At 37.1% G+C, this 72,089-nt stretch overlaps 1 pseudogene; it reads left to right on the forward strand.

Moving 5' to 3' along the window:
* Positions 1 to 16,252: 16,252 nt before the first annotated feature.
* LOC127661274 (zinc finger B-box domain-containing protein 1-like) lies at positions 16,253 to 56,061 on the forward strand (annotated as a pseudogene).
* The last annotated feature ends 16,028 nt before the right edge of the window (positions 56,062 to 72,089 follow it).

Raw genomic sequence — 72,089 nt, forward strand, 5'->3', positions numbered from 1 at the left:
TTGATTTAACAGAATCGTGGATTTCAGAGTCATGTAATAATTAGTATTAACCAACATCATTTCTGCTAAAATGATATTTTACTACAGTTACAATAATAAAATCATGGTTAACTTTTTTAAAGACGCCTATGTGGCATCTTTTAAAGAAACCCACCTTGAAGACTATCAGTATCTGGTGAATAGGATCACCCGTGGGTATGAAAGTGTGTCATTGTGTGCGTTTTATATGAAATGCTGATGGTCCCACGGGGAAACTGTCTTATCGCCCTACACCAGCCCTGACTGTGAAGAGGCCGTCACACTTACCTTCATGCTGTCTTCAAAAAATCCCTGCATTTAGATTAAACCTCTGGTGAGATACCACCTTGCCGGCTCCCCCCCCAAAAATGCAAGATCAAACACATGGTAATCTCTTTTGACCTAAATGAGGAGATTTTATTTTAATCAACTCTGGCATCTGCTAAGAAATGGCAAACATGGGCATTTAAGATCCTGCAAAAAGTGATTTCTGCTAGACTTGGACAATCAGTGTGCATGTAGTTCAGTTGGTGACCTCTAGATAGCAGGGTGGTTATAAAAACTGTTTTGGTGAAGTAGGCCTACTCTTCACCATTTCTTTAAAATAAATCAAAATGCTCCACATTTAACCAAAGGTCTTTAATGTTTATAATACTCTAGAAAGGGCAAGGTTATATAAGGTCAAACAGTGTTGTTTTTATCGATTCTAATAAGCACAGTAAGAGAATATTCAAAAGGTAACTCGCCAGAGGTAAAACGGGAACGTCATACATTTTCATGAATATCATAACAAAGTTGTTTGGTCATGACCTAAACAGATAATACAGGATGGAAATGGACATTGTTTAGAGTCCAGACTTGTATCCTAGGGCTTTTGGGGAAAGGGGTGTGTCCGTCTGCCCAGTCTGAGAGACAGGAAGAGGCCTGACAGATTTGTTAGATCCCTGAAAGGTTTTTTGCAGACTCTTCTTTAAAGATGTAACACTGTAATTTAGTGTTACATCTTTAAAGAAGTCCTTAGTTTTCTACATCTGTCACTAACCATCTCCTCATTTAATGTTATTCTATACGTCCTATTGTTTCGTGCTAATTGGTGTCTCTCTATTCCCTTTCTCATCAACAACTTTTCAGCATAAAAACATTCATTCCTGCTCATTTTTCCTCTGATGTGACAGATTTCAAAGTGAAACAGGATATTCGAGAAAAAGTGTAGGGCTTAATTTTATCTATTATTATTATTATTATTATTATTATTATTTGATTGTATTGTGAAAAGTGAGCATTTAATACCTAAATTGAGTTCGTATCTCAATGTATCCAGTGTGTAATTAAAAAAAAAAAAAAGTTATCGGGAGAAATTTTGTTGAGGAAGAATGTTTTTTAAATTTACAATAATATATATATATATATATATGTATATATATATCTGATTTTATATATATATATATATATATATATATATATTTCTGATTTTGAATTTTTTCATGCTAACACTTAGCATCTGGCACCAACCTCGTCCAGCAGGTGCCACTATCTGTAAGCTTTTTTTCACCTTAAGGCTCAGTGCACGGTTGCATAAAATACCCAAAGTTTTTCTCTTAAGTATAACACTTGAAATGAAACAAGGGTGTTGCATATGGTTTTTCAAATATTATCTTTCATGTAGTGTGTTACATACCTGTTTGTCTGCAAAGTTTAAAAAATCAAAGTGCACGACAAATGGAGTTATTGACTCCCAAAAGAAAGAACCGATTCTGAACACCTGAAATGAGTCGTTAGTAATTACAGACTTACTTCCTGTACTAACCTACTTGATTTGATAACAAAAACCTGCCTCTTGTCTTCATTGGCTGCTCGCGAACAGCTTTGACCCACCCTCAAACACTTAAAAAAAAACAAAAAAAAACAACACTACTCTAAACGGTAGACCAATCACAACAGACTGGGACATCTGACCAATCAGAGAAGAGAATGCCCTCTGAAAGGAGGAGTTTAGAATGAATCCTTTAGAACGGAATCGTTTGTGACACTGGGAAAAAAAGGTAATGCTGCGATTTAAATTATGAGCAAATTAAAATGTTTTTTGACCACGGATGCAAGTATTATATGAGACCTTTAAAACAACATTTTCCCATATACTTTAATACTTTAACCTACTATATTTTTTATTTTAATTTACATTTAAATGACTAATAAACTTTCTTAGTGTCATTATTAATGTGTAAATTATTGTCCGACCTCTTCTGAAGCAGCAAATAAATGCACAAGGGAAGTGTTGTTGTGTGACAACTGTACCTCTTCTCAGCACTTTTCAGGTTGCACCAATCAGAGTCATATGTGATTACTGTATAGCTACATATCTTTCAAACTAATTTCTTGAGGAAACCCGTCACGAGCGGATTTCCATTTGTATGATGTACAATCCTCGAAATGAATTGATTCAAAAAACAATTTTGTGTGTTCAAATAGCTGGTCTACTGAGGAAGGCACCTTTGAATTTGAATGACTGTGCCAGGTAAGGTCTAGGATAGTGTTATAAAATGTTTAGATGCTTGTATAACTGCAGAGAACTGATTGCAACTGATTGAAATTAAGAATATTAGTGGTGGTCAGTAAAACTGTAAGATATATAGCCAATATATTTGCGATATATCGCAAATTAACTTGCGGCATGATTTTAATGCATCCATTTATACAGTTTTTAAAGATGCAGAGAGCAGAAAATACTAGGCACACTGTGTGTGTTCATGTTAGATATGTACTCCTGCTATAGTTTTCCAATCACCAAAAAAAAAAAAAAAATCCCCTTTACCTACTGTACTCTGTACTGAATCTTTAGGGTGTTCTTAAGGGAAAATTACACTTAAGGTGCTTTATGCACAGGGCTTCCATACAAAAAAAAACAGTAAGGCACTTCCAATGGAAGTGAATGGGGCCAGTCTATAAAAGTTAAAATACACATTGTCTCAAATGTATAGCCACAAGACATATATATATATATATATATATATACGATATATAAAATTATTTTAGTGGTACAAAATTGGTTCTACATGGTTTTAGTGTGATAAAATAGCTTAAAGTCTTAATGATACATTGTCATGGCAACAAAGTTGTCATTTTAAATCATAAATATGGGAATCGAATCACCAACGCTGCGATTGGCAGCTGACCGCTCTACCACCTGAGCCACAGCCGCCTACACGGTAGGTGATTTCATCTCTAAAAGAAAATCCTCGTGAGGAAAGAAGCGGAGCAATATATTCCATTCTGATCAATGATTACAATTGCTTTCCTTCTGAGTTACATTTTGTTTTAAGAATGTACATATATAGATTTTCATCTAGTTTTGTCCATATTCTCTATTTCTCTTCCAATGTTTCATATCAACTCAGAAGTCTGCCAAGACAGGAAGTTGTGGTAATTAAGTGTGGAGAGAAGATCCTCGAAATCTGTGGATCTGAGCTAGCGACAACAGTATAAAAACTCCAGCCTTTCTGCATGGAGTCATAACTGTCTGGTTTGGCTCCGGCCTGTGGCTTTGTGGAGCCCAACGGGCTTCAGGGTGCCAGGCCCTGTTCAGAAGAACTTTCACGCTTGTCTGATTTCCATCAACTTTATATTTCTCAACATAATCTCTCACTCTGGTATAGTCGAGTCTCCCATAGCCTGCTTATCTCTGTAACCACAACTGCTTAAACTCTTTTGCCCCTTTAGTTTTGGAAATCCTGCTGTCAAGAAGAGTGTCTGCTTTGCAAGTGAAAAGTCATTCTTCACGTTTTCTTCACCTGAAGGGAAGAGGCCAACACTACATGCTTTCTTGTGCTTATATCACATTAATATCTGACTGCTGCAGGACTGACACATCTGACAATCTGACCTTTGGCCCTCAGACTTCTGCGACCTTCTGACCTCTCCTTGCTGGTTCCATGGTAAAGGCCGGCGTGATGTGAGAAAGCTGACCGAGACGAACTAGCTTGTCAAACTGACCCATCATGTTGCCGGCAAAGCTTCTGTTACGTGGTCTGTGTGTATATTTTAAGCACAATAGTTGCATTCATATTCCTCTCTTTTATAATAGAAAAACTGACTGTAAACTAAATAATTAATGCATTTTTTAAAACCGTAATTATTTATCATGACCAAATTTAATATGCCATGGTTTGAAGCCGTTTCCTATTGTTTTACAGCAGCCAACTGCATAACAACCTTATACCCTTTATACCCTTTTTAAAAATTAGAGAAAGAACGGCCTTTTTTGGAAGACGTACTGTAACATTTACAGGATGATATGAGCGTAAACTTTGAGAAATGGTACAAATTATTACTATGGTGCACTGCTGCCAAGTCAGACTAATGATTTTAAATTGTTAAATGCCCTCACCCTGTGGTCACAGCTCAGAGGATTTCACAATATTTTAAACCCAGTTGTCCCGTATTAAAGCCAGAGTTAACAAATGACATTTGAATCAGCAGCTACTATCGAGCACCATAATGGATTAAATAGCCATGACATTTCAACACATGTGCCACACTTTACCACTCATCTGTCATTGTTACACTACATGACCTCTGTGCTTTTAATCTCTCTCTCTGTCTCTTGCTGATAGTGATATCCAGCTCATTGGTATGCTGTCTCTAGTCTGGCTGTCTTGCTGGTGGCTGGAGCCAAAGTTTTGGGATGGGATAGATTGTTATAGATATTCGGGTGAATCTCAGAAAACCTTTCAAGAACATGTACAGGTCATATTTCACCCCCAAAAAAGTAATTAAATTAGAAGCAAATATTATTATATAAAATAATAATAATAAAAATAAATAAATAAAGACAATTAAGTACATATCCCCCACCCCATATTACCGTAATGGAATAAAAAAATACATCATATTATTTGTTGTGTTGTCATCTAAAAAAGGCACTAAAACAGAAATCCAGTAAATGTAATTTAATTAATTAACTAATTAAATAAAAAATAAAAAACTTACAAATAAAACATATTTTTTTAATAAGTAAATTAAAATATATCTGTAAAAATACAGTTGAAGTTGAAGTAGAAGTTTACATACACTTAGGTTGAAGTCATTAACACTAGTTTTTTTTAATCACTCCACAGATTTAATATTAGCAAACTATAGTTTTGGATAGTCGTTTCAGACATCTACTTAAACAGCTTGGAAAAATCCAGAAAATTATGTCCAGCCTTTAGACAACTAGCCAATTAGCTTCTGACAGGAGGTGTGCTGAATTGGAGGTGTACCTGTGGATGTATTCTAAAGGGCTACCTTCAAACTCCATGCCCCTTTTCTTGACATAATTGGAAAATCAAAAGAAATCAGCGAAGACCTCAGAAAACAAATTTTGGATCTCCAGAAGTCTGGTTCATCCTTGGGAGCTATTTCCAAATTCCCAAAGGTACCACGTTCATCTATACAAACAATAGTATGCAAGTATAAACACCATTGAACCACGTAGCGATCATACCGTTCAGAAAGGAGACAAATTCTTTCTCCTATAGATGAAGGTACTTTGGTGCGAAAAGTGCAAATCAATCCCAGAACAACAGCAAAGGACCTTGTGAAAATGCTGGAGGAAACAGGTAGACAAGTATCTATATCCACAGTAAAACAAGTCACAAATTGATATAACCTGAAAGGCTGCTCAGCAAGGAAGAAGCCACTACTCCAAAACTGCCATAGAAAGCCAGACTACATCTGGTCTGATGAAACAAAAATCGCTTGGCCATAATGACCATCGTTATGTTTGGAGGAAAAAGGGTGAGGCTTGCAAGCTGAAGAACACCATCCCAACCGTGAAGCATGGGGGTGGCAGCATCATGTTGTGGGGGTGCTTTGCTGCAGGTGGGACTGGTGCACTTCACAAAATAGATGGTATCATGAGGAAGGAATATTGTGAGGATATATTGAAGCAACATCTCAAGACGCCAAGCATACCTTGAAATTTGTGTCAAAATGGCTTAAGGACAACAAAGTCAATGTATTGGAGTGGCCATCACAAAGCCCTGACCTCAATCCGATAGAAAATGTGTGGGCATAACAGAAAAAGGCAAAATTTCCAGCAACTTATTGTGAGACAGCTTGTGGAAGGCAACTCAAAACGTTTTGACCCTAGTACAAACAATTTAAAAGCAATGCTACCAAATACTAACAAAGTGAATGTAAACTTCTGATCCACTGGGAATGTGATGAAAGAAGTAAATAATTCTCTCTACAATTATTCTGACATTTCACATTAAAATAAAGTAGTGATCTTAACTGGCCTAAGACAGGGAATGATTTCTACGATTAAATGTCAGGAATTGTGAATTTAATGTATTAGGCTGAGGTGTCTGTAAACTTCAAATAAAATAAATCTATGAAAATATGAAGTATTTTTTGAGTGCAGGTTATGCATATTTAAATACAATTATTGGTAACACTTTACAATAAGGTTCTATATGTTACCATTAGGAGATGCTTTAGGCATCATCATGAACTAAACAATGAACAATATTTTTTACAGCATTTATTAATTGTCACAATTAAGTAGCACACAGAAGATAGCTGAACCCAAATAAAGGGATATTTATGAACTGAAGTTATCAGGAACAGAAGAAAACAATGGTATGATGAGACTAGACAAAGAGTTGATGAGCAGAAGAGTATATATATATATATATATATATAGCATCCTGGTGATGAGATGATTGAGAACAGGTGTAACTGAGTTATGAGGTTCAGGAGGAAGGAGAGGCTGATGGGGGCGTGACAGAACCCCCTCACAGTCCACTCCAGAGGTCCGGAACCACCAAAACTGAGGTCGATCCCATCCATGAGGAGCAGGATGATCTGGGTGGTCCCGATGGAAGTCATACTCCAGCTTTCCCTGTCAACGCCAGGAGTCCACGATAATCTGAACCTTGTAGGCTGTAGGAGCAGCAGTGGAAGCGGAGCACGAGCCTCGTCGGTCTCTGGGATAGGAGAGGGCAAATAAGGCTTGAGTAAGGAAACGTAAAATGTAGGTGTAATGTGGTACTGTGGGAGAAGTTGAAGGCGGTAGGTGATTAAGTTAATTTGTTTCATCATGGTGAATGGCCCAATGTATCATGGACGTTTTTGAAGGGAGTCATAACCGAATGTCCCTGCTGAAGAGCCACACCTTCTGGCGAGGTTGGTAAGCAGGTGGTTCATAATGTCGAGTGTCAGCCTGTTCCTTTTGGTGACGAACTGCTCACTGAAGATGCATTCCACGTCCGCTCACTAGTTCTGAACCAATGGTTGACTGCGGGGACCTCTGAGGGCTCTCCAGACAAGGGGTTCAAAAGGGGTTGAAGACCAAAAATACACTGAAAGGTGATGAGTCCAGTGGAAGGATGCACATGGGAATTATGTGCACATTCTGCCCACGAGAAAAAGCAACTCCACTTTTGCTGATTCTATCTACAGTGGGTTCTGTGGAACCGACCTATCTACTGGATCTTATGTTCAGTCTGCCCTATTAGCTGTGTGTGATAACCTGAGAAGAGGCTGATGGAGATACATAGGAGGTTGAAGAAAGCCATCCATACTCGTGATGTAAACTGGGGACCTCTATCAGACATTATGTCCTCTGGGAGACCATAGTTATGATATGTTGGTAAAGTATCTCTGCAGTTTCTAGTGTGGTGGGGATCCCTTTAAGTGAAAACTAGGTGACAGGCCTTGGAGAATCGATCCACCTCCACAATGACGCAAGTATGGAGGGGGAAGGTCAGTGATAAAATCCACCCCAGGTGGGGCCACTGTCTTTTGGGAAACGGAAAGGGATGAAGTTTCCCGGCTGGGAGACTTTAGATGTTGCTTTGTCTGGGCAAGCATGCACGTAGGTTTTGACATCACAAATGAGATGGGGCCACCAATAGCGGTTATGGACTAGAGAGATTGTCTGTAATGTGCTGGGTGCCCTGATGCAGAAGTCGAGTGAAGCCAGTCGAGGTTGAAAAGGAAAAAGGGGGGAAAGGGGGCAGGAGAGAGAGGGATAAAAAATACTCCGGTTCCCGACCAAACTACCATTTAGTCCTCGGCCAGCTGGGTAGCATCCTATGCGATGCCGGGCGATGGCACTGGACCTTACCTCCTGGCAGAGGGCAGCTAGCTGCCATCAGTTGCTCCATCTCCCAGCAGACAACAGTGAGCTCCCCCACCCCCTGGTGGATGGTAGTGGCTCCTCTGCCCTCTAGCGACTGGCAGCAGCTTCTCCACTTCCTGGCAAATGGCAGCAAGCTCCCCTGCCCCTGGCGGATGACAGCATCTCATTTGTCACCAGCGGTCTCCTCTGCATTTGGGCGAACCGCTCCAGTACCTCCGTCATGGCGAGGGCTCTCTGACTGCACGGCTTCCTCCAGTCCTGGGTTTTGGCACCAGTGTGGCAGACAAGCTTCTTGTTTGTCGGTAAAGGAGAAAGAAGGAACCAGATCGACATTTAACAAGTACTGTTCAAAATGGCGGAGGACATTGTGGTTTCTAAAGTGAAAGACTCTTGCACACCAGCTACCATGAAATAGGGAGAATTACCCCCGCTTGGGTGCCAATTTTTCCACTGATAATGCTGATCTCCAGAAAGCTGACAGCATCTCTGCTTGGGTGTGGCAACAGGTAATCACACATGATCTTTTCTCTCTCTCTCTCTCTCTCTCTCTCTCTCTCTCTCTCTCACACACACACACACACACACACACACACACACACACACACACACACACTCACATCCATCATTGTTTATCCAATAACTTGGTAGAAACAGCACAAGCCATGATACTATTTCTGAAGTGACATTTTTTAATTACTAATGGAGGCTTGGACGCAACATTTGTTTTGAACCAGCAACAGCAGATTCTGATCCACTGCGTAATAAAGTAGTTCCATGCATAAATGCGTTTTTATGACCATACTCAGTTTTTCCTGATTTTTTAAAATGTACTTGTTCATTGAACTGTTGTATATATTAAATATATCTATATTTAACAATATCACAGTCGCAATCGTGCTATATGGCCCTAAATCAGCAGTGCTGTGATTACCTACGGCACTCTACCTGCGGCCTCTTGTCACATATCACACTCTTGCTCGTGCGATATTGCTTATATATTACAGTAAGGAAGAAAATTATTATTTAGAGTGCATAATTGTCATAAATGATGGCAAAATGCCTAAAATCTTAATGGTCTTAAAGCAGGCTTAATTGTCTTTCTGGAAATATAATGTATCTTTTGATGTGAGGGTCAGATAAGGTAAAGCAAAATCTATTGCAGCCTTCATCTGTGTTGCCGGGAGAAAGGGAGGGAAACGCTTGCCCTGCCTCTGCATTCACCTCTGTTCAGAGAGAGGTAGGGAAACGGGAGGGGAAGAGGAACAGAGGGGCAAGACCAGATCTGGAAGAGTACCTTTGCAATAGCAGATCTGAAAGTTTGTACTCCGACTGAATATAAATGAGGACTGGCTGTGTTGAAATGATTGAGGTTCTGCAAAATCAAGACACACAATCAGAGCTTGAAGAGTGTTTTGGAATGACCAAACATCTTTATAAAATTGTTATCATTTTTAATAAGCATTCAAAGATGACTAATGTATCTTTATGTGGCTTTTGTGGTAACATTTCATTTTATATAATTAAAGGGTTTGTTCACCTCTAATGTAATTTCTCCATCATTTTATTTATTCACACTCATAAATACCATAGTGTAAATACCATAGCACATGCATATGGTAATAATTCAGGTACAGTATATGCCTGAATTGTAGGTATTACGAAGGTATTTAGCATTACCATATAAAATATTCCTTATACCTTTTTATATTACCATATAAAAGGTATTACCATTTATCTAATTTATTTGAATATACTGTTTGAATTTTCAAAGATAAATATAAGAGGCATCATACAAAGAAAAGTAATGTATGACGCTGAAATGGCTGACACAGGTAGAACTAATATTTGTAGACTAATTGAGACATAAGGTGCTGATGCATTAATGAGTGTTCTTATGACTGCAATCAAAACATCCACATGAAATTTGATTTTAGTGCTGAAATGATTTTAATTAGGGAAATCAAGCTGTCCATAATTACAGGTCTCACTCCTCTCTGTCAGGAAGCCACAAGATGCTTGATTTACGTCAGCACTTTATTAGTATGAAGAAAACAGTAAAATTCTGCAGTTCCCCTCACACAATTTAAGTGCAAACCTTCGGCAAAAAAACAAAACAAAAAAAAAAGTCCTGTGCTTTTGCTTTAAGTCAGTCCTTGTGCTATGTGAAACAGATATTTATGGTTTTGTGGTTTATGGGGAAGGCAAGTATTTATGGATATAAATGGAGAATAAAAAATACATACGTTTGTCATATTTTAGTTAGTTTTATTGCTATTTTTATTATTTAATTATTGCTAAATTTGATATTTTTTTAAACAGTTTGTATTATTTCATTTATATATAAAACAACATGCTTATATAATATTTATATAACATGTAATATAAATAATAAGGGTAACTTTTAACTATAATGTTGTATTTGTTAACATTAGCAAACACATTAGGTATTATACAATAACAATAAACAAAAAATGTATTTATCTTTGTTAATGTTGAATTTTACATATACTATTGTATTTGTTCATTAAAAGTTGAAAATCATTAATAATAGTAGTTATAATAATTATACAAATATTTTGTTAATAAAATATAAATATATTAACCTAATATGAATGGTATAATAATATGGCCTAACATAATATAATACAACTTAACCCTAATAATAATACAATATAAGTTAATAATATATATATTTTTTCTGTTATTTAATTCATATTACAAGCTGAACTCATTAACTTTTGTCTTTGTGTCATCCTGGACTTACACAAACGACATTTTCATCCAAGGATTTTTGGCAAAAAAGTTTTAGCGCATCAAAATAAAGCTGATGGAATGCAAATTATCACTAAAATTTGGACATAATATTTTTCCATTTAACTCTAGCGCTTAAACTTTATTTCGATACTTCAAATGTCACGAAAAATTGGTTTGGAAACCAAAAATGTTCTTTTTGTCAAGAGAATTGGCATTAACTCAAACAGGTAGTGTCACATGACAGAATTTCCCCCAATCGTTAGCCTGTGTTAATCACGATGACGGTATACATCCTGAAAGCCAATTTATTGTACGTGATTATGGATTGTTCTTAACGGCATATAGATGCCATGCTGCAAACGTTACACATCCAGGTGTCCCAACACAGATATCTTGTATTATGCACATCAACAAGTGCACAGAGAACAAATTAATGGCCACTGTTTGCGATTAATTTAATTGCGGTAGCCATCCGTTTATTTATGATAGTGCCTTTTCAACACCATTCAGAATAATAGATGGCAGTCATGGAATTAGCCCATAATACAAATAACATATAATTTCTGTGCACAAGATGTTTTAAATAAATATATATAAAAACTCAATTCTAGGAGAAATGCTTCAGTGTGCTTTTTGGAACACTACCATACTGACTAATTATATCAAATTATTGTTTAGCTTTATTTTGAAAAAATGCTGGCAAAATTCCCTGTATTAAATAAAATAAATTACCAAACAAAAACAAAATAAAAAAACATTCAAAATAAATGATCAAACAAAAAAATGATAATATGGTTAGGCCTATACAGTATACTTGCCTTTTATTTACACAAAGTTAAATTAGCCTTGCCCTGTTCTGTAGATGAAAAAAGTCAGCTGAATAACATGTTCAGAATGTTCTACACATTTTTCTAGACTATAAACTCAGAACTATTTGTCCAATGCTGAGTTCACTTTCAGAAAGCTAGCTTTTGAACATTTTAAAACTTTTAAATAGTTTAAATCAAACCTTCGTAACTTTGGATCAAATTTGGTGAGCTTCTTCAGAATATGTAAATTATTATGACACTTAAGTAAATTTTAAGTTCAGCTGGTCGTTAAAAGTTGCTGGACAAATATGCGGGATATAATGCAGTTGTGATGGCAATACTTAAGATGATTGTTGAAAATAACCTATTGAATATCAGGAATGTATCATATGGAAACCCTGATATAACACCATATCAGTTTTCTTTAATAACTGTGCACACAGCTTATACACTTCGATGGATGGTCCTTATACTAATTCTGAAAGTTTCCCCCACTGCTTGGTGCAGGTTGCCAGCTTGAACAAAGTCATGACGATTCGCTCTTGCGTCGGAACGGTGCCAACCTTCGATAGGTGCAACATCTGGACCAATATTACAGTCCTATCAGAAGGGCAACTGTTCCCTTTTGATTGCAATTCCATCTTCTGATTGCATTTATTTGTGAAATTAAAAGGACAGTAAGCTGGCTAATTTCATTGAATTGTCTCAATACTCTCCCCATTTTACCAAAACTTCGGAGGAAAAACAATTAGGGACATCTGGGAGGCGAAAGGTACACAATTAGCGATAAACACACAGATTGGACAGATTTCTTTTGCAATAAACCAAAAATGTATGTAGCAAAGTGTTTTTTAGGCATGATAATATCATGCACACCATTTTTAGCGATAAAAGTCGACTTGAATGAAAACAGGCAGAAGACGGCAAATTTCCCAACCTTTTTTGTTACGCATTTCACATAAAGAAATAGCGCTAAAAGTGGATGCAATCTAGGCTACTGACACCTAACTGCTTGGATGCAGCATTATTTAAAATCAATAGTTTTCAGTTTCAGATCCCTTTGTAGAAATGTAGTTTTCACAGTCAGCCATGATTACTTTAATCCATACCTTCCAACATTGAATCTTAAAAATAGGGAGATTTTTTTTAGTTATGGGTACGTGGTTCGTATATACCAGGAATGGAAGCCGGTGCAGTTTCTGGTGCCCTCCTAGGGTAAGATGGTGCCCTTGTAAGGAGGAGGTGTAGGTGCACTACGCAGACTTCGTAATATGTGTATAGGGAGCGGCAGTACTGGTCAGTAATACCACATTGAAGATGAATAATACCAAGAAATGTATTCAGATCCCTTACCACATCCTTGACAGTTTTAGCAATACATTTTTTTTTATTTATTAATAATAAAGTGTATATCCTTTCTTATATGCTGAGAACTTTCCTACGGAAGGCCTGAACCGCAATGTGAAAAAAAAAAAAATTGCCAACATTTCGAGAATAAAGTCGAAATGTTTTGAGAATAAAGTCGAAATGTTTTGAGAATAAAGTCGAAATATTTCGAGAATAAAGTCGAAATATTTCGAGAATAAAGTCGAAATGTTTTGAGAATAAAGTCGAAATGTTTTGAGAATAAAGTAGAAATGTTTTGAGAATAAAGTCGAAATATTTCGAGAATAAAGTCGAAATGTTTCGAGAATAAAGTCGAAATGTTTCGAGAAATCAAAATTACAAATGCAGCCTCATTGACGTAATTGACGTGAAACAATACAACCCTGCCGTATAAGAAACTCCGGTTAAAAGCAAATTCATCAGTAGCATTTCTTCGAAGAAAGATTTGCATCTGCTCCATAGCAACGTTTTCAGTCCCACGATCGGCACGGATTCTTCTAGGACAACCATCTATATTCTTTACTGTCTCAATGAAATATGTTGCAATGACTTTCGGGTCATTATTGGTGAAATACACTTTCAACCACATCACATAACGTGAGAATCCATCAACACATCCATTAATGCAGAGGCCGTACGGTTTAAGCTTGTCATACGAGTCAACGTGCCACATAAAGTTTGGACCAGGATTGTGGTACCTCCTCCGGCGGAGTCTTCGTGCTCGTCTATATGCAACGCCATCTGGGTCGAGAACACTCAATAGTAACCGCACTGTTTCCCTCTTCACCGTAAATCCATTCTGGATACATTTTAAGTGCATCATTCTGTATCCAATCATTTGGCCGGATCCCTTGATTTCCTCAGATATAAAGCTGGCTACCTCCATCCAGTCTGAAAAGTGTTTTTCGCCTGTAAAGTCTTCTCTAGTATGTTTTGTAACGTCCTAAGACAAATGGTAATGCCATGTTGGTAGATTAGCACCTGTAGAATTTCCTTTTGTTGAAAGCCCAGATAAAAGTAAAAAGCTACTATTATGTTTAGATCCATGTCAGAAGCAGTTTGACTTCACTAAGAATATATGTTACGACTTTATTCTCGAAACATTTCGACTTTAATCTCGAAAAGCTTCGACTTGAATCTCGAAACATTTTGACTTTAATCTCGAAATAATAGCATTTTTTTTACAATTGTTTTTTTTTTTACATTGCGGTACAGGTCTTCTGTACTTTCCTGACCCATGACTTATAAAAAAATTTATTATTTGTATTTCTTTAATCAATTGTACTCTTTATCTTATTTTGGAAACTTCTGTGTTGGTTTCTATGTATTTCATGTTTTTTTGTATTTATGTTTTTTTATTATTTTTCCTTCACCTGTACTTCTTGACTTTACGAGTGATTGTATTCATGTATACATTGTTGGATCTGTGTAATTTTGTACATCTTATTGTACATATAACCTTCTGTCTTTTAATAAAAATATCCACCATTTTAGCACACTGTGTGGACTTTTCGGATGGTCGATAACCCACAATATGAACAATTTCCAATTTATTGTATATCAGTATTAAATTAACAATCTGGAACAATTTTGACATGATGCCATCTGACCAGCTTTATGGAACAAATCTTGTCCCTAATTGATGTGATACAAGACACATCATATCAAATTTAAATATGGAGGCTTAATACATTCTCATGAGCAAAGTGTGGATGTGGAAAATAGGGAGTTTATCGGAGTGTTGGCAATCAATGAGTGAAAGTTTCAAATAGCCGGACAGTTACTGAGATTAAGCGAGTAGTATTCGGCTGATCATGTGAATCTAACATGGCATCCCCGGGACCTTCTCCATGTAGAATAAAACAGCTTTTATAAGGCTACTGATATGACTGGAGTCTTAATTTTAATGTGAGTGCTCATGATTTCCTACATATATTGCAAAATTACATTAATGTCTTTATAGACCATTTTAAGAATGTAAACAAAACCAAAGGAATTAGAACGGTCCAAACACACTTCCGGATCATTTCAACAAAGTCTGTTTTTCAAGGTAAGTCTGTCAAGACAGGTGGCTGTCTTTGGAACGCTCTTAGGCAGTTAGGGCAGCTATTTTTCTATATAAACAAGTGTCATGAAAGTGCAGCTCCTATCTACTAGAATGGGGGAACACTGAAATCTCAAAAATGTTTGGTCAAGATTACGATCAAAGAACATATTTCAAATCAGAAATATAATTTGATAAGATTGGACCCATAAATTGTGCTTCTTTACCTCATAATACAATAAAATGCCCCAACTTTCCCAGCTAATGCGCATTCGCGTTGGCGATTTGATTGACAGGCGATGTCTGTATCTAAAAGGTGATTGGCTCTTTTACCTGTAACGCGTGACTTCCTTTCTATACCTGTTGACCGTTCCAATTTCTCCCATTCATTTCAATATCTCTGCTAAATAGTCTCTGTTGTTAAGTTGGCCAGTTAGCACATGTACTGAAGGGTCATGCAATGATGAATGTGAAAACAACCGCTCAATTGAGAACAAACGTTTTCACCGTTTCCACAAGCGGCGTGCTGTAAAACATTTGACATTTTAATGAAGCAGTGTTGGTAAATTATGTTTTAGCTCAGACATTTTGACACATTTGCTGAATTTCAAATCAGCCCATTTTAACAGCTATCAATGTTTGTTTGGAATAATTCTGATATCCAAATGAGCAAATAGCAAAACAGAGAATTAATGTTCCAGCTTTATTTGTTTTATCAGGTCTCTCTCTCTTATCGTATATAATTAACTAACAAAAAAGTACCATGGTAGTGCTATGCCATATTACCTTGGTTATACCATGTTGTATGGACATGTAAAATGGTATTTCATGAATAAACACAATAAGTACCATGGTACATGTATATAGTAATCACCCAGAACCATGTTATATATCAGAGTACCATTGTTTAACCATCTGATGTCATGGGACCACCATAGTAATTTTTTGAGAGAGTTTGCTTCATTTCATATGTACTATTGAACTGTTATGAAGATAGAATCTTTCTAGCTGAATTCAGTTACATTGTGAGTAGAGTTTTTGTCTTACCTCTATTTTCTCAAGTATCTATAGTGGAAATTACATCATGTGAAGCTTACAGTCTGATCAGAGGGCACCATGAATTTAAACAATTTTGTGGTTCTTCCCTGCAAGCCTAAGTCAATGAAGTTAAATGTCAGGTTTGCACAGAACGGTGGCTTCAGTTTTTTTTTCCACTCTTCAGATTTGTCAAATTACTAGCATACTAGAGCTCCAAATGTGTATTTTGTGAAATACAGTATGTGAATTTCTTTTCAGAAATGGAAGTGGAGCGTAGTTCTAGCGGGAAGACCAGCAGGTGTACATCATCATCACATCATTAGCTGGGTAACTCCTAGCCAATCGCACGTAAGCCAATGCTTTATAAGTCCGCTCACAATCTATCACATTGCTGTTTCGGTGTGCTAACACTGCAACCTCCACCTCCCCACCACCACCAGTTGAGCCCTGTCCCGCAGGGGGGTAGGCTCCTCGCCCCTGCCTCCTATCTCCGGCAGGACATGACGGTTCCGGGTACAACTCCCTCGGACTGCCGGACGGGGCCTACGCCAAAGAGAGAGAGTCATCACCTCCCGTTTTACATCTATCAAATAAATGGCATCTCAAACTTCACTCAAGCCTGCGTGCGTGTCTTCCCGATAGAACTCTAATTCTGTATTTTTTAATGGAATAGTTGGACCAGATAAATATACACATTTTTGATCTCTACATAACTTACATATTTCTATTTGTGTTATTTAATAGTTTTGATGACCTTACCATTATTCTGAAAAATAGTAATAATCAAGAATGCGTAGTTGTGTCCAAACCTTTAGTGTATTGTAGTGTAGCAATGAGTTTTTGTACTCTAGGTGTCATGATTGATTGGTATGATGTTTTAAGAACCTGGTTCTTATATGTGACATTTGTGTATATTTTCAAAGGAATGTCCGGGAACTGCACATGGAAATGGTGCAGCTGGATCAGCAGACCAAGGACATGGAGAACCGACTGGACGAGCTCAGAGTGCAAATGAGCCAGGAGAAAGAGGAATGAGAGTGAGACAGACAGCTTGTTGAATTAATGAATGAGTGAGTAGATGAATAAGTTAGCGAGCCAAACAATAACTGAGACAGAGAAACAGGAAATGTATACAATGAAACTGTGGTTAATTAAATGAAAAACAATGAAACACAGGAAGAGATAGCAAATGAAAGAGAGAAGAGCCATTAGGTGTGGAGGCAGAGATAGTTCGAACAAGAGCTTCCTTAAAGGAATATTCTGGGCTAAATACAACTTAACTAAATAGATTTGTGTACTATATTCCAAGCCTTTCAAAGCTTTATGATGTCTTTGTGTGAGGAACAGACCAAAATTTGTGGTTATTCACAAAAAATATTCTCCACCGTAACTTTCAAATCAAATATGGCACCAGGAGTCAGCTTTGATGTCAGTGACGTTTGGTCACCAGACATGATAGGACTAATGATGTTTGATGATGTCATTGACATCAAGCCCATGAACTGTCACAGTTTTCCTGAGCAACCACTGGGAGGCACCATGATGATTCTAACTGCCTGTTTTCTGTTTCTGGTTTCAAGACGCAACGTAAAATTAACCATAACAATGTAAAATGATCTGTTGAGAACACGTATCTTTCATATAGCCTAAACAATGTATTTTCAGTTACAAGTGTGTCGTTTTGTAATTATACAGCTTGAATGAAAGACTTATTCAAGGTTAAATACAGAGAAATTGCATAATACATTATTTTGTTCAAATTCTAATCGTTCAGTTAGCGCTGTTACAACCTAGTCCTTTGGCGCAGCTTTAGCCCAAATAAACAGCTGAAATGTGGCCCAGCTCAGAAAGTGAATGATGGCCCAAATCTGGTACAGATCTTTTTTTGGCCAGAACTGAACCAAAACAGTCCCAAAACTCCACCAGTAAAGCTTATGTGGCCCATACATGGGCTTTATATGTAATTCTTGTTTGGCTGATTTCTGATAAGGCTTGATGGCCCTTATATAACCCATATGTGGCTGATAGACTAAATGCCAGTATTCTATCAGAATTTAACCAGAAGAACACCAAGCCTGCTCAATACTTTAATTTACTGCACAATAAATCAAACATTAACCACAAAATTAACATCTTTTTTATTTGAAGTAAAAATAACATATTAAAAATTACATTTATAGATTACACATAAATGTGTGTTGATGTTGGTTGAAACATTGGAAGTGGTAAGAATTGTCTAATGCATGATTTGAGCATACTTACAATCATTTTATTTTTCATAACACATGAAAAGTGTATTAAAGTTGGTAGTCATAGTAGAAAAATCCCACCCATAGGCAATATCTTTTTCCCTCACAACCATTTAGTAAGAAAATAGAATTAGATAGAATTAGTCACATATAAGACACTTTTTAGAACCTGAAATACACTACTCACATCATCTACAGCTAAAAAAATATTAGATAATTATATATGTATTTTTTTTTACATTTTCTGAATATTTCAGTAATAGGATTTTAAAATGCCAAAACTTCACTTACTTAAAGCTACTTAAGAGTGTGTCATGATACGGCAGTTGAGAGGAGAGAAAAGAGTGGGAAAAATGGCCACTGTCTAGTATTTACGTTGCTGCTGCGGTGGCAGTTTCACTCCTCCACCAATAGGAATTGAAAGAAGATGCTACAACAACGAGACCAACCAATGGCATTGTTGAACAGGCTGAGGTGTGGACTCCCACACCTGCCTACATGTGCCTACAAGTATCCAAACGTTAACCACAAGGTAACATTTTCCATGGCATGCCATAACCAAGCCACATGGCTCTCAGCTATGTGTTGTCATCTGGGCCATATACCTCAGTGCCAGTTGTCACCCAAGAGAAAATTCCCTTCGATTCTAAAGCTTGGGCAAAACATAAATGGTGAAAGTTTGACCCACATGTGTATAGCCATGCCAGATCTAGCCCAGATGTGACAGCTAACTTCCACATTTGGCCCAAAGGTTCTTTCTATCTGGGAACAGTTTCACTAACCTGCAAACTCATCAACGTCTCTTTTTGAAGAAGTACCAAAACTTTCGTAACTTCAGAGACTACCATCTCCAGTGCCACTTCAGCTTGTCCTGTGTTTGTGTGTGTGCTTCAGTAAATGTTATATTGCACTATTTTGGTCTCCCAACACTATTACGCCAGACTGTTAAACAGAGTCCAACTGAGTGTATTGGAAGGCATGCAAATTGGGCTTCTAAAATATCGATACCTCAAAAATATATCGATTAAATAACGTGTCGATCAGTAATCAATATATCTATATTTTATGACATCCCTAATAGTTACGCCCAGAGGTGGATTCTCAGGACCAGCTAATATTTTTAGATAGGTTTTTCCAGGTATTATAGAGCTCCTTGGTAGATTCATATGAAAAATTATGATTTTGAATGTCAGTTCGGGAGACGTTCATTTCACAAACAGTCACGTTGCAGTTAATATTAGGCTTGCTTGGGCATTCAGTGTTGTTTCAAGTTTTGGCTTTCATGCCTGGACATGTTTATAAAATGTAAATTGGTATTATTAGTTGGCTGAAACATATTGTATGATGTCCATAGGCATATGGTGTCATATTCATTGTGAAACTGTGTTTTCTTATTGGCATGAATCACACTGAAGGCCTAGACTTAACATGTACAGGCCACACCCCTTTCATGCTTACCAAACAAAATTTACTGGATTTACTTTTTAGCTGGTCATGACATTAAGTTGTATGTAACCCAAAATATTAATTTAATATAAAAGTGATTTTAAAGACACTTAGGATATGAGGGGAATGTAAATGGAATATATGCATGCATATAAATGTAACAAAATTAATTGTGCATCACATGGGATATGTGGCTCCTGATCGGCTCTGGAGGTAATCTGGGGTGATGGTGTGACTTCAGAGCAATCTGCTGTGATGGAATCAGTATAGCCATAGAGACAAAGGAAATTGAGTCATCTCAGCTTCAGCGGCTCCACTCTCCCCACACGGCCATGCTTGTCTTCCCATTTCTCCCAAACAAATTAAGATTAAGTGAGACCCTATGCCAAAATGAGGAAGGCAGGAAATTAGTTTTCTGTCAAAATAAAAGAATAGGGAAAAAATAACTTCAGTAGTTATTAATGTGATGACTCTCTACTCTCAGCCAAGCCCATTTCCTCTAGAACTTCATTAATAATGCTAAAATGTGACCTGTGTAGGTTCACCTCATGAATTTATAGTGGCGACCGTTTTAGGGGGAATGTATCAGGGTTTGCAAGCTCATAACTCAACATGAGAGGGAAACACCCTGGTAATGGGGTGCAGAAAATTCATTATATTCCCAAACACTTCCAAACAAATGCAAACACACACGTGATCTGTCATAATTATGTTGAGGAGAAGTAACATTACTCGCTCATGTGTTTGCGTGCAGCAGAGTTGGAATAACTAACTATAAGTAGCTACTCTACTAAGTTAATGACATTTTTCAGTAGCATGACAGTAGTTCAGCTGTTTTCAAGTAAAAAAATAATTTTTCCAACAAGTAGCGTTGATGTAATAATCTAACGTGCACTCATAAACGATGATCTTTCTTAGAATGTTACACTTCACAGTTTTTAATTTTTGTCATATATTTTGTCTTTGATGAAAATGTGGCTTTCATATGTTATATTCATTCATTTTTGTCTAAAAAACATTTTAGTTGACTATAAGAGGCAAAATGACAAAACATGTATCAAACTGTAACTGACCAAACATTAACCAAATATTCACAAGCTAAGAAACTACCCATGTCCTCTCTCATTACATATGCTAATTGACTTATGCTGCTAGTCTTAAAGAGACAGTACAGATTAAGCGTGTGTTCAACATCTCAATGTAAATACTTGTAAATAGTACAAATTATGCAAGTAAACAATAAAAACGTAACAAAAATATATATGCAATTTCAAGATATTAATGAATGTAATAGACTGAATTTCAAAATTTTTCAAAAGTAAACATTTTATAAAAAGCTAATGATAAAATGTTATTTGTAAAATGTATATTTTTCAATTGTACCTAGAAGGGTTGTCTAGAAGGTTCCTTTATAATTAAGAGCATTATCTGAGAGAGAATTTATTTTATATTTAAGCAAAATGGAACATGAAACATATGAATCTATATTGAATCGAGATCCGAATCAAATCAAATTGAGAGCTAATGAATTGGAATCTAAACGAATTTGGAAATCTGTAGCAATACCCAGCCTTAGTTGCGGCTTACCCAGCCTTAGTTGCGGCTTACCCAGCCTTAGTTGCGGCTTACCCAGCCTTAGTTGCGACTTACCCAGCCTTAGTCGCGGCCTACCCAGCCTTAGTCGCGGCTTACCCAGCCTTAGTCGCGGCTTACCCAGCCTTAGTCGCGGCTTACCCAGCCTTAGTCGCGGCATACCCAGCCTTAGTTGCGGCTTACCCAGCCTTAGTTGTGGCTTACACAGCTCAAGCAGGGAAAACCAAAACATACTATGACTGGATTCTATCTAGATTAAAAAATAGTTACATTTTAGTTAACCGTATGTTTTAATTAAAACCTTCTGATTATGATGTGTCTTTTACGTCTTGTCCTTGATGTTATCATTGACAAAAAAAATGTTTTTCGATTGACGAGATCAACACTGCATTGGAAAGTCTGATTCATGCTAGTGAATCACTTCTTTCGCATTTATATGAACCGAGAATAAAGAAATGCTTCACTGATTCACAAATCACTGCACAGCATTTTAGGTCCTCTTTTTTATAGCATTATACTTAACGTTTATATATTGCAATGTTTTCAATTTGGTTATATAAATTAAGGACAATCAATTTGTGGGGCCTATGGAAGACGGGGTAGTGTTCAGGAAACCGCATTGAAAATTGAAGTTGCAATTCTATTGATGAGCAGTTTAGCTTCGATGTAGTTAGCTGCAGTACTTGTTAGAAGCTTGTAACTGACTACTTTTTCAAAAGAGTAGTTTGACTGTAGCTTAACTACTTTTTATGTTTAAAATTATGAGTAGCTTGTAGTTTGGCAGGCTACATTTTAGCATTACGATACAAGTCTCTTCACCAAAATTAGTGTGCATAAACAACATCAGAAATTAAACAGGAGACAATAAGAATGAAGCTTTTCCTCTGAGTTCATTACAGGGATGTAAATGTCAATTAAGCCCTTTTATATCAATAACACACAGCAGCACTTCACGATAATACGATAAATACAGCAGAACACAGCTGGTCGTGTTGTCTAGAGATCTGAGACCTCATTTCTTTTACTGTGTACCGGAACTGTCGGGATGTTAGCGGTACCATAACTATGGTTGCCTCCATACGGAAGTTTTTAAATAAAACTGTTTTAGATTAGCTCTTATCGGCGGTCATTTATCAAAGCAGAAGTTATGTTGTGGGTGCTGTGCTGGGAATGGTTGATGTAATCCTCCTCTGTTCTTTGTTTATCGCAGTGCAGGCAGAGCACTAAAGGGCCACAGGTGAATTCATACGAGCAGATGAGAGCTGATAGAATCTGTCCTTTTGCTCAGTCGGATGTCTGAGCTGTGTTCGCAAAGTTTTTTTTTTTGTAATTTGTTGTTGTCTTTTCCTGCTGGAAAAGACAAGCAATTGTTAGTTCTGTTCCAAAACCTGAGCTGCACTGCTGCAAACACAGGCGTATCATTTTTAACAGTTTAAGTTATTTTTAATTTGACATGTTGTCTAAAATAAATGTGCCACTCCTGTGCGAGATGCTGAAATAAACAGCAAGACATGGCACCTAATGCTTTGGTGTGAACAGACCTTTACTCACTAAGCTTATTTAGACTTTGCCTTTAAAAAATTCGATGTAACACAAGGTTAAGTGTGCAGTAATGTTACTTCTCTGCACTCCGATTGCTGCCACACATTGAGTAAGAGAACTCTCAGTGAGCTTGACAGAAGATAAGTGTTTGCCTTGTTGGTTGGCAATCAGTGTGCGTGCGTGATGTTAATCCGCCAGTTGTTAGCACAACTGCCACGTTGCTTGTTCATTTTTGCATAGTGCTGACAGACAGGCAGGCTTGAGCACGGTTAATCCCCATCCCAAAAGCCCATCTCCATCACACTGATAAAGGCCAGCACATAAACAGCCCTTAATGAGAGTAGACAGCATGCAGAGCAAGTGTCCTCTCTTCATATTGGGCCCTCCCAAATTATGACTTTAGGCAGCTGATATAAAATGTCTGTGCATTTTCCAATATTTTGCATGCATGTGTATTTGTTTGCATGTTTGTTCCTAATTCTTTCATTCTGGACATGTACAGTTTCAGATCTATTATTGTTCAAAATCCCATAAAAAATGCAATAAAAAAAAAAAGAAAGAAATACTTGAATACACTTCTGCTATGATGAACATTTTTTTCAATTTCTGTGTTCAAAGTAATTTTAATATTTTTGGTGGCGTAAAGTAAACATTTATAGGTGGAGTAACCATCTGGAAACAGTAAAAAAATTTTTTTGGCATAATTAGTTTGGAATATTCTTTGATAATTTCTTAAATTAGTAGTCAAACAATTTTGTTTTATTAATAAAATATTATTAATATTTAAAAAAAGCAAATTAAAGTCAGTGAGCAATTCTGTTGTCATGTGACAAAAATAAATAAATAAATAAATAAAACAGGGAAAACCGCTGTAAACCCTCATAACTCTGTGTGATGTTTTAAAACGTATCATATATTTTGACATTTGATATGAAAAGGCACATTTGGTTCATGTCAATAACCTTAAGTATCCTTAAGAAAATGTCTTGATATTTGTGAAAAAATACAAAAAATGTATATATTATATAATTATGTATATATATATATATATTACCTTGAGAAATATGTTTGAAAACTTTTGGGATTTTTTGACAACATTTTAGAATTCATTAAATATTTTGTATTTATTATTTATATATTTTTAAATGCTCTAAATGGACATATATATTTAACACAAACTTGATGTGTTTTAAACTAGATTTTTAATGGATTTCCAATGTTTTTATCACCTTGGACAACCTTATTTGTCAATGACCCAGATACCTGATGTTACATGTCCAGAGTTATTAATTAACGTTTTTTAATTTTGTTTTTATTGTTGCCTCTTTTAAAAAGGCTCTGAAAACATGTTTATTTAAGAAGGCTTTTGGCTGATGGGTTTTCACTATTGTCACTTTAATCTTACATATGTATATACATTTTATACTGTTTGTTTTTACTTATCCTTCTGTACAGCACTTTGTGATTTTATCTGTGAAAAGCGCTTTATAAATAAACTTTACTTACTTACTTACTTTATATCTAGTTTATATTCAAATTATCATTATAGTTTTTATTAGTTTTCACACTTTGTCAGTTAGTTTTAATTCAGTTTTTTTTTCTCAGTGTATTGTAGTTTCACTTTAGTAAGTTATTATTTTAGCATTAGTATTTAATAGCTAAAGTGTTTACTAGTGTCATTTAAAGATATGTAATACCTTAAAGACATATCACCCTGCAGCTCTTGCCTGATTGCCCACCAAAGCTAAGCAGGGTTGAGCCTGGCCAGTACCTGGATGGGAGACCTCCAGGGGAAAACCAAGGTTGCTGCTGGAAGTGGTATTAGGGAAGCCAGCAGGGGGTGCTCACCCTATGATTTGTGTGGGTCCTAATGCCCCAGTATAATGATGGGGACACAATACTGTAAAAAGGCTCTGTCCTTTGTATGAGATGTTAAACTGAGGTTCTGACACTCTGTGATCATTAAAAATCCAATGGCCAAATTCCCCCCATTGGCCCCTATCTATCATGGTCTTGTATTAATCTCCATCCCTTCTCTCCTCCCCACCAATAGCTGGTGTGTTCTGGTGCACTAATGGCTGCTGTCATCATCCCTATGCTATGTAAAATGCCTTGAGTGCCTAGAAAAGTGCTATATAAATGTAAGATATTATTAATGATCAATTGCTTAGTGCAGTCTATTGACATTTTCAATTTTAATTAAGGTATATTGTAAATGTTTCAAATGCTATAAAATGTTGTGTATCAAAAAAACAACATTATTTCAAGTTAATTTTAATTTTATTTTAGTTAGTTTTGGAGTTACAAAAATGTATTTTAGATTTATATATTTATATTAGTTTTTATTTGTTTTTCTGTAAACAAAATTTTTTAATTTAGTTTTTGTTAGGGATAATAACACTTGTGTAAACAGATTACGGGCCACTGTATAAACTAGAGTTAAGAGTTGTGTAGCCTAGTGCATCTGGTTCAATATCTGAAAGGTTAAAAGTTCAATGAATCATCACCATTGTGCTCTGATGAAGGCACTTAGCCTTATTGGGAGGTTCTTAGAATTAGTGCACTATAAATTTAAATGTAACTTTGGATAAAAGTGTCACCAAATGACAAATAAGGAATTAGGAAAGAGCTCACATGAGTGCCTAACCTGCCATAATTTTGCTGAATATCACACGACCTGTCTCCAAGTACAGTACAGACCTCTGGGACCTCTGGGATGAAAATAGTGTCACTTTGGATCTGAATTTTTTAAACTGTTGCCCCACAATTTCACGACCCTGGAGTGGCACCAATTTAAGTGTAAGAGACATTTAAGAGCGGTTACTGTCTCTTGCAAAATTATAGTCCACATTTAGCTGACACACATTACATACATTTCCATCCTTTGAACATACTTGGGCTCACGGCTGTATGCCAACATGTCAGCCCACCCTAAACAAACGGCCTCTCTTGAATCGTCGCTTGAATTATTTTGACTGTTAATTAGATGTGGCAACCAAAACAACAAATCAGAAAACAGATGGAGTCTACCTTTTCTGTTTATCTGTATTAATTATGTAGGGCAAATGCTTTAATGTGCTGTTTGTGTTTGTCTTTCTCTGCATGATATATTCTTAATTAAACATTATCAATCAGCACTTTCCCCTTTTGAGTTTATTATCAGTAGTGTTCTGATGTTAATGTTGTAAGCTTGTTTCTATGTGATTGCTAGGGTATTCTGGCTGGTTGCTAAAGGGTTATGGCTGGTTGCTAGGTGATTACATACTGGCAAATGTCAAACAAACCCACCCTCAAGTCTCTATGATATTCTTGCACCTAGATATGGCTTGGGATCTGAGGTAGTTTGGTGTGGTATCTAGCAGTTAAAAAGTGGTCTGAAGTGGTTTCTTGGAGGTCTGATGAGGTCTAAGTAAGTCTGATGTTGACTAATGTGGTGTGCAGTGTTTTTTTTTAGATTTGATGAGGTTGAATGGGGTCTGATGCAATCTAATGGGGTCGGAAGTCATCTGATATGTTTTTATCGGAGGAACCGCTGCCGTCTGCCAGGAAGGGGAGGAGCTGTTACCGTCCGCCAGGGGTCAGAGGACTCGCTTCTGTCTGCCAGGGGAGGAATGGCTGTCATCCGCCAGAGGGCGGATGAGTGGCTGAAGACCTGGAGACAGTGTGTCCGTGGAACGGCAAGCAAGTTTTTCTCTCTCTCTCTCTGTCTTTCCCCCTTGCTCTTTCCCTCTCCCCTCTCCCTCCCCTCATGTCTCCCATGCATCCAGAAAGGCGGGGAGGACCTGCCGGCAGAAGGACAGCCAGAAGGGCAACACCTCCCCTCCAGGAAGGGAGGGGAGAATGTCATACCGGAGGATTCCCTGGCCTGAATCTGGCGGTGGAGGAGGGTGACAAGGAGTAGGGCATGTCTGGGCCTTGATTATGCACACCAGACGCTGAATTTTCCTAATCAGCCAGGAGGGGAATAAAGAGTTCTAGAATGAGAGAGAGAGAGAGAGACACAAGTGGCTGTATGTGTGTTTATGTTTAAGTTGATTTATGTCATTAAAGTTTTGTTGACAGTTTTGCCGTTTCCTGCCTTCTCTTTGCCCATCCGTGAACCCTATTACAATGGTCTAATATGGTCAGAAGTGGTTTCTTGGAGGTCTGATGAAGTCTAATGGGGTCTAAATTCATCTGATGTGGTTTAATGGGCATCTACTGAGGTCTGATGGGGTCTGATGTTGTTTAATGAAGTCTGATATGGTCTCTAGGGTTTCTGATAGGGGTCTAATGTGGTCTGTTGGAATTTTGAAAGGGTCTTATTTGGTTTGTTGGGTGTCTGATGAGGTCTAATGCTGTCTGATGCAGTTTTATGAAGTCTGAAGAGGTCTGATGTTGTTTCTTGTGGGTGTAATGTAGTATAATAAGGTCTAGTGTAATTGTATAGTGTCTGTTGTGGTCTTTAGGGGGTCTGCTGAGGTCTAATGCAATTTGTTGTTGTCTTTCTGAGTTTTTATCGGTCTGTCCAACATACTTATCTGACTGGAAGGCTTATAAAACCTTAAAAATTCAAGCTTTTAAAACTTTAAACTTTCAGACAAGGCTTTGCTAAGCCAACATCAAAGTTTATCTCTACTGTTTGTTTTATCTTCTGTATGTCTGATCGCTTAGAAAAGTAATAGCACACCTCTACTCAATAAGGTATCATTCATGTCTGCAGCTCAAACAGTGCCAAACAAGTTACATGCTAAAGTTTAATACTTATTCATTAGGGCTTTGTTCAAATTCCCAACCCTTAGTGTGGACAATAGTATAGGTAATTCTTGCTTTACTAAACATGACTTTCACAACCTGTTCCAGTTCTGTCCTTAACAGCATCTTTCTCTGATGTTTCCACACAGGAAGTCGGGTGCCTCTCATTGGCATTCTGCACAGTCCGGGGGTCTTGCCCCTGGATTTTTCAGTGCCAAGACGAACAAGGAGAATGCACCTCGCAAAGTGAGTCACTCTAATACTTCACCAGACATCATCTTTTCTTGCCGGCAAAGTAATAAAGTCTGTCTCACTTCCTGACTGTCTGTCTATGATATCCAGTCTTAATCAGGCAGACTACTTCCAAAACCTTGAAAACGGCATCTATAATAAAGTTCAAAAATTATTCCCCAGTGGTTTGGTGATAATGCTGTTTTTGAAATATGTTGTTTGGGGCAGCTCTCTCCAGGCAAGATGAAGATTAGAGTGTTGAAGGATAAGCTGATACCAGGTGGGTGGACTGGAATCTCAGATGTGTTTTGCTTGGCTCTTGTTGAAGCAGTTTTTTGCCCTCAAATGTATTAATTGAACACTATATTAGAGTGACATACAAATCCAAAATGCAGTTACTTTCATCAGTGAAACTGAGAAAAAAATGCTAACATTTTTGTTTGTCCAGCCGAATGTGGACTATGAAAGAGTCACATTTGTTATCTCTGAATTTGAGCATAGTTAAATCAAACCTGTCCGTCACAGAACAGTTCATAATCTTAGAGACCCAGTTTCGGTTTTAACACAATTTTGAAAAAATAGTTACTGCATTTTGCCTTGCTGGCAGTCTTTAGGTAGCAGTCCAAAACCTAGTAAGCTGCCTTCCTTGACAGCATTTTAAGGCATCACAGGTAATGATAGGCTGTAGGGGTTGTTAACACACAACGGTTTTTCGTCCATCTGTGCTGTTTTTCAATTGTTTTTAAATCTAAACTTGTTTTTTCAGTATATTGCACAGGTGTGTAGATTTTTTTAGAAGCCGCGTCAGGTTAAAAAGAATGTTAATATTTGAAAACGCAAATATTAACCCGAGACACCTGCATTCTGTTAACACAAGAAAGCCTTTGGTCTGAATGGCCCCTTTTTCCAACAATTTTATTTTAAATTTTTTTAACAAAACACAAAATACCAAGATATAAGTAAGAGACCAATGACATATATATATATATATATATATATATATATATATATATATATATATACACACACATATAAAACAAACAAACAAATAAAAAAATAGATTTATTTATATTATAGATGTATAGATATAGTAGTGTCTACAGGTACTGTGATAAGTTTAAGGAATAGGTTAATTTAATGTCATATAATAGTAATTATTTTTAATAAATAATTTTCTGGTGATGTTTTGGAGAGAGAGAAAAAGAAAGATATAGATTTAAACTAGCTGAGTGATAGATAGATATGAAACAATCATAGTTATAATAATAATAATAATAGTTGTAGTAGTTGTATAATACTAGCAATAATAATAACAATAATAGTAGTAGTAGTAGTGATGATAATAATAATAATAATAATATCATCTAAGCTCATCTCAGAAATTTTAGATCAGTCAATAAAAGTGATTGCCGATATACAAAACTCTCTAGGTCTGGGAGCCGCTCCACTACCGCCAGCGAGCACATCCAACAGACCCCACCGACAGAGACACCAACCCCAAATCTGATCCACCTGGCCCCTCCACCGCTGCCGTCGGCAAAACCCAATCCCATACCAGTGGTTAAGCCTCTGTTCTCTGCTATGTCTTCCTCCACAAAGGATACTGGGGGACCACGACAGGCACCTCCAAATCAAGCTCACCTGGTCTGGTTGTGACCAGGCAGATGACCAAAAATCATTGTTTGGTTGCCCTTTATAGATTGTAATCTTTGGCTGGAACCGTGGTGTGCACCAGTTAGCTCCCCAGCCAGAGACACCACATCTAACCCAGCTAGAACTCAGACAGAGTCACGTTTAAATGAGAGAAGGGACTGCCGGCAGTGAGGCAAAGGGAGGGGCCAGGCAAACCAAAAATCGAACAGGTAATGCCTATGCCAATAAGACGTGCCAATCGCACCCACCGACAGCACTAGAACAGTCACCAGACCCAGACAGTTTATAAAGTATATAAATTATAAGTGTATAAATAGAATGTTTTTGGAATTGGATTTTCCACCAAATTCTAACGTAGTATGTATCCTTCACAGATAAAGCCATACTATTTGCATTTTACATGATGCACAGAACTGACTGTTGAGAGTTGGTGCCTATGTAGCTTATAGATGAAAAGGCAGCTCACTAAGTTTTGGAACAAAATTTAGGTGTAGTACTCTGAATGGTGTGTTTATTTGTGTATAAATGCAGTTGTAGAGAAGCGGGTGGTGGTGGAACCAGCCAACAAGGCACAGGGCGCTAACAGGAAACTCCGACTGAGGCGTAAAGTGGGCGGACAATGTGAAGTTCAACTGGCCGGACTGGTGAGTCCTCATCCATTTCATTTATGAAGCATTCTTGATAACTCCAAACAATCCATTCATCTGATTGGCTCAGTTGACGTAATTTTCTGTGGTTAGTGTGCAGAAGTTTTTCTAAGTATGGCAAAAAACAGTTGTTACAAAGCTGCAAATGAGCTCTTCTGAGGAAGAACAAATCACAGCCTACATTTCCCAGGTTCATGATATTTAATATTTGAAAGATATTCAGAGTTTTGTTTGAGGCATTTTATATTTACATTCTGCTTTGTTTTCGGAGCAATATCCATGAAATAATTGGTACTTAATCTGGATATATAGAAATACTGCTTCGTTATTTGAATGGGCCACCTGTTTACCCTCTAATAGAGTGCAACAGTCTGGTTCCAGAAGGAAAACTCCCAATCATTTTCTCTATTGGCAAATTGATTTTTAACAATAACTTGTAAACCTTTAAAGACAGACCTATGGTGAGCTCCAAGGTTGTTAATCAATGGTATATGCTTCTGGGAAATCAATCAGTTCATGTTATTTCAGCTTTGTAGAATTTCTGGTTAGGGCCTACACTACCAGTGATTATCAGAGAATTAAGAATTCAGTCACTCTCAAACTGCTTAGATATATGTATATTAGGGCTGGGTGATAAACAATATTGATTTTTATCGAATAAATAATCATTTTTGATAAATATATTATATTTAGACGATGTTCAACATCTAAATGATCAGATCAGGTACATGTCGGTTAAAACGCGAGCGATTCGGCAAAGTTATACACAAAACAAGCTAATTGAATCAAAGTCATGAAATTAGGCTGTTAGAAAGTATTAGCAGGCAGCCCTGCTGTCATGGAAACTGCCAATGAGGCTCGGTAGCCGCTAGCTTGCTGCTAGCTATCTGGCTGCTAGCCATCTGGCTAATATTCCATAATTGTGTACCAAACAGGACAGCACTGACAATGCAATACAGCTATCAACTAAACACAACAACAATTCTGTCATTACCACCATTGCTGTATATTTATGTACTATTTAGTTAAACGTTTTTTTTTATGATCCATAGCACTGTCACGGGCAAGAAAGTATTTCTTCTTCTTGTGAAGTTTATTGCCAGCTTTTGGTGCATTACCGCCACCTACTGAGCTGTAGTGTAGAGTGTCACAAAAGTCTTTCAGTGGAGCCAAACTCTAAAAGAGTTCACACACGTTATGTAGGATTACATTCTAAACAAAGTATACTTTAAAGGTATCTTACCCTCTGCAGTTTACTTGTAAACAAACAGGTTATGTTTAATCCATTCTCGAGGTCCAACAAACATGTGTAATACAGTTTCACCCATATTAATGGGATGAAAAAATAATATTGTGAAAATGATTTTGCCCATATCACCCGCCCATAATGTATACGCCTGCATATTTTGCAATACAATTAAAATATATTGTTTCTGTCTTTAAAATCAACCACTTTAAATCAATAGTTTTATATTTTTCCATAGTTTTTAATTTTAATTTGATTTCACCATTCACAGTGCTTCATTGATGCCATTGCATCTACAATACACACTGCTCTCTCCCACCTGGAAAAAAGGAACACATATGTGAGAATGCTGTTTGTAGACTACAGCTCAGCATTCAACACCATAGTGCCCTCCAAGCTTGATGAGAAACTTCGGGCTCTGGGCTTAAACAGCTCGCTGTGCAGCTGGATCCTGGATTTCCTGTCAGGCAGACGTCAGGTGGTTAGAATGGGCAGCAACACCTCCTCATCACTGACCCTCAACACTGGAGCTCCGCAGGGCTGTGTTCTCAGCCCACTCCTGTATTCCCTGTACACACATGACTGTGTGGCAACACATAGCTCCAATGCCATCATTAAGTTTGCTGACGATACGACGGTGGTAGGTCTGATCACTGACAATGATGAAAGAGCCTACAGAGAGGAGGTGCACACTCTGACACGCTGGTGTCAGGAGCACAACCTCTCCCTCAACGTCAGTAAAACCAAGGAGCTTGTTGTGGACTTCAGGAAGAAAGACGGAGAACACAGCCCCATCACCATCAATGGAGCACCGGTGGAGAGAGTCAGCAGCTTCAAGTTCCTCGGTGTCCACATTACTGAGGAACTCACATGGTCCGGCCCACACTGAGGCCGTTAGAAGAAGGCTCACCAGCCTCTTCTTCCTAAGACGGCTGAGGAAGTTTGGAATGAACCACCACATCCTCACACGGTTCTACACCAGCACTGTAGAGAGCATCCTGACTGGCTGCATCACTGCCTGGTATGGCAATAGCACCGCCCACAACTGCAAAGCCCTGCAAAGGGTGGTGCGAACTGCCAGGAACATCATCGGAGGTGAGCTTCCCTCCCTCCAGGACATATACACCAGGCGGTGTGTGAAAAAAGCTCGGAGGATCATCAGAGACTCCAGTCACCCAAGTCATGGGCTGTTCTCACTGCTACCATCAGGCAGGCGGTATCGCAGCATCAGGACCCGCACCAGCCGACTACATGATAGCTTTTTCCCCAAGCAATCAGACTGTTGAACTCTTGATCTATCAGGATCAATAATTAGCACTGCACTTTATTAATCTATAATCTCACACTGGACTGTCAACATATTCTCCTCAATACAACTGCTATATATATATATATATACACATATATATTTCATATACTCCCACTTATTGTATTGTATTGTATATTCTGTTCTATATTCTGCATTGTATATAATTATTGTGTTGTGTAAGTATGTGTACATCTGATTTGTAAATTGTTTTGTGTAAGTATGTGTACATTTGATATGTAAATTGTTTTGTGTAAGTATGTTGTTTATTGTAATTGGTATATGTCTCGTCACTGTCATGACTGCTATGTTGCTCGGAACGGCACACAAGAATTTCACCTACTGTTGCACTTGTGTACATGGTAGTGTGACAATAAAGTGATTTGATTGATTGATTTGATTCATGAGATTGTAGTTAATTTCCTCATTAAAGGTGTTAAGGACACAGTCTTTTGCCTATGTCTTTAAAATACGTTTTTGCTTCAAATCAAAGTTTGTAATATTGTGATTCACCTCAGAGCTGATTTTGAACTCTTTTATGAATGATTGTATGAAATCCCAATGTCAAAAATTAATGGGAAAAGATCGAAATCTCCAAAACAGTTGATCATGATTACGATCAAAGAACATATTTCAAATCACCAGTTCAATTTTACAACAATAGTATCATCAGGGCTTGAAATTCACTTTTTTGGCTCACCAGCCACTGTGACTAGTGGTATTCCAAAGTCACTAGCCACTCAGCATCATCGCTCACTAAAATCCCCATCCCTCAAAAATGTATAAAAACATCAGGAGACTGTAACTCCATGCATTTGTTTGGACATTTTATTTTAATGAGAATAATATAAAGTTTAGCAGGACACAAGCCTAATGATTTAAGTAAACTCTTAAAATATCTGAAGGCAAACATGGCCAGAAAGAACAGGAATAGGATAGGAAAGGGGAACACTTTGTCAATAATTTGTCCATTTGTCCATGGAAGTCCATATTTTAACCCCTTTTCTAACTTGTTCTTGCCTTCATGAAAGTTTACCATTGTTCTTCCATTTTTTACAGTGACATTTGTAATAATAAAGGTCATAACCACAGGTCAGACCATGAATGGCTCCACAACACTGTGGTTATAGATATGCTAATGTAGAAAGTCTTTCTAAAAATAAACTATAGGCTAGTATTTGATATGAAAAACAAGAAAGTCCTAAAGTTTTGGATCAAAATAAAGATAAGAATGAATGAATGATACCAGAATAATTATTAATGATAAAAATGAAGTCTTATAGACTTGCCCTAATCAACTTAATATTCATCTACCAGATACCAGTTAGTGTTGCTGCAGTTAAAACTGCATTTGGCGGGTGGGTGGGTGTTAATATAAAGCATCATAAATTGTGCTTCTTTAGCTCAGATGACTCTAAAAAACACTTTTTTTCCAGAATGGCCCAGCACATAGTTGACTTACAGGCGATGTCTTAATCTAAAAGGCGATTGGCTCTTTAAGGCGAGACTTCCTTTTCTGCATCGACCATATTGGGTGTTCCAGTTTCTCTCATGCATGTTAATACAAGTGCTCCATCTCTGGATAAATACTGTAGTTTCTGATGTAAATTCAGTTGCACACATGTTTACCTGTGCATCAGCAGTATTTCTCAGCATCGGTGGTGTGAACTGCAGGTTCTGTAGCCTGGAAGCCCTCTCAGATCTCCCGGTCTCAGAAGCAGAGGCAACTGAGACTTGTCCTCCGCCACCCAGATTGAGGTGAGTAACCGCACCACCACAAGGACCTACTACTAAGTAGTGGGAAATTGGCCTTCCAAATTGGGAGTAAAGGGGATACAAAATTAGAAAAGAAAAACAAAACAAAAAACAAGTGGTGGGTCGAAATGAGACCTTTATGTGTCCATTAAAGTAGCCTGTAATGGGTACAGCTGTAGGTCTACAGAGCAGCACTGCATTTACCCTTCTCTTTATTCAATGTATGTGTGTTTGTGTGGCCGTATTAAAGGAGATCCTGTCACCCATGTGAGATTTGGGGCTTTCATGCACTTCTTTAGTGTTAGTAGGAAGGGATAACTCTTGGGTGTTTTGAGATAGACAGTCTTGAGGGGAAATGTACCTTTAGAATTTTCATGGTGGCATTTGGCTGTCAAGGACAGTGTGTATTAAAGTTAATCTTTGTGTGTGTGTGTGTGTGTGTGTGTGTGTGTGTGTGTGTGTTTCATTGTATTTATGGATACGTAGAGCCAAGGGCTCTTAACCTTTTAAGCTCGAATTGGCCACCTGCGGGACCGCCGTGAAAAAGATAATTATCAAAATATGAATAACTAAAGTCTTGACCAACACAAAATAGGTATTGTTTTAAAGCTTAGAAGCTATACTTACAATGCATGTAGGCATTATGAAAAAAACTAATAATTTTGCACTGCACATATTATTGTAAACAGTGAACACATCAGACTGATCAAATAACCATGTGTTCTCAAAGAGTAGAATACAACCAGCCTATTTGTATTACTCACATACAAGTTAAGTGTATATCTTTGACATACATGTTACATGTAAACGTGTTGCTTATAAGCGCATTTTCACTTATAATTTCAAGAAAAATAAACAGAACATACAAAACACATACCATTACTTAAAGGTATTCCCATTAAAACAAGCCCACTCACAACATAATCTGACGCACACAGTGCCTATAAAAAGTATCCCCGGATGTTTTTAGATTTTATTGTTTTTAAAAATTGAATCATAACTTAATTTGGCTTTTTTGACACTAATTAACAGAAAAAAACCTCTTTCATATCAAAGTCAAAACACATTTATACCAATTAGTCTAAATTTATGCAAAAATTAAACACAAAATAACTTGCATAAATCATCGCTGTGCAATCACCTGGTTTTTGAATTCTCTCAATTAATTAAAAGGAGATCACCTATGCCCAGTCATGGTGTTTCTTCATCAGTCACACCTTTCTGCGAGCTTGAAAAAAAAAAAAAAAAGAAGAAGAACTATATGAAATATCAGCTAGAGTTTGCCAGAAGGCATGTGTGAGATTCTGAAGTCAGCTTGAAGAAGATTCTATGGTCTGATGAGAACAAAATGTATCTTTTTGGTCTTCACACCAGACGCCATGTTTGGCATGAACCAAACACCGCTCATAATCTAATATTCACCATCCCCACCGTGAAGATTGGTGGTGGTAGCTTCATGCTGTGGGATGCTTCCCTGCATCAAGCCCTGGAAGGTAGAGGGTAGAGGGTAATATGAATGCTGCAAAATACAAGGAAATCCTGAAGGAAAACCTAAAGCAGTCTGCAAGAGAACTGAGACTTGAGAGAAGATTTTTATCCAGCTAGACAACGATCCCAAGCATACAGTCAAAGCTACACAAGAATGGTTTCAAAACAACAATGTTAATGTCCTGGAGTTGCCGAATCAGAATCCAGACCTCAACTCAAATTAAAATCTGTGGATGGACTTGAAAAAGGCTGTGCACATATGATCCCCATGCAACCTGACAGAGCTTGAGCAGTTTTGCAAAGAACAATGGAGGAAAGATTGCAGTGTCTGGATGTGCCAAATTGATAGAGACCTATCCACTTTGGCTCACAAATACTGACTTGAAGGGGTGAATCCTTATGCAACCAAGTATTTGATATTTGTTATAAATTTAGACTAACTGGTAGAAATGTGTTTGGACTTTGAAATGAAAGAGACTTTTTCTGTTGATCAGTGTCAAAAAAGCCAAATTAATTACACTATGATTTAATAATTAAAAACAATAAAATATATATTTTTAAAAACATCCAAGGGGTGAATACTTTTTATAGGCAATGTAGATCATTAGATAATCCACACAAAGCACAATGTGCACACAGCACATAATGTGAAACATGTTAGCTTTCCTGGATCAGATGACATAATCGGAAATGATGTAGTATGTTGTGTTTCATCATGGAACATAACACCAATCGTATTGGGATTCAGATCGCTGCAACCAGAGGTGGAAGTCTTCCAAATATGGGTAGAGAGGATCGTTCACTCTAATTGCATGTGGCCACCAGCAGATGGCACCAACTACATGACACAGACTCATGGCTCAAATGACACAGAATGGAACTGAACGATATCTTGTTACTCATGCCTGCATACTTTGGAGGCAGAACATACCTTAAGTCATAGTTGTATCTGCATGTGTAATTCCTTCTTATGTACAATTATTACATTTTAATTGTTTGGAGAGACTTTTGGACATTTGGAGACGTTTTTTGGATAATAGGGTAAACACTTTTAATTCCACTGTTGTATCAACAAACATTTTACTCAGTTACAGGTGACATGATTGGGAACATGAATATAAGAGTTACCTTATTTATACCCTGAGATATATACTGTAAAATCAGAAAAATAAGAATAAAGTTACATTTTGGCTCAAGTTTTATTTTTGTATTTATTTTTCAACCGTTTCTTATGCTGATAGTCTCATAATGTATCATTAACCATAAAAAAAGGAAACGCTTTCTTTAAAATGATACCAAAAAATGGACCCTCTTATTTATTTATTTTTATAATTATTTATTTTTTTGTAGTTGTAAGCCTTTAATTTTGGGCATGCCACTTTAAAACACATTCAGAGCTTAAAGGGTTTCCTCCATTCACACACACACACATGCATGCAAACACACACAGCCCTAAAAGTCTTTTCACACCATATGTGACACGATTATGAGAGTCACTAATGAATGGCTCTGAAATAGCCATTTCCCATAGAAAGTCAAATGACCTTTACAACAGGTGGTGCTAATTGACAAGCAATTTTACCTTGGAACGGTAGGTGACTTAACGCACCTTTGGGCTGGTCTGCCCTCCGCCCATCACCTGGTTAGAAGAAATAACCACTTGACTTGACAAGATTGTAAAACAAAAAAGAAAAGAAATCAATTCATTAGCAAGCAGATCATGAAAATAAAACACATCTCTCTACCAGATGAAGCAGCAATAACGAGTATGTTGTTGATTTGCTCAACGAGAATGAACTTTCGAGACACTTCAAAAGCTATTTCAGTTCACCTGCTGGACAAAATGAAAGCATTATCATAAATACACAGTCTGAGGGGTGATTAGAAAGAATCAAGTTTAAAAGTAACAGTTAAAACACTGTATATACTTGTGTTAAATGCATTTGTTTACAATAACTGCGTAATGTACACTCATAGTGAGTGTTGAAAAAATTTTTTGATTGTAACTTATTGTCATTTACATCTACTTGTGCAAGCAATAAAACACAGATCTCAAACAAACCCCATCTTCAGCAGACCCATTATTAGATGCTTTAATGCTGCAAATGACTATTAAAAATTGAACAGCAATAACTATTTGACATTTTTTTGGTATTCAAAGGCACAGAGAATGCACTGAAAGTAACCGCAGTAGTATTAATATTATTAATATTTGGCCAAGAAAAACACTTATGATCTGTAAAGTTGTTTATTAAAAGTATGCTGCAATATATATTAAAGGGGTCATGACATGGTTTTTTTTATTGTATTATTATGTTCCCTTAGGTGCAATTATAGTATTAATATATATTTTTTTAAGAAAAACTTTTAAAATCTAGTGATTTATGACCTTTTCCCACCCTGTTTCTCATCCTCTGATTCAAACAGTCTGTTTTGGGGGCGTTTTCCATTTAAGACTTCAGTGTTAACGCCCACTGTTATGATTGGCTAACGTCAGTGCCTATGTATCAATTATTGACGCCCCCAGCCAGAACAATATGCAAGTAAACTAAGTAAAAACACTGTGATTATTCATAATGAATGAAATTGCGCTTTAAAAAGTAGTTTAAAGTTTAAAATAGATTACTTACAGTTTGCGTCGTCGTTGTTCCCAGAATAGTCGGCACGGACTTATCTTTGAGCAACAGTTTTCTGGCAAAGCCAGCATCATATTGAGATTTGTTCTCAAAACAGTCATCCTTAAAATGTACAGAACAAACGCTTAAGTTAACACTGCCGTGACTGGAACGTCCTCAAAAAATAAACTGCATCCATTTTTCCCTGACGTCTGGATCTTTCGGCAGCTTATTCAGAGGTTTTGTTTGACCACAGCCAGGAACAGCACATCTGTGTGGCATCGTAATTTTCCTGTGCACAAGTAGTCTCTGTCAGAGCTCGCTGTCCATCGACTGAACACTTGTGAGGCGACGGCGATACTGAAATGAGCGTAGTTGTCTTGCGCTTAAAGCGTAGTTATCTTGTGCTGGAGGCGGTCATATGCAAACGCTGGTACGTCACTTCTAACCGACACGTCACTTCTAACCATGAATCCAGAACGAGCTGTATTTTGAGCTTGATTAAATAAATGATTCGTTTAGAATGGGGAGGACGTCTTAAAATATTAAACTTGCAGGACGTTTTAATGATACAAAGACCTCTTATATACCAAAAGATCAAGGCAAATTTGGTTTCTCATGTCATGACCCCTTTAAAGATATAACAGAACTCGCGTAAGATTAAATGCAAAAGCAAAACAATGCAGCTGGAATAAATTATGAAGACATTCCACATAAGATCAATTTTTAAAAGAGTGATACAAGGCAGTGATGCAGCAATATCATTTACATTTTAAGAGAACCCTTATACAGTTTTTATGGCATTTAATGTAAATGAAAACACATCCTCACTGCTGTTTCAGGATTTCTTCCTCAAGTTATTTCAGCATTTAATGTCGGTGCTGAACAGCTTTCTGTGGTTTAGCGCCATCAGTTGCATTGGTCCTGACATCTAAACTTCTATATTATTGGTTAGGGCTTTTCTTCATCACAGCGCGATTCGGTGGGAACATTCTCTCCAGGTGAGAATGGCTCATTAGCAGGGTTGTGAGGGTTACTTTTGAAATGTATTCCACAACAGATTACAGAATACATGCTGTAAAATGTCATTTGTAACGTATTCCATTAGATTACTCAAGGTCAGTAATGTATTCTAAATACGTTGGATTACTTCTTCAACACTGGCAGATTTTTTCACTTGTTTTGACTATAAAAACTCCGTCAGTACAGTAAGACAAAATACACATGTTAAAAATACATTCTCTGAATAACCTAAATATGTTATGTTGTGTTGTTTCTAAAACAAGAGTAATCAAATGTATCTTGTTTCAAGGATTTTTAGATATTTTTACAGGAAAACAATTACAAAAATTATTATCAAGAACAAGCACGTAAAATGGCTAGAAATAGCATTTCATCTTAGAATAAAGCTGACAATTTATTTCTGTTTATTCTTACTTCAAACTTACTTCTCTGTCTGCTCGAAAGAATTCAACACATCATAAGAAAGTGTTTCACTGCTGTTCAAATGCACTTTGGATTGCATCATTTATATGTATAAATGTTTTCCATCTGAAAGGACTAAATATTAAATGAAACAAATGACAATAAATTGAAAGGAAACTCTTCAGTAATCAAAATATGAATGTAACTGTATTCTAATTACCAATGATTTAAATCATAACTGTAGTGGAATACAGTTATTTTATATTTTAAATATGTATTCCCATTACATGTATTCCGTAACTCCACAACCCTGCTCATTAGGAATCCATTCTTTCGGTTCAAAATGTTGATCACGTTGAGAAATCGCACCAAACATTTGTGTTTGGTGTGCAAAGACCTTGCAAAAACTCCCTACAGGAACTTATCTTGTATAAGCTCTGGCTATGTTCAGAATGGAATAGTAGTGTACAACTTATTGCATACTATCCAGTATACACTGAATTCAAAATACTCTTTTTTTAAATAGTATGTAAAAAGTATGCATTATGCAACAATACAGCGTAAGATTGCCTGTCCACGTATTCCAGCTATCTCGGTTTTTGATCCTTTAATCAAGATACATTTAGAAATTTTGCCATTGAAATATAATTATTATAATTTTTTATAAAAAGAACATTGTGATAATTCATCTTAAAATTTTACATTTGATGTATTATGCAACAATAAATATTTCAAACATTAGTATGCAGAATGTTTGTTATATGACCAAATAACTGTAAGTTTATCAATTGGCATTTTAAATTTTGCAAGGGCATCCAGCTATTTTGTGTAAAAACATCAGTCTGATCAAATGCTTAAATCGCACCTAATATTGCTTCTGGTTCATTTTGTCACATTGAAATTGTAAGTCATTGCAGTTTTGCTTTGTTATATACTGCACACTTCGGAAAATGTACTAAGTCATCTAAGTATTCTATGAATGCAGAAAATTCACATGGTCTACTGTGCACACTCTACAGCCTTTATACTGTACTAGTACTAGTATATTGCTATACTAGCAATAGAGAATAAACGTAGCATGTTTTGTCCTGAGAAACTCAAACTCTTCCACCATACCAAACTCTTCCACCATACATTTCTTATGTCAAGGTGATGTATCATCACACACAGAGAGAGGGTATGTCGACATTCAGCCTGGCTTAGTCCGTCAAGTCCTATAGTTCAGACTGAATTAAATAAAACAGCATTGAAGGGTGGATTAATTAACAAGTGGCTCTTTGGTTCTGTTTGATCATTATGACCTTTCTTTAAATTCCTGCACTGTTATGCCGTCTGTCTTTCTACCTGTCTGCCCATCAAACGGCTCTCCTATCACCCTTCGAGCTCATTAACAATCAGTAACAAAATAATGAGCTCCCTAAAGATCTCTCCATTTTAATATGTATCGTGTTGAGTTTAAGTTTAAAGGATGCAAAATGTGCAAGTTATTTAAAATATTATGGCTGACATTACAATTTTTGTAAATACACCTGTTGCTGTAAGTAATCTGTGTTCATGTAATTGTTTTTAAAGGAATATCCCGTGTCCAATACAAGTTGAGCTCAATCAACAGGTTTTGTGGCATAATCTTGGTTAGCACAAAAGAAAATTCCACTTGCCCCTTGGTTACTGGAAGGCACTTACAATGGAATAATCACTTAAATAGACATTGTTTCAAAAGTATAGCCACAAGATGTAAACATTTGAAATGTTAACATGATTTTAGTTTGATAAAATCGCTGTGACAGGGCGGAGGGTGGGGCCGGGTCGTGATTATACACACCCGGTCCCTTATCAGGCTAATTAAGCCTCCTAGAGGGATAAAGGCCGATTGTGGACGGTGGTGCGACGAGAGAGAGATCGTTTACGGGTGTGTGTGTGTGTGTGTGTGTGTGTGTGTGTGTGTGTGTGTGTGTGTGTGTGTGTGTGTGTGTGTGTGTGTGTGTGTGTGTGTGTGTGTGTGTGTGTGAGCGTGTATTTATCACTTTGTGGAGACCAAATGTCCCCATAAGGATAGTAAAACCCGGAATTTTTGACCTTGTGGGGACATTTTGTCGGTCCCCATGAGGAAAGCAGCTTATAAATCATACTAAATTATGTTTTTGAAAATGTAAAAATGCAGAAAGTTTTCTGTGAGGGTTAGGTTTAGGGGTAGGGTTAGGTTTAGGGATAGAATATAAAGTTTGTACAGTATAAAACCATTATGTCTATGGAAAGTCCCCATAAACATGGAAACACAACATGTGTGTGTGTGTGTGTGTGTGTGTGTGTGTGTGTGTGTGTGTGTGTGTGTGTGTGTGTGTGTGTGTGTGTGTGTCTTTTGTTTAAGTTAATAATTCAAATATTATCTATGTCGTCAAGCCGGTTCTCGCCTCCTCCTTTCCATTGAACTGCATTACAATCACTTACTAACCTATCTGTCTAAATTATATCCAAAACTGGTTTTGTTGTAATGTAATATTGGATAACTACAGATAAGCGATTTTATCTCACTAACATCATGTTAACATGCATATTGTTTGCATCATGTGGCTATAATTGTCTGTGTATTTTAGCATTTATGGACTGGCCCCATTCACTTCCATTGTAAGTGCCTCGCTGTAACCAGGATTTGTGCTTTTTGGAGGGACTAGCGAATTCATTTTTTATTTTTTTTTAAATCAACATCATGCCATAAATGGTGTCGATTGAGCTTAACTTGTATTGAACCGGAATATTCCTTAGACAGTGGAGGGCACATTGAAAAGCTGGGAAACAAATAAATAGGAAGTAAAAAAAGAAAAAGAAAGGAAACATTACAATGTAATGCCAGTAATCAAATAAGTACATTTGTGTCATTTTTGGAGTTCATGCCAGCTCGAGTGCATGTTATCATTAAAGCAAAAAGGTGGAACACCATGCTATATTGATAATTTTTTCGATTAAACTTTTCACTGAACTTGTTCTGCAGATAGTAGAATTTGTAATGACACAAAAAACAGTATTAAATTAGAAAAATGCAAATTAGAAGCATTTCCACATGCATTTCACTCACTATTTGCTTCAGATGTGTTCAGAATGTTGAGATGATTACTGTGTCGTCTGCTTCATCAGATTCCACCAGAAGGGGGCACTAATGCACCGTTGGATGATCACCGTACAGGTGAGGAGGTGTTCTGACATTCCCCGTCCATCCCACGCAAACATACACACACCTACAGCAGCAACAGAGAGGAACTGTCACCACATGCCACCAAACAGATTCCGACTCCCTCTTCAATTCAGTTTCTCGGAACACAGAGTGGCTGGTCACCATTAGTAGGCAATCTGCTCACTTTAAACCAACTCTGATTACACACACCTGTTCCCGGGTTAGAGAGCAGCCACACAAACACACACTCACTCATGCCAGGAGGACAACAGATGTGTGTTCAAACCCACAGGCTCGCCCCCATTATCTGGAGTTTGTTTTGGAGACTTGAGCTGCCCGTGGTGAGGTGTTTGATGCCGGTCAATACATCCATCATTTTGCCTTATCAGACAATCAGTGATTGAGACAGGGGGGCTGTAGGGAACTTTATAGTCCTTTGAACAAACAGATGCATACTGCATACATACTTTCACCTGGAAACTTCAGTGATAAGTTCAATGCACCACATAAAAATGGTTTTGCAATAATGTATGTTTCTATGAGACCAGGTTGGAAATGGCATGAATCCTATAGCTCTAAAAGACAAAAAAAATAGAACTTACATTTACATTTATGCATTTGGCAGACGCTTTTATCCAAAGGGACTTACAGTGCACTTATTACAGGGACAATCCCACCAGAAAAACCTGGAGTTAAGTGCCTTGCTCAAGGACACAATGGTGGTGGCTGTTGGGATCGAACCAGTGACCTTCTGATTAACAGTTATGTGCTTTAGCCCACTACACCACCACCACCACCCCCCCACAACTGCTCCCCAACGGTCTAATTAGCATTAGTGCATAGGTCGCTTTTGCGTTGGTGTGCATATCAGTGGTAACTTCAACCTTAGGGTCAGTCAGACTGTGTTGAAACAACTGGAAGATATCAGCTATGACCTTCATTTCAAGCTCAGCGCCAACCCCAGTGCATACAGAAAACAAACACTCTCCATGACCCTTGGGTCAATACCACTCCACATATGTGCATAAATGTGTTTGTATATTAGTGTGTATGTGTCGTTAATGTGGACCAGATCATGTAAGTTCACTCCAAAAGTTGCACACTACAAGTATCCTGGCAAGGTGTGGAGATTAACTCATCCTGAGAGTTGATGACCTTGCGGGAGACCTACATAAGCCCCTCACATCCGTCCTCATGTTTATATCCAGTTACGTGGCATTAGGCAGCACATGTGCACCCCGGAGCTTCATTCTCAGCCTTGCGTGATGCTCAGCACTGCTGAATGTTGGATGACGTTAAAGTAGTTACTCAGACTCAAGCAAACAAGCACAGATGGAGGAGAAGGATCTGTTAGCTCTGTTCTAAAACCTAGTGAGCTGCCTGTCTGCCTAGTGCCTACAGGCAGCTGCCATCTAAGGGGCCGTTCACACTGAATGTGTCGTCGCACACGTCGTTGGAAACAACATCTTAAAAACTGAAGACGCTGAAAAAACAGTGAGGTGTGGCACAATAGCCAAAGACGTCCATCACTGTTTAAATAATAATCTTTTTTAAAACAGCGCAGATAGGCACTGATACGCGTTCACTGTGAATGGCCCCCTAATCTTGCTTTGTCTTTTTCATCCCACCATCTGCTTTTGATTCACTCTTTTTGTCTCTCTTTTAAAAATGCACAACTTCATCCACTTTAATAATTTCCTATTGTTTTCTGTTGTTTTTGTTCTGACCGGTCAATCGTGCCATCCAGCAGTACAATTTTTCTGAATACTGGGGATAAAATTATATTTCACTGGTCATTCAGGAATTGTGAGTGTCACTCTGTGATTACTTAAGCACGATAATGAGCAGTCAGATGGTTATTTTCGCAATATAAATACCAACAGCCATTTCTGTAGACGCTGCGATCTCTTTGTCACATAATAACAAAATTTCAACTCAAATCATTATTTAATGTTCATTATATTTTCTGTTAAATGTCAGCCGGTCATTAATGCAAAATTATACCCCTTTAGGGTGATACTAAACCCCTCTGCTCCAATTCCGTACATTATCCATTACTTATTAATAATAATTATGATTAATGTTGGGAACACTAAAGTTAATGATGTTTTTAACCCTTTAAACTCTCCAAAAGGGTTAAAGGGGGTGCTTCATCACGAAAATGTGAGTAGTGAGGGAAAGATTTTGAGAAAGAATTGTCCGTTAGCTTTGTGTTGCCTCTTACCTGTTGTACGGCCAAGAATAAATCTAAGAAAAGTAGAAAGACTGCACTTGTTCATTAACAATGACTGTTACAATAATATATTAGCCTATGTTATATTACAAGATGATGTTACGGATGTAATAAAGAAAAAGGTTCGCTAAGTTTAATCATGTGCTTGAAGCCAAAAACAGGGGAGGCAGAGATGAAATAGCACAGGTCCAGGTAATCAAGTAGGAAAAGAAAAAGAAAAAATGTGTCCCCATCCTAATATACATCCTCTGACATGCCATCAGTAAAATGGCAACCCTGTATCAATGAGCCTTGTGATGTCATAAACCACTATAAAGACGGGATTCGTTTTATCCTGTCCAAAATGACCATATCAGTATTTTTTTTCTAACTTTTCCTGTGGAATGCACACAATAACAAAGATTAGAGTGTTTGTATCTTCTATAAAATGCCCTAAAATAACCCAGGTAAAGGTGGCCCACTGAAAATTGACATGGTGCTAAAAAGCCAGTGAATATGTGTTGTCTGTGAGCACTTTAACTATTGTTGTTTCTAAAATATGCCTTCCAGAAGGAGAAGCATGCAAAACAAATCATAACAAAAATATGTTTTCATAAAGGGGATGATCTCAGCTTTCTAATGACACTTAGATTGAGCTTTTAGTCCACTCAGAGGCTAATATTCAATGAAACAACAAGGGCGAAACATGAACTGAAAATTAGACTGAATGTCTATGGACGAGAACATATGTGAGGGTTAAAATGCATCGGAGCGCCACCTACATTTCAGATCTGTATATTGTTATGGAATGTGATAGAGAAACAAATATTTTTGTCAATGCTTGCTACCATCTAGTGCAGGGGTATTCAGTTATAGTTCCAAGAGGTTGGAGGAGGAGGATCCGTCATGGTCTGGGGCGTTGAGTCACAGCATCATCGGACTGAGCTTGTTGTCATTGCAGGCAATCTCAAAGCTGTGCGTTACAGGGAAGACATCCTCCTCCCTCATGTGGTACCATTCCTGCAGGCTTATCCTGACATGACCCTCCAGCAGGACAATGCCACCAGCCATCCTGCTCATTCTGTGCGTGATTTCCTGCAAGACAGGAATGTGAGTGTTCTGCCATGGCCAGCGAAGAGCCCGGATCTCAATCCCATTAAGCACATCTGGGACCTTTTGGATTGGAGGGAGAGGGCTAGAGCCATTTTCCCCAGAACTGTCCGAACTGTGGTGGAAGAGTGGGGTAACATCTCACAGCATGAACTGGCAAATCTGGTGCAGTCCATAAGGAGGAGATACACTGCAGTACTTAATATAGCTGGTGACCACACCTGAGACTAACTGTTACTTTTGATTTTGACCCCCGTTTGTTCACGGACAAATTTTTCCCTTTCTGTTAGTCACATGTCTGTGAAACTTGTTCAGTTTATGTCTTAGTTGTTGAATCTTTTTATGTTCATACAAATATTTACACATGTTAAGTAAAAGCAGTTGAAAGTGAGGGGACATTTCTTTTTTTGCTGAGTTTATATATATTTATTAGTGCTGTCAGTCGATTACATTTTGTAATTGCGATAAATCACAGATTTTAAAAGTGCTGAAATTTGACACTATATATACTCCTTTTCTTGTCAAAATTCATTTATTTCCATCTTAGGAAAGAAAACAAAACAGCATGTAGCAATATAATGCATTATTAACATTTTCCAAACAGAGCCTTCTACAATATGAAGACAATGCACTAAAATATCACCAATTCAAATAACATCTAAGTCTAAGTGGGAGTTTGACTTATTAAAAGAACTAGTCTCCACATAGGTTGCATATTTATTGTAATGGGCATTAAATCCCTTAAACATTCATCCTCCACTATAGTAATTGGCAGGTAGAATATAGCTACTTTGTTACAGCAATCGTGAAGCTGCATTCATGATTCGTGTCAAAGCTGCAACGGCAGCATCATTCGCCACTTTGAACACATCATGAAAAGCTCTTGTAAACAAAAACGTCTCATTCTGCGTTTTGGTGATAGTTGAGACTTGGTGTTCTTCTGTGGTAATTAAAAAGTGATTTAAACGTGATTTGAATCCGACCTCTCCTTGTTTTGAACATCAAATAGTGTTCAGAGGTCCATTCTCCATAATTTTATCACTGACAGGGAAGTGCTGTAAGAGATTATTTTATATACTGAGATAACAACCTCCTCTATCAAAGGAGCGTAACTTTCAACTAGTGTGTTCAGTCAGTTCCGCCTACAAAATATCTATGGGACTGCAGCGTAATGATTTTTAATGCTTAGCTTGAAGGCTCTCCTTGGTAGAAGGCTCTGTGGCGTGTGTGTCATTGTAATGACTCCGGGTGGACACATTACAAAGTTTCTGCCCTTCACACCAGTGTTTATGCTGTATTAATGGTAAATGCGCTAATCGCGATTAAGAAAAATGATTGTGTTAAACTTCTTTAATTAATTGCATACGTTAATGTATTAATTGTGACAGCTTTAATATATATATATATATATATATATATATATATATATATATATATATATATATATATATACACGATCAGTTACAACATTAAAACCACCTGCCTAATATTGTGTAAATCCCCCTCGTTCTGCCAAAACAGCTCTGACCCGTTGAGGCATGGACTCCACAAGACCTATGAAGGTGTCCTGTGGTATCTGGCACAAAGACGTTAGAAGCAAATCCTTTAAGTCATGTAAGTTGTGAGGTGGGGCCTCCATGAATCGGACTTGTTGGTCCAGCACATCCCATAGATGCTCAGTTGGATTGAGTTTTGGGGAATTTGTAGGCCAAGTCAACCATTCCTGAATAATCTGTGCAGTGTGGCAGGGCGCATTATCCTGCTGAAAATGCCACTTTCATCAGGGAATACCGTTACCATGAAGGGGAGTACATGGTTTGCAACAATCTTTAAGTAGGTGGTATGGGTTCAAAGTAATATCCAAATGAATGCCATGTTTCCCAGCAGAACATTGCCCAAAGCATCACACTTCTTCCACCAGCTTGCCTTCATTACATAATGCATCACCTCACAAGACCTGATGTTTTGGTGATGCTCTGACCCAGTCGTCTAGCCATCACAATTTGGCCCTTGTCAAAGTTACATTTACATTTACATATATGCATTTGTTCAGATCCTTATACTTGCCCATTTTTCCTGCTTCCAACACATGAAATTCAAGAACTGACTGTTCACTCGCTGCCTATTATATCCCACCCCTTGACACGTGCCATTGTAATGAGATAATAAATGTTATTCACTTCACCTGACAGTGTTTTTTATGTTGTGGCTGATCAGTGTATATACAGTATATATACAACTTTCCTCAAAGTGAGAACCAACAACAAACAAACAATAAACATCGCAACAGTGAAGATTAAAAATTCCATCTGCTGTAGATAAGAATGGGCTGACTATCAAATAATGTAAACATTCTTGGCATAAGCAGAGAACTTGTAATTTCAAAGTTGTGGTTGTCTTTCCTTAACATCCATGCCAGAGAATGTGAAAAAAAAATCTTAGTCTAAAGGCGCTCAGAAACCACATTAAATTAATGTCCTGTCACAAACCTGGCTTAGCTGAGCTCTCGAATTCATAGACGCATGAAGATGAATTCTCATTTTCTGCTGCGTATTTTAGCGAAAGATGCCAGTATCCATCAATATTGCTGCTTTCCTTATGTCTCTGCCACAGTCTACTGTCATTAAAATAACCACGTCTGAAGCTCTACTTTGCGGCACCTCATGTCTACTCACATTAATGCAGGGCGGAGTGGCAACGTGCGCTGAGCGGGACGGGGCATAAATACTGCTTATCTTTTTGCTAGTTCATATGATTTTGTTGCAGACATTTAACACATTTGTTTAAAGGGCCATTCACACCAAGCTTATATAAACATATGCTTACATAATCCCTTAGCCAGGTGTCAGATAACTAGCACAAAGATTTAGATCTTGGTCCGGATCGAGTTGTCCTTCGGTCCGAATGCGGTCCGCCTATTGAGTACCCCTGATCTAGTGGAATAAAATTAAACTTTTCAAAGTGAGGTAGAGTGAACATAACCAGAATTACATGTTTACAAAATTAGTTACTTTGTATTGTTGTATTGTATTATTACTTTGTTTGTAATAATGGCTGTGTCTCGTTTGGAAGGCTGCGTCCTCCGGAGGTTGCATTTGTCGGCCGTATACGTCATCGAGGCTGTCTCATTTCATAAAACCGAGTAGGACACTTCGAATGCAGCCTTCGAATGCGACCTTCTTACACAGGAATTTGGAAGATGCATGAGGTGTATCCTTCGTGGGAACTCACAACCCATAATTCTTTGCTTCAACGGAAATGTCTAAAAAATTCCCAAGTGCAGTATTTTAATAATGAACAAAAGATGAATGAAGCACATACAATGAAGGTTGTGAACATACGAATAAGGTCACTTAAACTCTACAGCAGTATGCTGCTAGTAACACTACATACAGACATACAAACAAGTGAAACATGAAGACTAATGACCAGGGCTGGACTGGGAAGAGAAATTGGCTCGGGATTTTACATGGCAACTGGCCCAAAACTTGTTGAGCAGGGGGGTTGTTCCAAAAGTTGTTGGAGGGGCGTGTTCGTTGTCCTTTTCTGCATATCGCGGTGCCGTTTTGTGGTCCGTTCTGCATAACGCTTGGTTCATTTTAGCTTATCGCGGCCGACCCACTGGCCCACTTGGTTCTCCCGATGGCCAGTCTGCCCCTGTTCGGCCCCAAAGTGCGTCGGCCCACCGGGAAAATGCCTGGTATGCCAGATTACCAGTCCAGCCCTGCTAATGACTAAAGGAGAGACATCTGGAAACAATGAGGGATGAAATCAGGAACACAGGCTTGACGAGAAAGACCAAAAATAAATTTCAACATAAGAGTGGACACGGAAAGACGACAAAAAAGGGTTCACACTGTGACACATAAGATTATAAACACAATATTTTGTATGAATAATTGGAGTATTTTATATTTTATTTGGGGGTTCTCTGAAAAATTAGACACTTTTTTTGCAATTAATCTATATGTAAATTTTGAGGTTTTAATATCTGAGTGTGAACAATTGCAGGCGGCAGCCCATATATGCACTAGAGTATATGTGGTTAACAATAAGGTTGTTGTAAATAATAGGCTAATGTTGGAACAACACAACATTTGGCACAATCTGTTTAATCTATAAATGACTACCACCAAAATTTTATAAAAAGCCACGTGGGGAGTTCCAGGAAAACTTTTGAGTGTTCACTCGGTTGTGAATAGTTTTTGGAACCGAATAATTTAACCATTCTGATTTACTAAGATGCATCAGAATTTGCAACGCTAGTTAACACCAATTAACATGGTGCTAAGCTAATAACGCAATACACTAATGAGTGTATGTTTACATAATGCATAAAAATGAACCTATTGGGTTAAAGTATTTTTCTTTTGTTTTTCTTCGGTTTATTTTTTTCATTTAGCTCATCACAAAGCATTATCCATCTCTGCGAAGCAATGTTGCTTTCAAATTTGTCAAAAATGGGCTATCTTAGGTAATGGCATAATTATGCCGCCTACCTTTTGGAACAGCCTTCGCATTAGGAGCACACCTTTAATGCCTTAAAATACTGACTATGGAGGCAGCTCACTTGGTTTTGGAACGCTCTACTTAGAGGAAGTACTCAGTCTTGGCAGAAAAACGAGAATTGCATTTGAAAGACGCTCAGCTCTGAAGCAGCTCTGCGCATCGTAATCCTGTTTAATTTGCCTCCATAGGGGATAAGGGGAACAAATATTAATATTATTGTCCTCGAGTTGTGCTTGATTTTTTTTTTTGTCTCTCCTTCTGCTTTGATTCACTTGCTTTTGTTTGAATTTTAAAAATGCACACAACAACATTTCCTATTTTTATCTATTGTCTGCAAACATTAACTGTCGATAAGGAGCAATAAACTAATTAATTTAGCTAATGTTGCATCTAGTTGGAGCATGTAATAACAATGTATTCACAAAGATAGTACAGGCCTTATCTGGTGATATCAGAAGCGTCTCAACATTATTCAGCAGTCATTTCCACCGTAAAGGTGAACAACAATGTTATCTTAAGGACATGATGTCATAAAGAAGAATTAGTCGACCGGCTACCGGTTATTGCGTGATTTAATCAAGCTTTTCTTCAGGGCTATTATTCTATTTCACTTTTTATTTATTGATTTATTTTAACAGAGAGCTTTGATGATGTTTGTGCAATCAGTAATAAAAAGAACAATTACCTGGTGTGAATGTGATAAAATTAATGCTCCCTATAATGCTACCTGTTAGTTTTCTATTTTCTGGTTTAAATTTTAAGGAATTTCTCTGGTTCAAAATAAGTTAAGCTCTGTGGACAACATCTATGATATGCTGTCGATTACCACAGAAAAGTATTTATATTTGTCTCTATTTGCCAATGCTATAAGTTTGCTTTGGTACAATACCACACTATAAAATAATAATAATAATAATAAAAAGAAAAACAGTTACATTTAATAAAATACCCCAATGTACATAACTGATTTAAAAAATAAGAAGACTCATAGATATTTCAATAAAATATAATCAAATGTGATGGGGCACGTAAGGGATTAAACACCCAATTATTGTTTTTCACCGTAATTTTAACAATGATTAACTGTAAAAGTACATGTACTGTATTATCTTGTTAAACAATCTACATTTTCACTGTTAACTATAAGGTAAATCATATTTTTTGACTTCTAAAATACACACACCCATTAAAATATTTAAACATATTGTCACGATTCCCTTGTTGTCTGCCTTGTTTCACTAGTCTGTGTCAAAAACTACACTTCCCACAATTCCCGGCCCTCATCACTGCCAGCCCTGTGTCATTGTTCTCACCTGATTGTCGTTTGTTATATCATGTCTCAACTGTTGTGATGTCGCTGATGTTTCCCGTGCTCTGATGTTCGCTCCCATGCCTGTCTTCCCGTGTTCATTCCAGCCGTGTATTCCCAGTTCCAGTGTTTTAGTTTCAGTTTCCCCCCGTGGATGGTTCATTTGTTCCAGTTTTGTCTTGTTTACACTTTTATTTAATAAATCTGCAAGTAGATCCAAACCCCTTGTCTGCCTCCTCCTGCAATCATAACAGAACAAATGACCCAAACATGGATCTAGCGGTTCTACAAGCGAACATCAGAGCACGGGAAACATCAGCGACATCACAACAGTTGAGACATGATGATAACAAACGACAATCAAGTGAGAACAATGGCACAGGGCTGGAAGTGATGAGGGCCGGGAATTGTGGGAAGTGTAGTTTTTGACACAGACTAGTGAAACACAGGGCAGACAACAAGGGAATCGTGACACATATATTGTAAATAATATTTTAGGATAGTTTTGTGAAATTACATAATTATATTTTTAATGGTGGTATTTTATATTCCTGGTACTACAGTATCTTTTCTGTACCAGTATAATGCACAAACCTAGAATACAGTAATGTGCTTACATGGGCAAATATGAATGGTTTATGAGCAGAAAGGTGCAGCTGATATTTATGTTAAGTGCTTTTATTAATTCTTCCATACGTGTGCTATTTGAGTTATAATGTTATCTATATAATCCTTTTAAGTGGTGTTTTATAATGTTTCCATGCTTGCCATCTTTACATGGTCATTATAGGAGTTGAACGATTTTATACAACTTTGCAAAGACAAGGTTGGCAAGCAATTTTATTTAGATTTGTGGCTATACTTTCGAAGCGGTGTGTATTTTTGATTGTTTATCATAGTGCAATGTCTTGCCCCATAGACTTCCATTGTAAGTCCATTACAGTGCTGTAAACACTATTTTTGCTTGTTTTTAAAAACAAGGGAGAATCTAAATCTGTGGTAATCGACAGCATGGCACAGATGCCATGCTGAAGTTAACAAGTTAACAACTTCTAACTTGTTCTGAACCCAGAACATTACTTTAAAGATTGGTATGAATGCTTGAAACATAGAGTGTGCATTCATTCTTTAACACCATTAAATTAGCCAGATCATTAACAGGATAAATGTGTGCACCTTGAATGTAATGGTGTGATTGAAATCTATCCTCCTGTGCTCTATCCTCCTGTGCTGTAACCAGGCAGAGCTCCAGATCCCTATCAGCACTCGGGATGTGTTGGGTAGCCTCCAGCAGCAGGCAACAGACGAGGAGAGCCAACCCACTCAAGGTGTTGCCCCCAAATCTGCTGATGAAAGAGAGGCCACGGAGCAGAGACCAGCGGCCATAAACATACAGCCCATGTCTCATAACCAAACACGCCACACACAAGTGAGTCACTCATGTGGAGTGGCAGATCAAAGTCCTTTTAAAGCAAGGCAGTCCATTCGGTGCCCATATTGGTAGCTATTTCCAGTCATGCAAGTTTACAGTAGCTGTTGTTTCAAACATAGATGACTTTTTCATTCCATGAAAAAAGGAGAAATATTGCAGAATGTCCTTAGTGTTCTTTTACATAATAGGGACTGGGGCTTTCATGCTCCAAAAATGAAAAGCACCACAAAAGTGCCATAAAAGTAGTCCATACAACTTATGCACTTTACATCAAGTCTTCTGAATCCATCCTATAGTTTTGTGTGAGAAACAGACAGAAATGCTCAAATCTTCCTCTTTGCCATAGTTTTCAAATCAAATTTGTGCTCATGTTGAAGAACTTGTTTTATGTGTTTGTGCCTCTAGTCTAAGGATGGGCATTTTCTAGTAATTTTGAAGTCGAGTTCTCTAAACCAAAAACCAAAAAAAAAAGAAAAAAAGTGTAATAGATTTCTCATAAATTAAAATGTAAGTTAAAATAACAAGTATTACATGTACATGAAATGTATATTTTATTTTATTCACAAATGTTTCCAATAACGTTTTCAAAATATGCATTTTTATGCATTACTAAAATACAAATAAAAATATAAAAAAAAAACTGAAAAAAATGTCACTCACCCGGAGCTTACATAGAAACAAATACTGACGGCATTGGGGTAACGCACATATATAAACTTTGAGACTACTGTCTACATGCTATCACATTTTTATAATTTTACATGTTACAAGTGATAAAAGTTGTCTTTTTATAAAATGAAAATGTATGGGAGCATTTTCAGGGAATAACGGCTTAAATTTTAGTCAGTTCGTCAAACAAAGCTATCATATGGCTTCAGAAGACTTGGAATATAGTGCAGGAGTCATACAATGTAAACAATCCTATTATTAATCTGTATTTTTGTCGTCTTTTCCAGCAAAATTATCTGAACATCCTTAAACCAAAATGCGTTGGTAAAACTTTACAATGAGGTTCCATTTTGTTAGTATGAATTAACAATGATCAATACTTTTACAGCACTTATTAATCTTGGTCAATGTTAATTTCAACATATAGTTATGCATTTTTTAAATTAAAAGTTAGGTATATGTTAACATTAGTTAATGAACTTTAAACTAACATGAACTAACAACGAACACTTGTATTTTTATTAACTAACATTAACAATATTAATAAATGCTGTAAAAATATGTTATTGTTAGTTCATGATTCCTAATACATTAACTAATGTTTGAACCTTATTTTAAAGTGTTACCAATATGTTTATATGAAGAGCAAAATACTAAGTCTTGTTTACAGAGAAATCTAACAAAATGCTGCAAGGTTAATGTTTAAAACAAAAAAACTAACTAATATTTACCAATGGGATTACAGTATTCTGACTTGATTGGTCAATAGTTTTCTGTTTTAAGCATAAACATCACAAAATTTAGCTAGGTTTCTCTTAAGACTTAATATCTTATGTCATTTTGTGTCTCACATATATGTGTCTTGTTTTAAGGATGTTAAGATATTTTTACTGGAAAACAAAACAAAAACACTGAATATGAAGATGATATTTTTTTGCAGTGTGCAGTGCATTTACTGTATGTCATTTATGGAGTTTAGCAGCCTCGTTCCCCATAAGGGAAAAGAGTGTGTTGGACATTCTATAGCAACATCTTTAATGTTCACATGAGGATGAGTAAATGATAACAGAATATACATTTGTTGGGTGAACTATCACTTTAATTCAAAGGTGGGACTTTTCCTTTCTTATTCATTATTCAACAAGTATCCTGTCTATTCCTTACATTGTCTTGATTAGATTTGTTTTGAGTTTTGCTGGGATGAAGCAAGTAAAGATAACAAAGATGTCATAACCCTGCACTCAACTTTCCTTACAGAGTGGCATCTTGAAACTTGGACATGAACTAAATTTAATTTAGTCTTTTTCTCTCATTCTTTCTGTCACTCTCATTCTGTTCTCTGTGTAAATCACCTCAGGTGTTGTTTGTAAATGACTGTGTTGACGTGGAGGATGAGGAGGGTGCTGAGAAGGAAGATATCTCTCTGCTAAGAATGTTTTGATATAGAAGAGTCCGCTAGGTCATTTCAAGAGGCGCTGCAGGAGTGGAGACAGAAGGCAGGCAGGAAATGCATTCTCTGGCATATAAACAACAGTTCGTCCAGGTAACCAGTGATAGGGAGTAACATACTGTATATATATATATATATATATATGTGTGTGTGTGTTTGTGTGTGTGTGTCATTATTTACTCACCCTTATATTGTTCCAAACCCATGTGACTTTCTGTCTTCTGTGGAACACAAAAGGAGATATCAAGCAGAATGTTAGTCTCAGTTACCATTAACTTTTCATTGCACTTAGTGTTAGAATGTCTGATTCATTGTAGTGTTCATGCAAATCTATAACAGGATATAATAAAGAAACTCTTCACAGATTCAAATCTCTGCAGAAGTACATGTACGTCATTTTTTATAGTAAAGTATTTACTTATATGCTGCTGTACATCACTATGTTTTTGATGCAGTTATATTTCAGTTATGTTTAGTATCATTTTATCCGTTTTATCCCACATCAAGATTCTTTCATTCCAAAATCTTTTTTGTATTTTGTGCCATACAAATATTTCTCTGATGAAATTATAAATTATTAGGGCTATTAATCGATACAAAAAATTTAATCAAATGAATTGCATATTTTAATATTTGCAGAGAAAGCCCCTCAAATAACAATAATTAAATATATAATGATGAAATAATTATAAATAGCTATATTTAAATAATTATCAAATATATGTATATATATATATATATATATATATATATATATATATATATATATATATATACACAGTATATAATTAAAATGCATCACATTATTGTGACAGACTACTAAAGCTTTGATTGACAATACCAAAAGTGGCTTTAGAATGCAATCTATTGTTTATTTGCATATTATTGAACATAAGCCATTCATTGGCCTACAGTTCACAGCAATTCATTTTCCATCATCCGTCTGAGATTTATTAGGAGGGCTTGCCTAAGGCATGCATAAGGACCTGTCAATGTACACCTGCATCAGACAGATGCTTTGTGTGTCTCACTTTGGTTACGTCATATACATACCATTTTTAGGTCACTGTGTCAAGTTTAACTTAGTTTAATACTTAGATAAACACGTCTTGAGATCCCAAAGTTCGGATTTGCGCTCCATAAAGCTGAGAAGTCACTAGTGGGCATTCCTACTTCTGTTAACACGTGTGTACGCTGCTTAAGCTGTGCGTTGCCTATACAGCTGAAGTTCGCTTACTGCCTTCATTGTGTTAATGTTTTAACACGTTATTTTTTATATAAGTAATCACACTGAATTAACATATTAAATCGACAGTGCTATAAATTGTATAATCTTACAGTTATATATTTTTAAAGTTATCATCCTCTTATATAACTTTAATGTAGTTGACTAGTTAGGAGCTTGTAGTTCAATGAAATCTGAAGTGTGTAATTGCAAAAATATCAATGCAATCCAATGGTTGCTCAAGCAGATAGTCCTGCCTCAAACTCACACCATTGGTTTTAAAAAAGCATTGAAATGTTACACATTTAGGTGAAATCAACATACAGATGGCTTACTCTGCATGTTAAGCTGCAATACAAAAAATATTTCTCCAACACTGTTGGAAAACACACACATACGCAGCCGAATGTGTGTGTGGACATGTTAAAGCAAGGAAATGGTGTCAGTTTCATGAGAACTATCGTGCTTATTTCCATGGCAAGCTGTCAGAACACACACAAATACTTGCACTAAATGTGTACTCATATGTGGCATTGACTGAAATAACACACTGCGAGTGTGACAGACTTGATGATTGGTTGCCAGGTAACTACATACATGCATGACAAATGTCCTCAGTGACTGAATGTGTGTTTTCAGGTGCTGTTCGCAGTTTGCAGAAGTGCCTACGTGATGTGACAACAGAAAAGGAATTCAATCTATTAGGGATATTAATAAAGCACATATGGATTCAAAGGAATGCTTTGATGGTAAATGAGAGCAGAAGTGAAATGTGTATGCAGCTGGCTCTCTGGTCTCCTTTAGTCGCTGTAACCTCATGAAAGAAGTCTTCTGCTTTGTTTCCTACTGCATACTGTGCAGTATATACTGTGTACTGCCTAGAAATAGTACTGTATTTGAAACAGTAGGCATTATGCAAACAGTGGTTCAGACCTTTATTAGTGCAGAAAATTGAAGACCGGACCATTCTTTACTTTAATTAATGATATATTTCACCCTAAATGAATCCTCGTGATGTTCCCAGTCCCAACTCATATATGACTTTCTGTCTTCTGAAACAACTGAGACATGGACTTTATCTCTGTCTATGTCTCTCTCTCTCTCTCTTTCTGTCTGTTTTTGGCTCTTGGCTTGTAGGAGTTGCGTGCGTCGGTGGCACTGCATGGCTTGTGCTTACTGTGATAATGACTGCTGTGTTTAGGGGGTTTCAAATGCACTGAAGTCTAACTGCCCTTTATTCTCACACAATATACAGAAAGAACACACAACAAAGGCAGAATTATGTCAATAGGCAAGCTTGAGTTCTGTACTAAACCGTTTTGTTCTTTCGTTTAGTCGTACGCGTCTATGTTCAATACAAATTCTTTCGTAATTTGCTTAAATTTGCTTAAATCTCGAAAGTAGTGCAGTTAGAGTGACTAAAACAACAAGTGTGATGTGTAAAGTTTGGACTTTTTTGGCCCCCCTCTCTCTTTTTCTGTCTTTCTAATTACATATGCAAATCAATTAGAAAACAATTAGTTTAAAGCAATTGTAAAATAGACAACATATGCACACCTGTGACAGCAAATTCTGTATTAATGTACCAAGTTGATTTTTAAACAGCCTATAGTTAAGCTAATTAACTATAAAACTTGGTGGAAACATTATTTATTCAGATTTTAGTTTATTATTATGAATATATGTAACCATTAATGAAATATTTGTGTATTGTGGGAGGAGGGCAGACATGAGGCCCAGGGCTGTAGCTCATTAGAGTATCACATTGTTAGCTTAGCAACATGCTAACGCTAAACTCTATTAAAATCAATTGTGAGTCAAGTCTCCTGCATTTTACGTTAACTATTTGTAAGGGGTGTGGAATTGCTGCCTATGTAAAGCAGCAAATCAGTCACTCATAAGGGAATCATTTTACTTCAGAAGCTGCCTAAGAAGGCAGCTGCCTATGTAGGCAGCAGATAGCAAGGCAGTTCATTTGTTTTCGGAACTGAGCCATTGACACAGTTGTTCAGCTCGCAAAATATTGCAACGCTCGCCTACGAAATGAAAAAGCCTTGACAAAAGCGAGCAAAACACACACAAAAACCCCAGCGAAGTGCTTTGAACTGCATCTCAGGCTTCATGAATGTTATGGTATCCATGACAGCGATGGTATTTAGGTCGGCTATTCAAAAAGGGTCTAATTGTGAATCCGTCAAATTGCCTTCTTTTGAAACGGGTGTGTGGAAAATCACCGAACAGGAAGCTGTGTTTGTTTGTGTTTGTGTTTGTGGGAGGAGGGCAGACATGAGGCCCAGGGCTGTAGCTCACACTTGAGAGGAATGGAGTGTGTTATAGGGGTGTCTAATCCCTTCATACACACACACACACACACACACACACACACACACACACACACACACACACACACAATGATGAAAAGGGGTTTGCCTGCTGAGGCAGCAAGTGTTGGCTTCAAGGAAAGAAACGAGCGAAATGAAAAAGAGAGAGGAAGGGTTTGTTTTTGGGTAGACAGTGCAAAGACAGACAGATTTTCTGCTAATGCTCTTGTATGGTAAATTATCGGTAAAGAGAGGAAAACGGTTTAAAGGACTAAACCTGCGGGCTAAGCTGAAACTTCCTTTCACACAGGAAGTCATCTGGGTCATCCAGTCCATTCAGCCTCTTTTGTTTTCTATTGACTGGAAATTATGTTGCTTTCCCTCCATTTAAAGACAACATGAAATGGCAAATGGAAACATTTTTCTGAGAGAAACTGGACATTTAGAAATTTAAGAAAATTAAGAAATGTTTTTATTCATTTGGAATGAATAAACCCCCCCCCCCACACACACACACACACACACACTGTATGTCTCATTAAAACTTAATTGGAGACTTTTTACCAGGCCTTCATTTAGCCTTTTATGTATAGATTTCAACAAGAATACATGCTAACACATAGTACACGCAATCAATTTGAATAGATCTGTATAAAGATAATGCACAGATAGTGAGAGCTAAATACATTAAAAGAACCTAAAAAAGACAGTGGAGACTTTTAAACTCCACTGTCTGTACTTGCCAGATGGTGTGACTCACAAAGACCCACACATGTGCACTCATTTCAAACAGTTGTAGAATTGAGTTGCGTGAGTCAGCTCTGAGAGCAGCTCTCGTCTCTCAGCCGGCGGTTCTGATCCATCAATGCGTCCCTGACAGGTAATCCAACGGCTCTCATTACGCTAGGGGGATGATCGCCTGACGGAGCCCCTGACAGCTGATTGAGAGAGGATCTGTTGAGTACAGCAGTCAGAGTACTGACCACCTTCAGTCTTTCTGAAACAGCCCATCTCTCTTCGTCTGTCCCCGCATGAAGTTGTGTCACCCAGACCATCAGCACCTGAACTCTGACTCTGGCTACTTTTCAGTCAGACAAATCGAATGTCGGCTTTCATCTGATTTGGGTTCTACTGGCTGGTGATTACTTGTAGTTGTCCAGCCTTTGCCTCAAAGTCGAGAGCTTGTCTTGGCCAATCTTCCATTTAAAGACATGAAACGAATGGCATTCGTGAAGCATTTAACTTCTGTAAAGTGGAATATTTCCACTTGGAAACAGAATATTTAGTGGAAAACAATGTACAAGAGTTTATGTGGGATCACTTTACAATAGGGTTGTATTCGGTAACTAAACTTATCTACACTAGTTAACATAAATTAACAGGGTTTCCACGCATCCTTGAAATCCTGGAAAACTTGGAATTTTGCAAAGCAGATTTCACACAGAAATGCCAAAATAAAAGCCCAATTTAACGTGTGACATTTAAAAAAAATAAAAAAATATTGATATAGTGCAATTTTTTCCCCATTCCAACACTGCTGTAGTGTTAACTACAAAAACATTTGAGTTATCTAAAGTTTATTGAGTAAACTTTAGACAACGACAACGGTCGGATCACAGATTTAAAATAATAATACAAAGTTGGTAGTGTGGTGATGCGGCCTTTATACCTAGGTATGTAAATTAATGTTCAATAATTCAACGATCAGAGTCTGCTTATACTGCCATTCCCACATGTAGGGCCCTATGATTTCCAAGATGCGGAAAACAAAAATGGCATTAGCTGTTAAATGCATAATGTCATGGAATTTTACATATTTGGGATGAAAATTAACGTTTGAATGCACAATTAATCTAATCAAAATATCGATATGTCCCAAGTGTGATTATTAAACCACAAAAGACTGTGATTCAATATTTTTTTTTTTATAAAATGTGAATCATTCAAAACATATTTGAAAATCGCGTTGTTGGGAGAGAGAAGAAAAACACAGATAAGTCACATGTGTGTATGAGTCGCAGTGACAGAGGTTGCATACGTGTAACCAGTCCTGCTCGACCCGCTCACAAACGGGATTCAAACCGGGGTCTCTAGCATGGGAGGCGGGCACACTTACGAGGAGGCTACAGTGACAGTCGCTAGAGTGCCTCTTGAGGCCAGGGGAGCTGGCTACCATTACATACAGAAGGCATTAGGACCCAGAAGCAGCCGTCTGACTACGCATCAGCCACTCAGAATCAGATGTTAAAATGCACTCCATGGAGATTATCTCAGCATGCTATAAATCATATCATGGTGCATTTGGGCTTGTTTTTATTGGGAGAATTTGCTTTAAAGTAATGGTGTGTAACAGTTTTTCACATTCTGTTTGTTTCATGATAAAAAAAAAAACCTGTAACAAATAAACAGCTTTTAGTCTGTGAGTACAACAGTATGATTATTGTATTATATTCGTTCATTAATGTTAGTGACTGTTTTTGTGTTAATTTCTGTTATTTGCAACCCATTCTGCTATGTATAAATTATCTGGTACACTATCTGAATGTTTCTACTATACAATAAATTGTCACCTTTAGGAAATTAGGATGATGAAATTTTTTTTAGAAATGCAACATATACCAGAAAAAATGGTAGATAGACCTATATATTTTTTATGGTAATATTATTTCCAAAAATAGAAAAAAAAAAAAAATCAGGGTAAAAGTCATGTTAATGTTTAATAATAAAAAAAAAAAGTCAGTGTAATTTGAATCCTTTTAACAAATTAACAATCAAATGTAAGACAAATGGTTAGAAATTAATTGTTAAAATACTGTTCTGTTATTGAAATACGGTATCATGTTTTGATAAAATTTTATATGGGATGAAAATGTATGTCTTTTGTGATTTATGTAATTTCAATACAATGAAAATATTTAAATTGTAATATAATAATATAATATAAAAGAAAATTAAGGTAGCATATTATATCAAATCACAGAGAGGTGGGGTTGGGGGTGGGGGATCCAGGGGTCCTTAGATATGATGTGGTTCCAGTACTCAAAAAAGATTGAGAACCACTTTTTACACAGTATGTCACAGATGACAGTGAGCAAAGCACTCTAAAGTGTGCAGCACATACAGACTATATATGTATTTAATGGGGTTTAATAAATCACACTCGGACAAGTAGCAAACTACTTATCTGAAGGTGAGAAACTACTGTCAAAAACACACAGAAACGCCAAAATAAAAGCCCAATTTAACGTGTGACATTTAAAAAAATATCATGTTTAATGCATTTAAATAATAATATAAGTAATTATAATGCAATAAAGGTATATCTCACATTTGTAATGTTCTGACGTGCAGCACTTCATTTGACAAAAATATCTCCAGTGTTGTTTCAGATTGCGCTCAGAAGATTTTGTTCGAAAGCACTTCTATTAAAAATAATGCAAAAATAATGCAATGTTATGTTTAATGTAAAAATTCAAGCAGCTCGGCTTTGTCTGATGGCTTGTGGCCATCCATTTTTTCTTGATCACATTCCAGAGGTTTTCAATGGGGTTCAGGTCTGAACATTGGGTTGGTCATGACAGGGAACTGATCCTGTGGTCTTCCGTCCATACCTTGATTGACCTGGCTGTGTGACATGGAGCATTGTCCTGCTAGAAAAACCAATCCTCAGAGTTAGGGAACATTGTCAGGGCAGAAGGAAGCAAGTCCAGTATAACCTGGTACGTGGCTTGATTCATGCGTACTTCACAAAGATGAATCTGCCAGAATTCAGCCTTGCTGAAGCACCCCCAGATCATCACCGATCCTCCACCTGGTCATCTAATGGTTAGACGGAGACGTGGAGAGGCTTTCAAGCCACAGTGTCTCACACCCACTGTGAAATTTGGTGAGGATCGTGATGATCTGGGGTGCTTCAGCAAGACTGGAATCGGGTAGATTCGTCTTTGTGAAGGATGCATGAATCAAGTCACGTACAAGGTTATTCTGGACTTGCTTCCTTCTGCTCTGACAATGTTCCCCAACTCTGAGGATTGGTCTGAAGATTTTGTTTTGATTAATGATTTTGAAAAGCACATTTAGTTTTGAGGAAGGTTTATGATCGTTTTGGTTGAAAGTGTGGCTTGCTTTGATATTTACATCTACATTTCGAACTTCCTCATGGTATATTCTGCAAGTAAGTTGTATATGTTAACTATGTATTCAATTATCTTAAATTATTAAATTAATCTTCATGAAGCGCCATCTGTTTTTAGTTGGAGATCTGTCACTCTAAAATATGTTGAAATTTCTGTACTGCCTTATCTTAAAAATTGTATATGAGTAAAGAGACACATTTACAGCAGGAAGGCATTGCTCACAAAGATCATTGTGCCGATATGTTTCAGTGCTTCACTCGGATCATAAATCTATTTAGCTGCCACTCAGATTATGACTCATTCACTCAATGGTGTCTCTGATTTGCAGCGGAGCAGATGGAGTTACGTAAGTACTTTGCTTCTCTCTTCACGATAGCTCCCGCTGAAGATGCTGGGAGATTGGACTGCCCTTCAGAATCCAGTCTAAGTATCGTTGATTTAGATTAGGTAATTGTGAACCCCATCACCCCAGTCTCTGTAAAGGACTTCTGAACTGCAGCCAGTGAATGACTCCTAAATCCTGTGTTTCCTTGCAGTTTTAGCATTCTGCCTTATCCTTCATTTCTCCTGTGTCACATTGTATTTTTTATTTGATTTTTGGTCTTGAGTTTCTTTATTTTTTTTTTTGTCACTTCAATTTTTGCAGATGATTGGAACACACAGATCCTTCAGGGTCGAGCCGGAAAATGAAAGCAAAATGTAAGAGATCAAGGCAAGAAACGAGAAGCGACAAAAATGTTGTGCAACAAAAATGCAATCTTAAAATCAATTAGAATTGAAGTGGCTCTCTTTCTCAAATAAATACAATGTTATGCTGACATTTACATTTGCATCAGCCACAACAAGACTTACTATAAGGTGTTTAACAGAGGAAGTAGGTTTCAGAGTTGATATGGTAGATATCATGGGTGTTTTCTTCCAAAAAGGACTGAGGAGGAAAGTGGAGATGCTTGTGAGCTGACCTGATGATCATGCAGTAAACATAATTCTTCAAAAAACCATCATCTCCTTCATCCCCGAGAATCAAGTTGAATCCAGACCTTCAAGACTGCGATTCCACTATTGTCCTCTCACTTTGCAGTCTACCATCTCCCAAGTATTCTCAATGTCAACTGCCAGCATTTCTCATCCTTAAACAAAGTTCAAAACCGCCAGGCTCTCCATCCAAGATTGGCTTTCTCCCCAGTGAACAGAAGACCTGGTCATTTAAAACCACAATTAACTCAACCATCACCAGAATGTTCCTTCATCTCTCCATGCACCACAGTTACATCATCAATGTCTTTATCTAGAGGACCATCACATACTGGATCACTCTCAGATAGTACTCCACCTACCAAGCTTGTTCATCAGGTCCCCTATAGCCCTGGTAATCAAATCCTCACATACTGATGGGTACAATTCACCATCATCATCAAAATGGTTAAAGTGCACACAGAGGTTACCAAAAATGACAACACTTTCCCTACAACTGAGCTTTTTTAGGTGAGTAGACTTCTACTGGCAAAAGTTAAAGTTAGTTGAACATTAAAAATAGCAATCTGATTGAAAGTTTGTTCCACTTCCATGATGTCCTAGAGCCAAAGGCATTATAATTCTTCACTACCCTGGTTCCGTTCTTCCCGGAAGTACATGACAAGCTGACGCGGTCGTGGAAGGCACCTTTTACTGCCCGGAACCGACCCCTCCACTTGTCCACTTTCACTACCCTGGATGGCGGGGTGGCCCACGGGTACATGGAGGTCCCCCAGGTGGACAGAGCGGTTGCAACCAACTTGTGTCCCAAGAACGTCACCACTTGTACCACCCGGTACTCCCCTCCAGAGCCCGTAGAATGACGTCATCACTGACCTCGAAAGTCTACAGCACCACCGGACAGGCCGCCTCCGCCCTGCATGCCATAGCTCTCCTGCAAGTTCACCAAGCCAAGGCACTCAAAGACCTGCACCTGGGTAGTTCCGACCCCGACGTGCTGAAGGAACTGCACTCTGCCACCGACCTTCCTCTCAGAGCCACGAAGGTCACAGCACAGGCACTCGGGCGGTCGATGGTCACCCTCGTGGTCCAGGAGCATCACCTCTGACTGAACATGGTCGAGATGCACGACATTGACAATACACGCTTTCTCAACACCACCATCTCCCAGCTTGAACTCTTTGGCTTCCCTTTATACCCGTATGTCCGGGGCGGGGCATGCATTCTGTCTGCCAACTTGACATTGGCCTTTTCTTAGGTTCAGAGGTACGTTTGGCATCCCAGGAAAACCCCTTGTGTCACTTCATTCGAGGAGGGCACTGCTCGTTCCTTCCCTCGGGGAACGGAGGTTACAAAAGTAACCATGACGTTTATGATAATCACATTAAGGATTTAATGACTTATTAAATGGCACTCAATTGGAAATCTCAATTCTAATTGGCATGCTGCAATAATTTTGTATAATGACCACTAAACTTTACTTTTGTCTTTCTAGACTAAAGTTTCTTACATAGCTGTCTTAGTTTCATGTCTCTTATATCATTTCTCTTTCTTTTCACAATATAAAATAGAGTAAATCAAGTAAAATCAATATTTCAGCTCCATTTTTTTGGTAAGCAGACATGTAATAAGAGGCATCATGTTCGGTCAGCCATTATCCTTTACATACTGAAACTATAAAGTAATATAGTCTGAATCAATTTGCCACAAAAGTAGGTGATTACCTTATTTGTCAATCAGAGATTATACAAATGTGAAATCTTTTAAAAATCTAGTTTACTAGTAAAAATGTAGTCTTTGTGTCCATGTTAGTTTCATAATTATTTAAAATAATAATAGTAAAAAAAAAAACATAGTATTTTCTAAAAAAAAAAAAAAAAAAAAAATGTAACCATCAAGCAAAAGCTATTCAAATACTTTCCTTGCACTGAGTGTACATAATTTATTAAATCATTTCCAAAAATTTTCCAAGCATATTTCAAGGTGTATATATATATATATATTAGCTAATAACAAATATGAAGTATTCTCAGGTTTGCTCCATTTGACCTAATCAAATGTAAAATTTTTTTTTTTTTTTTTTACTTCACAGGGGTCTAAGTGAGTCTTCTCAATTTTATGCTTTTTTTGTTGTCTCATGACAACATCATTTTGTCAAATATGAATAATGTTCTAAAAAAATGTATTGTGATTTTCTTTTATATAAATATTATTAACTACTTATTATTAACTACTTATGCCAACATTTCTTTTTTAAGGATTTCAGATTTTAATCAGAATTAGATTTTATTAATTAATTTATTTACTTTCTGCAAATGGTTACACCATTTATACATTTTTGCATCTAAGAACAATATAAAAATGACATTGAACTCAGTTATTGAAAATATCTTCATCACAGTAGGGGTGTATTTAAGTAATTGTTTTGTGTAAAATGCATCACATCATTGACCATAATACAGAATTAAATTGATGTGCGCTGAAAGGTGTGTTTATCCAATCATATTTTAGAACTATTTGTTTCATAATTGGATTTTAAGAGACTAGGAAATAATTATACATTGAGAAACACCCTCAAAATGACAATAACCTAATCTCTATCATCCCTTGGTGTCTTACACATCTGCATCAGAGAGTGCTGATGGAACTCTCTCTCTCTCTATCTCTCGCTCACACACACACACACACACACACACACACACACACACACACACACACACACACACACACACACACACACACACACACATATACACACATGTTGGGTTTCCATGTTTTATGGGGACTTTCCATAGACATAATGGTTTTTATACTGTACAAACTATATATTATATCCCCTAACCGAACCCTAACCCTAAATCTAACCTACCCCTAAACCTAATCCTCACATAACTTTCTGCAATTTACATTTTCAAAAAACATAATTTAGTAAGATTTATAAGCTATTTTTCTCATGGGGACCGACAAAATGTCCCCACAAGGTCAAATATTTAGTTTATTTTATACTTTTGGGGCCATTTGGTCCCCCACAAAATGATAAATACATGCTCACACAGACACACACAGTCACATGTGCACACACACACCTCTCAAACACATGTAAGAATGCTGTAAATAAGAAAACCCAAGTGTGGACTTATAGATGTTACCCTTTATTCACACAGCGGTTGTTTCTGCAGCATGTGCTGACTAGCAAAATGATGAAAACTTCAAGCTGTGTAGGATAAGCATTATTAATGCAGCAGGCAGCAGAGAGAAAGCAGGGGAGAGAAAGAGTAACAGAGAAGTGCTGCTAAAACATGTCCATGCGGCTTGCTGCGAGCCATTAGATAAGGCACATGTTTGCATCCTCCTTGCCAACCCCCTGCTGGAAGTCTCCGTCTCCTCTCTGCCTCAAAGTTTGCTCTCCTGTCCTCATGTTCTCTACTTTTTCACTCTCTTTGTGTTTGTCACTATTCAGATTCAGAAGAGGAGATGGCAGGTGAAGATACCTGCTGCCTGCTGTCCAATGAGGAAGACTCCTCTGATGAAGAACCGAGATGTATCACAGATTCAGAAGAACAACACTTCCTCTCCCCTTCCCACCACGACCCCTTCTGCAGAAACTCTCTTCATTTCTCGAGATGCTATGAACATCTTTCTCCTTTACTCCTAAATCAAAAGAATAAATAGGAATTTTGATTTGCATATTGAAAATCAAGCCTTTTTAGATTTCTACACTGACATCATTTTAATGACAGTTCAAGCTCATTCTACCCACCAATTTTCATTACTAAAATACTGCAAAAGATGGTCATTATGATATTATCATTATCACAATGTGAGAAAAGATATTATTTAAATTGCAAAGCATTTCTACATCATCGTAGTACACCCTTGGTACTGACATTCATCCGGAAGTAATATGGTAATGATAATTGGGGGGGGGGGTTAAATGTTCTTAAGCATCCAGAATTGTTTTTTACAATGCAAAAAAAACCTTAATGGTCCAAAAGTAGGCTTCATTATATTTATGCAAAATAATTTCATGCTTTTTTGTATTGATTTGACCAGAATATTTTTGACAGGTTTCATGAGAATCAACCATAAATAAGATACTTTGAAAAATCTCGAGCTGCTTGTTTTCCATATGAAAGCAAATAGTGACCAGGGGCTGTCAAGGTTAAAAAATGATATATAAGTACCATGTGGCAGGGTGGAGGGCGGTGCATGGTCGTGATTCTGCACACCCGGCCCCTAATCAGGCTAATTAGCCCTCGATATGGATAAAGGCGGACCGAAGATGGCAGTGTGACATACCATAAAAGTAGTCTATAGAACTTAATCCAAGTCTTTTGAAGTCATGCAATAGTTTTGTGTCAGATAGACCTAAATAATCAGTGATAATCCTCCCCTCTACCTACATTATAGCACTGGAAATCTCATTCACACAATAAAGATTCTTGTCTTGACCTGGACATGTTCTTTACGGATTCTGTTAGATCCATCCAGTCAAGAGTGAATTCAAAAATGTAAAGAAATTAGTTAAGGCAGGTTGACACGGTATGATTTTGATTATGAATTAATTGCTTTTGCAATGAATCTTAGCCTCTGATAAAGTTCTGGCAGTGTCAAAATGTCAGTGCCATGGCTTCAACCCAAGATCTCACTGGGATCATATAGTGCTGACAAGCAACAATCATAAAGGACCATAAAAATCGTACTGTGTGCACCCGGCTTGTCTTCCAAAAAGTCATCTGATTACTGTACGTATTACCCCATAACTGTTTAGAATTAGTGATTTTGAGTCATCGTGGCTGCTTTTATGGGCATCGATATGTTGATAGAAATGAGAGCTTTCCCTGCCTCTCTGCTTGCAATTTCACAGAATAGAGTGCAAAGAGAGTGAGAGAAATAAAAAAAAGAATTTAATAGCCTTGTGGGAAACTCTACTAAAGACCTGATCAATTAGATATTACTCGTATCTAATTTAACTGCAGATTTCATGCTGTGTAAGAGCTAATAGCTGAAAAAAAAAAGGACCGACTGGCCTCAACACACAGCTCATGAGGGGCAATTGAAAACAGAGCTTTTGGTTAGTCACAAATGGACTTTTAGAGTTTAATGGTGTTACAGAGAGAGAGAGAGAGAGAGAGAGAGAGAGAGAGAGAGAAGAAAATTAACTATATTACATACCTGAAATTAAATGTTTGATCACTGACAGTTTGATTATCTCAGCTCTTTTGTCTGGCTATCAGAAAATTGGGTTCTTAATTAACATTTTTTTTTATTCCCCGCCTCATTTTCCATTCTACACCAGCCATGAGACAATCAAAACATAACTGTTTCTCATTTCCTTTCATGGTTAAAAATATGTCATTTCTTCTGCATATTCAATGTGCAAGTTTGCATTTTAAATTTGGCCTCAATAATTTAACATGCATAAGAGAAAAGGCACCAGTGCTCATCAGAACTTGGGTCAATTGTAAATAATAATGTCCGATGATGAAAATTAAAAATATGATACATTTTTTTAAAATGTCAAGTTCTTAGAAATTTCATATTTATATTCTAAAGGGGCCCCTTCTCAGATGTAATTTCCTGTTTTATGTTTTTCAACAACAAAATAGCTTTCTGCATGTTGGATAATGTTTTTTTTTTTCAAAGAATTATAATATTTATTACACTTTTCTACCTATGAATGTCTTTCTTTTAATTGACTTTGGACATTAAGCTGGGATAAGAGAAAATATTTTAAGCTAAACATAATAACACAACAGCTTTTTATATATTTATTAATTAATTTATTTTTAAGAATTTCATCCTTTAAATAAACGTTTCTCAGAATGGTTAATCCACCTTAACATTTTTACATTTTAGCCTGACAAATCATATCAATAATATTTTTTTCAACACAGAAATTGAAAACATGTTCATTATAGAAGAGACATATTGTCATAGAGTCATTGAGCATCGTTCATTAAACTTTCTCATCCATGAAACACGAGCAGAACTCATTTTTGTGTAAATCGTTCATAAAGCCGTTCTGACGTAAATTCCTGGATTCATAAAATTCTTCATATTTTAAAAAATGTTAGCTGGTACGAACCTGCTCCCAACCAGGTGTAAATCGTGTGTAATACATACAAGTGAATTTAAAGTAATGAAAAAATTTACTTATAATTAAATGGCACCAGACTCGCTACTAAATGCTGTTAACATCTGTACAGAACAGTAAAGAAATCATTTTTATAAATGAAGTGCATTCACATCGTAAAATTTTGATTTAGCAATCACAATAAAGTGAGGAACTTACTGTCATCGCATGTATTTGAGTTTGGGCTAATGTCATCTTTGGTGAATCAAAGTCTAAGAGGCTAAGACATAAAGATGATAATTAGGTATACATACTGTATACATGCAAATTTAAAAAAGAATACAATACAGTTTTTTACTAATCTAGGTTTTTTATTAATGTTCATTTCACTTTTAATTATTAGTTTTTTTTTTCATTACTAATTTCACTTTCAATGGCAGTTTGTCTGAAATAACACAAAACGCTTGGATGTCTTACGCATGATTTACACGTGTTTGGGAGCAGGTGTAAATGTTGTTCGTATAGCAACTAAAATTTTAAAAATACGAAAACCTTAATGAATCCAAGAATTTACATCAGAGCGGCTTTACCAACAATTTACCCAAATATTTGTTATGCTCATGTTTGATGAATAAGGCCCATTATCTTTATCAATTGCATTTTTATGTATTTTTGAGTGAATTAATAGATCCATACAGAATATTGACTAGATTGATGGTCTTTCTGACTCTTTTCTTACCCCCTTCAGACCCTCTGTTCTGTAGCCCAGCATCAGCACATCCATCTGGGGCATCACCAAGGTCTGAAGGGGTTCCTCACCCTCGGACTGGAGCCTGAAGCCCTGCAGTCCAGCTTTACTCCAAGTCCGACCCTTAGAGAAGGACAAAACCACATTGGGTGTTCTCTAGGTGCTTACACAAACAAGATAAGGATTCTGTTCTGGCAAAATAAAGCCTATATATATATATATATATATATATATATATATATATATATATATATATATATATATATATATATGATTGCTGAGGATTAGGGTGAACAATTACATTGGTTGGCCTAAAGGTTTGCTACAAGTTATACTCGATTGTAAGTGTTTGGTGTAATCTATTTTTGCTCCTCACAAATTACCTTTTGTTTACAGACAAAAATGGTAATTCTCTCATAATTTACTAACTTATATGCCATCTCAAACTCTAATTACTTTCTTTTCTCTGTGGAATACAAACTAAGATATTTTAATGGAGACATGATGTGAATATGTCCATTGCTTATCGTGGCCCATTCGACCACCGGCTTGCTCGGTTCTCCCGATGGCCATTCCGCAGCTGATCGGCCCAAAAGTGTGTCAGCCCACCGGGAAAATGCCTGATATGCCAGATTACCAGTCCA

Source organism: Xyrauchen texanus, chromosome 21 (genome assembly GCF_025860055.1).
Source record: "Xyrauchen texanus isolate HMW12.3.18 chromosome 21, RBS_HiC_50CHRs, whole genome shotgun sequence".
NCBI lineage: Eukaryota > Metazoa > Chordata > Actinopteri > Cypriniformes > Catostomidae > Xyrauchen > Xyrauchen texanus.